This window comes from Papaver somniferum, chromosome 9 (assembly GCF_003573695.1).
Source record: "Papaver somniferum cultivar HN1 chromosome 9, ASM357369v1, whole genome shotgun sequence".
Lineage (NCBI taxonomy): Eukaryota > Viridiplantae > Streptophyta > Magnoliopsida > Ranunculales > Papaveraceae > Papaver > Papaver somniferum.
Window position 1 is genome coordinate 153,855,320 of NC_039366.1, and position 72,089 is coordinate 153,927,408.

At 38.6% G+C, this 72,089-nt stretch overlaps 2 protein-coding genes across 3 annotated transcripts; one reads left to right on the forward strand and one right to left on the reverse strand.

The window, feature by feature from the left end:
• Positions 1–45,118: 45,118 nt before the first annotated feature.
• LOC113313839 (probable DNA helicase MCM8) lies at positions 45,119–51,283 on the forward strand. Of its 2 annotated transcripts, none has more exons than XM_026562627.1 (17): positions 45,119–45,403; positions 45,593–45,733; positions 45,874–45,991; positions 46,183–46,405; positions 46,639–46,802; positions 46,994–47,254; positions 47,747–47,842; positions 48,015–48,167; positions 48,310–48,380; positions 48,470–48,588; positions 48,889–49,018; positions 49,538–49,589; positions 49,663–49,822; positions 49,922–50,096; positions 50,245–50,415; positions 50,502–50,615; positions 50,897–51,283. In XM_026562627.1, the coding sequence occupies exons 1-17, from the start codon at positions 45,212–45,214 to the stop codon at positions 50,945–50,947; spliced, it is 2,391 nt and encodes a 796-aa protein (XP_026418412.1). In that variant the 5' UTR covers positions 45,119–45,211; the 3' UTR covers positions 50,948–51,283. The 2 variants fall into 2 exon arrangements, with proteins under 2 accessions (XP_026418412.1, XP_026418413.1); XM_026562628.1 differs by having other exon boundaries at positions 49,672–49,822.
• On the reverse strand, positions 51,224–53,859 carry LOC113313840 (pentatricopeptide repeat-containing protein At3g09650, chloroplastic-like). Its single transcript, XM_026562629.1, has one exon. It carries the CDS (start codon positions 53,728–53,730, stop codon positions 51,445–51,447), a length of 2,286 nt encoding a protein of 761 aa, XP_026418414.1. The 5' UTR covers positions 53,731–53,859; the 3' UTR covers positions 51,224–51,444.
• Between the last annotated feature and the right edge of the window lie 18,230 nt (positions 53,860–72,089).

Below are 72,089 nucleotides of genomic sequence, written 5' to 3' on the forward strand. Positions count from 1 at the left end.
AATAAGGCTACTTGATTTCTCTTTACATCGGATAGATCAAAACTTGGAATTTTTTTGTAATAAACAATTAAAGCCACCAAAACTTACAAATCCGGAACGCTTACACTCAGTTACCTGAGAACCGTGTATTCTTAACCACCTCTCCAGAACAACCTTAAAACTAGTTACTTAAGAATAGTTTTTCAGAAATCTATCTTGAGGAATCATAAAATCTGAGACGAAGAAAACGTTGCGATTTCTATCTATCTCGTTCCCGAAAATAGTTATTAAAACCGCGATAACAAAATGAACAAGATCATGATACATGAACTATCAATATAAAGATAGTCGGACCTAGCTTCATGAATCCCTAAGTGAAATCCTACAGTCGCAGACCTAATTATGTCTCTCGAGAAAACTTAAGTTAATAAAGGACGACTCTAACAAACAACTAGGACACATAAGTGTCAGGAATTGAATTTCCCAGTTGATTGAGTCTCTCTATTTATGGATTTTCAAGACTAGGTTTGCATAGAATTCAAGCTAAGATAACTTGAGATTCAAGCAAACACTTTCTCTGTTTAGATGAAACTATTGTAAAGATTCCATGTAAGCACGTGACAAAAATGTTTTGAAATCACATAGAAGAATATACACTATGACCCAGATACTGGAACCGTGTATAATAATAGTTCTCGTCAAATATTTCTTTTGAACTTATAAGCAATATCGTGTTTATTTAAACACTTAGATCTGAATAATCGTGCGCAACACAAGTGTTTTAGTGATCAACGATGTCTTAGAGGTGTTTATGAGAGTTGTAGCAATGCTAAGCATATTTAGAAAAAAAATCTATAAGCATATGCAAATCCGTACGAGGTAGGTATGCAAACGGTACGCATATGCATGACCAGTTCGTGAATTCAGCGACCAATAGTACATGTATTAGGTATGTGTACCACTTGGTTATTAACGAACTCAAATCATCTGTATCTCAAATTAACAGTAAACCCTAATTGTAGAAATCAAATTACACAAACCCCTTTACTTATTTCAAATTAATTCATTACCAAACCATCCCTTCCCAATGTGATCCTTCTTAATCAACCCCTCTTCCAACTTTTGTCAATTGTTCAGTTACAACCAAGATATCTAAATTCATAAGTTTGGTGAAAAACATAAAGAGGAAAGTTCCACGAGCCCTGGTTTTTCCCTGAGTTTACTACAATCAAACCAATTCAAAATCAAAACAAACTATAATAGAAAACTCTAATTAACAGAAGAAACTACTTGAATCAGCATCACCACCACACTTAATCCTTGATCATTCCTCTCTTCTCTCCATCTCAAAACCCTTATTTCATCTCTTAACTTACCAGCAGGTGAAGAACATGCAAACAGAAGAATAAAAACAAAGATAAATGAAATCGATATTATCATCGATTTAGTTTCGAGAACAAAAACTATCAAAGCATCCATAGATACATGATTTGTTTATTCCTTGTCATTCTATTCAAGTTTCTTTGAGGATTGACTATTTCAGATCTACTTGATCCAAGATCTGAAGATAAAACCGGTAATCATCCAACGTTAATAGACTTCATTCTGTGTGTGATAGATTATTAGTAGGATTCAAGTTGTTTGTGCAGGTGACACTTTGAAGATCGAAGACTACAAATTTTTTTATTTTTTGTATTCTGATCTTTGTGTTACTTCGTGGAAACTTAAATCTCTAGGATCTAACAAGCATTTTGTTTTATAAAAGTCAGACTTGTGAACAGATTAGGAAAACTGGTTAGTTGCTTTTCCTCGTAGAATTGCTTGACTAGAGCTTGCTGACTAAGAAAGGTTATCCTTGTCTTGGTAGATCTTTGACAAAGGAGTTTATATTGAAAAAACGAAAGATCCTTTATACTCAGCCTATCTCTGACGATATTCGTATTTGGGAGGTAAATATACAATAAGGTGTTTACTGGAACAGGTTAGTCCTTTGTTGTTTCGGGTTACGATCCAAAGGAGTTGAGAAGCAGAAGTCTTCACAGCAGGTGAAACGACTTGAGATAGCGGATTGAGATTCAGGTGCTTAGACCAGATTAGTTGTAGGCGCAGGGATATTGAAGGAATTAAGTAACTAGGAGTAGTTTACTTAATACAAATTTGTGTTAGTCAATTTGTATAACGACTTAATTATGAGAATATTCAAAACTGGACTTGGTCCTGGATTTTTCTGCCATGCAGTTTTTCTCGTTAACAAAATCTTATGTGTCGTGTGGTTACTTTTCTTTCTGCATTATAATAATTATTATAATTATGTAATCGTACTCGTACGTTAATCCACTTGGTATACGATCCCATAGATTTGTTCGATTTCAAACTTAAGTTATGTACCAATCTAATATCTTGTTGAAATAATGTTTCTGTAAGATTACACAAGGTGTGTCTCTAGTAAGTTGATACGAAATTTTTTTGGTGCACTCGGTACCCTCGTCATTTTGGTCTTAAGCTGGCTGCTTAGTTAGGCATACGTCGTGCGGAAGTAGAAAGTGACCTGTGCTTGTTGTTCAGCTGTGCACAAATGAAGACAAAACTTTGTAGGATGATGATGGCCTTGTCAGAGAAATTGCAAAACTCAAAGGACATTATGATCAAGTGATATTTATGTAATGAAATAGAGTAATAAAGTCGCTGATATATTAGCCAAGGATGTTGTTGCAGAAATAAATGAAGGAATTTTGATAGGAAGCATCCCATGTTTTGTGAGTGTGAATTCGTGCACCCTCCTTAACGAGTGTATATTTCACATTTTAATCTCTATCCTTGATTTAATTTAGGGAGTTATGTAACGAGGATCGTGATTCTAAGCATGGAGGGTAATGGGCCATTCGTTAAATAATCAACCAATCAGAAGAATATGTGAAATATACACTCGTTGGAGGAGTGTGAACAGATTTGAACTCGTGTTTCGTTGTTTCGGTTTTTCATAATGATTTAATAGTTATTGCTACATAAAGATTTATTAATGTCGGACCTTAGATTTTTCCTTATGTGTTTTTTTTTAAAAAGTCTTTAAAGAATACAACAAAAGGATTTTGTTGGCAAAATTTGAGAAACTAAGCCTGGGTTTGGTGAATGGCTAAACTCACTGTTTTACTTGATTAGTAAACATCGAATAAATTCCAGAGATTCAAAAAAATAAATAATCAAATCACATAACCCATTCATGAAAATTGAAGTCATCATTATAATTTATAGACAATAAGATTATTATCAGAATTGCTTATGAGACAATAATGACCGATCGACAACAACAAAGATTTAATACGTTCCAAGCTCCAAATAATGCAAACATTCAAAGTGTATTAGCTTTTCACGCCTTCATGGAAATAATACAGGGGAGCTCCGTAGGCGAAACTCTGAAGTGATGTTAATCTAGAAAAGTTTGACAATGATAAAGAACCATCATTTGGGGCATACACAAAAATTTTAGGGAATATACAATAGGACAAAACTAAGGTCATTAGATAGTATTTGTGTAGTGGCCCATATCCATTCAGTTTTCATAATGGAAAAAATGCACGGATTGAGTGTACCAGAAATAATTAGGGGATATTTCATTGTTCATGCCTGCATGGAAAAATCATGCTGATTTTGGTTGCCGACATTGAAAAATCATGCTAACATGAACAACAAAATATCCCCCAATTATTTCCGGTACATCCTAATTAATTGTTCCTTATTTGATAAGTGGTTAACGTTAATGATTATTGTTAATTTAATTAGATATCCTTGATTAGTTAATTAAAATTTTATTTTATTTTTATTTTTTTAAAATTCTTCACTTTTTCTATTTTCTTTTCTTCTTTATTCTCTCATAACAAGTAATGTATCATAGAAAGTATTTCTTCTCTCATAGCAAGTTTTACCTTCTTATTTTTTTTTGTATTTGATCGAGAGATTATGATTGAATCGAAAAAAGGCATGATTTTACAACAGCTACAGAGTGAAGTTCGGCTGACAATTGACGAAATTATCAGCCGGACTTCTCATTGTTCTTCATTCTGAAGGTGCTGATGATAGGTAGGGTTCTGGATCCCATGTCAAGGTATATTTGATAGTTTAAGGGGAAAATACGCCTATAAACAGAGTGGACAGATAAAAAAACACGGATCAAAATAGAATATAGGACAGTTAATAAAAGATAGAGGGAGTAGTCTTTTTTCTTTAAAAAAAAAAAAAATTTAAAAAAAAATTTGTAAAAAAAAAAAATTTTTTTTTTAAGAAAAGTAAAGTTTTTTTTAAATAATATTTAATTTTCTTAAATAATACTCCCTGAGTCCCTCTGTCTTTTATTAACTGTCCTATATTCTATTTTGATCTGTCTTTTTTTATCTGTCTGCTCTGTTTATAGACCTATTTTTCCTTAAACTATCAAATACTCCCTCCGTCTTTTATTAACAGTCTTAATTGAAAAAGTCAAAATATTAAGGAGATTGTACGAAATGTCTTGACGACTAATCTATTTAATGTTATATTATTACTAAAAGTAAAATTAATATATAAAAAACTATAAATTGGGTAACATTACTATTTGAGGAAATGTTTTAAGGAAACTAAAACAAAATTATAGTAAATATTGAATAAAATCTCAAACAAAGCTTTTGTTGGCAACCTGGAAACAAGCTGGGCACCAACACCTTTTGAATAATAATGCCTAATCTATGAAAAATAAAGTTACCAAAATCACTACTAGCGTCATTACTAACTAAACAATTTTTTCAGACGCTTGAAAAAACACAAAGTATCCTCACCAAGTTTCCCTAAGGTAGAGAAAGCTAAGACTCCAAAACCATGGCCATGCGAAACACACTTGTCCAAGTATTTTAGTGTATTTACGTGACACCTCATTAGATATAGCTTTTCCCGGGACGAATGAGCGAATTCCTTCCCCAGTGAAGGGCGAGAAACCCGTGACATCCATACAAACATCTTGTCCGTTTTCCCAGTTGAGCACAAGAATATCAGCAGGTTTCAAATCTTTGTCATCATCCGTCAGAAAACCCAGGGAAACTTCCTTACGCGCAGGCACACCAGCTTTGTAACAAATGTCAGCGATTATATCACGAACAATATCATGCCTAAACTTAGGGCCTATATCCTTAGCACAATGGAGCCCATGATCCCCAAAAAATGTCCATGGATTTTCTACAACTTGGGCATAAACCATTCTCAACAAAAAGTGGGATGCCAAGACGATAACAATGCACAGCTCTGAACTGTCTCGGTCCAAGGCACTGATTGAGCCCACTGATGGGTACAACTAATAAATAGTCTTGAGCATGCTTAACATGATTGCACTGCCACAAGATGGAATCTCTTGTAGACATAGAAAAGTGGTCTGGGATTTGCTTCTTAACCGCATCAAAATAAGTGACTGCCAGGGAGTGCATGGAAGGGGGCAGTATCATTGACACAGTAAGTAGATGGTAATCCACATACCTGGATAAATCTCTGAAGTGCAAACTGATAAGCAGAACGTTTTTCTGTTGAGAATGAGTTACCAAGAATCACCTTCTGCACCAAAGTAGTCTGACTCTGAGAAGAAAGGTAGCAGTAGGAGCTGGTATCAGTCATGGTGTAAATGCCAAGTCCACCATATTTGATAGGCAAGGTAGCCAAACGTTGTTGTAAAGGACCAAACCCCGCACCATCACCAGTGATTAGTAGTCTCAAGTACTTAAGTAAATGATCATCAAAAAGGTCAGTAGCTGGTTGCAGGGCTGCAGGATTGGTAGTGCGCATTGCAAAATAAAGTCTAGACACACCAGTGCAATTGCGAAGCAATAGCATCTCACTTCGGGGGTCTTTGAGTTTCTTGATCGCAGTCAATAACTGAACAGTTTTATTCACTCTGCTCAACATCATATCACTGACAAAGTTCAGATCTAGACTCACCGGTCCACCTAAAAGTTTGACACCATTAGAAGGTCTACCAATATCATCAGGGAAAACACCATCAGCTGTGCTTTTAGGATCAATAGAAGGCCAAAAGACTTCCGTTTTCTTTATATTGAGATGCAAACCCCTGCAAGGTCCTTCTGTTTCAATAATGTTTAAGGCTTTGGCTATCACCAAAGTATCACCAATAATTGTGCCATCATCGAGGTACCCGGCATGTAAATCAAGTTTGCATTGAGAAGCAATAATCTTCACCAGGGGGTGAAGTGTCAGAGCGAATAACAAGGGACCGAGAGGGTCACCTTGTTGAAATCCAAGAGCAGAGGACAAAATATAATGGTCGTAATAGAGTTTAGCAGGCCTCAAGTAACAAAATTCTACCCAGCGAAAAGTACCTGGACAACGAAGACGAACTTCCTTGATGAGTTGAGATCTGCTCACCATGTTGAAAGTATTAGAAAAGTCAATGAGCAGCATTGACATTTTGTCCGAGTGACCTTGCATCTCAAGTAGGCGATTTACAGCATGTAAAATACTTTCCCCTCCAGCAGGAACACCAACTCTGAATTGGTAGTCGCTTAAATAAGATGACATGTCCTTTCCAACAGAAAAAGCAGCCACTTTCGAAACCAACTTACGCCGAACCGTGCCAACAGCAATAGGCCTAATACCACCTCCAGGTTTAAGTAACGGAGTTAAGGGTGCACTAGCAATAAACTCGCCTAAAACCACATGGCATTTACCAGCCAACCAAAGACTGACAACCCCTATAATCGATGCGAGCAACTCATCTGCAATAGCTGCCACAGCCCCACTCATTACATCGACCAATGGTGCGCGCGTAAATCGTCACTGTTAGAGAACTGCTGGTCAAACTCGCATGCGTTGCTATCTCAAGCATGTTTGTCAATGTTAGTGATCAAAACTATAAGTGTTGATTTATAGTCTCTTATAGCTAAGTCTCAGACTAGGATAGTAAGTGTAGTTGAGCTCAAGGACTTCATGGCGATTCATCATACAAGTAGAAGATCTACTCAAGGAACCGGTGGAACTTCTCGACAAAAAGGTATGTGGAGACTTGAACTTATCTGTCACTCAAAAGTCTATCTATTCTATCTCCTACTCTTTGAGACAAAATTCGTATGCTATATATATAGACTAGATCATACACATTTGGTATTTCGAGCCGAGTATACCTCGCCTATCTATATATCGAGATATGTGTTGGTAAGATTTTCGCTTCGACCAAGTTTATCTTTACCTAGTGACGAAAGTCATGAATGTTTCAATCACTTTGAAAATTGCTTTGACGAGAAATAGTGTAACAACTATATAACGTCCTCTAAGAATGTTTCAATGATTGGAATGAGAGTATAGATTACATAACCAATGGATTCCTTGAACCGAAGTTTTCGAACTTTGTTGATCAAGAGAACCGGAAGTATGGCAAGTGCCAAGTATGCGAACTCAGTCCGCGAACTGCCGAAGTTCTCAAACCCGAGAATTTCTGCTGGAGTTGACAAACTACTTGCGTGAGCCAAGTCCGCGAACCCAGTCCGCGAACCAGTGTAGTTCTCGAACCCGAGAATTTCTGCTGGAGTTTGTAAACTCTATCTGGTGTCTTAAGTCCGCGAACCTAGTCTGCGAATTTGAGAAGGTTATACATATCTAAAGATTATTTCTGAACTTAATCTTAAAAGACTAAGGAATGCATTTGTAAACCGTGGCTATTAAAGTTCATGAACCGATTCGAGTGAATCAAATCATTTTTGCTTCAATTGTGTATTGTGTAGTTACATAAGATTTCCTTGCAATTGAAAAACTCTCTTAACTAGTTCATTTGAGTCCATTGAACTAGTTATGGTGAAGAAGAACATGGTTGGTATGAAACGCTCATATGGTTAACCTCTTTGGGTAGACTATTGTCGAACTAACAATGTACACGTTTGGGTGCGGTTAACAAACCTAGAAGCGTACAGTCATTTGTGTATGACACGCTAAGTTTCGATCCAACGGTTGAGAAATATTAGCTTGAATCTAAATCAGGTTTTTATCTAACTGTGAATATTGATTTCTTTGTAACTAAGGCAAAACCCTGATTTGAAAGGCTATATAAAGGAGACATATAGTATTGTGCAAAACTAATCCCCACACCTTACATGTGATACTAGTTTGCGTGCTAGAGTCGATTCTCCTTTAACCTTTGGTTTTCTTCTTCTAAAACCAGGTTAACGACTTAAAGACTTCATTGGGATTGTGAAGCCAGACCGATCCTACTTTTATCGTAGTTGTGTGATCTGATCTTGCATCTTCTATCGTAACAGTACAATCATATTGATTGGCTTGAGATCGTGAGAGTTCTCCGATAGGCAAGATATAAAAAGTAATCACAAACACGTTCGTCTCATCGTTTGTGATTCCACGACATCTTGTTTCGCCACCATACGATTAAGATTGTTGTGAGGTGATTGATTAATCTAGGCTGTTCTTCGGGAATATAAGACCGGATTATAAATTAGTTCATGTTCACCTTGATTATTATCAAAAAACGGAACAAAAACTTTTAGGATTTTTCTGTGGGAGACAGATTGATCCTTTGATAGACTTGTCTGTGTGAGACAGATTTGTTTATTGTTAAAGCCTACGATTTTGGGTCGTATCAACTCTTAGTTGTGGGTGAGATCAGCTAAGGGAATCAAGTGTGCAGTATCCTACTAGGATCATAGGCGTAGGGATTACAACTGTACCTTGGATCAGTGGGAGACTGATTTGGGTTCAACTACAGTCCAGTCCGAAGTTAGCTTGGAGTAGGCTAGTGTCTTTAGCGGCTTAATACAGTGTGTATTCAATCTGGACTAGGTCCTGGGGTTTTTCTGCATTTGCGGTTTGCCCGTTAACAAAATTCTGGTGTCTGTGTTATTTCTATTTCCGCATTATATTTGTTTATATAATTGAAATAATACAAGTTGTGCGTTTGAATCAATCAATTGAAAATCCGACCTTTGGTTGTTGATTGATATAGATTGATCCTTGGACATTGATCTTTGGTACCATCCAAGTTATTCCTTGTGTTTGATTATAGACTCGCTGATTTCTATTAGCTTGAGTGAATCAAAACAAGAGAGATATTTTAACTCCTTGAGATACTTTTATCTAGATTGAGTCTGACTGTCTAGTTGATTCTCTAGTAAGTGTTTCGGAGTTAGTCCATACAGATTGCTAATAGAAATATTGGGTGGTGTTGTTAGACCCACGCTTTTTCAATTGGTATCAGAGCAGGCAAACACGTTCAAGACCTTACAAGTTTTTGTTTGTAGCGATCTGACTTTATGGACAACTGTGTTATCTCAGTTAACGTACCACCAGTCTTCGATGGCTCAAACTACCTATGGTGGAAAATTGTTATGCGTACTTTTCTTCAATCGCGTGATTTCCAATCATGGGTTTATGTTGTCAATGGCTATGAGGTTCCCGTCGTTATAGTTGAAGATGCTATCATGCCTAAAAACACTGGTACATATATTGTTGTTGAGTCTCTTGCTGCAACGCAAAACTCCGACGGTTTGAATGCCATCATGCATGCCATTACCCCAGATCATCGACACCATGTGGCTTCTTGTTCCACGTATAAAGATGCTTGGGATACTTACAAACTGTATTTGAAGGTAACACCAGCGAAAAGGAAGCTAGGCTTCAAAACCTTAATTCCGAATGGGAGAACCTTCATATGGCAGAAGAAGATTCATTTGATGAATTTTATCACAAAATGTTTGAAATTATTAATGCATCATGTACATTGGGTAGGACTATTCCTGAAAGAGAAATTGTGATGAAGATTCTAAGATCGCTGCCATCTAAATACGAATCTAAAAAACATGCCATCGTTGAGGGAAATAACCTTAATACTCTTTCACGAAATACGCTTGTTGGGAAGCTTAAAATTTTCGATCGCGAACTTAAAGATAAACATCACATGTCTAGTAATCATATTACTACTACTGATGGAAAATCTCACCGCCCTCATCTGATTAATAAAAATGAGAATTGCTTTATTTCTACATTGTCTCTGCTTATACAACAACTTAAGAAAATTCTTAGAAGAAGTAAAAGAAAGTCTCAAAAAGAGGTTCAATTGATCAAAAAGAGGGATAAGAGAGTTCAAAAAAACTTCACTAGCGAAACTAGTCTCTTGTGCTGTAAAATTATTCATACTCTCAATGGTCAAGACTTTAAGGAGAATAAGATAACTAAAGCATGGATGAATACTCTTGATTATGATCCTGAGGATGAAAACCATGGATGTTCTTTTAATCTCCTTGCTGAAAATCACAATCGTGATCCTTATACGACATGCCGAATTATTCCGTCCATGTCTCATAAGCTGTGTCAGAAAATGTCACCTGACTTTGTATCACTCCCTAGTCATCTTAACAACAAGAGTGATACAGAAAGACACAAGATGCTACCAAAATTTTCGGGTTCCTTGTGTAAAAATCATGATCATCTTAGCACAAGTAGTCAAATGCAGTCATACTCTGCTAAACTTTGTGTGCAAAAAGGGAAAAATAAACCTTCTATGAAATCTTTTTTCTCTCAAAAATTGATTTCTAGAACAGTGCAGGACTTGCGTAATTCAACATTCAAGTCCCTCAAAACTGTGATTAAAAGGGAAAAGAATGATGTGCATAACTCCTTTTTAAAGAGTAAGCATAAACTTGATTTAACAAACAATTCCCCTCTTCATGAGAAATATCCCAGTCCGATTGGATTGGAATAATCCGTAATCTTGTTTCTCATGATTCTCTCGTCTGTTCCTCTTAAGCAAGAATCATGATTTTCAAGAGGGTTATAATGGAATGTGTTTGTTATTCTCTAGTCTACTCTTCCCTAGTACCGTTGATTGTTCATGTACGGTTTCTGACTCTTTAAAATACTTTTTCTGTAGGTAACCGAATTCTGTTAGGGTTTGGTTAAAGGTCGTTTTTGGAAGTTTTCCATCTTCATTCCTTTAATTTGAAGTCTTTTTTTTTCCTGAAGGATCATTTCATTTATCTTCTCTATCATGTCCTCCTCTAGCCTTTCTAGCAAAGAAAGTGATGTATGGATTGTTCAATTTCCTTCAAAGAAGATTCGGTTTGATTCTTCTGATAACGAAATGTGTTATGACAAGAGTATCTCATCCTATGATGAAATTCCTTCTGTCTCAAAATTTGATAAGCTCTCTTTAACCATGAATCTCGTTTGGAGCAAGTACGTGGCCTGAAAAGTGAACTCGAAGCTTCATCCAAAAGACTTGAAACAAAGATGGATAATCTTGAATCTAGGATTGATCTAATCGAAGATGAGCTTGACGAATATAGGGAATACGAGAAGAACCTTCAAAGTAAGTGAAATGCATCATAGGAGTTTATCATTATTTCCTAGAATGTCTTCTTTTTGGCTTAGTTGGAAGAATAATTAGTGCTTTGAATAGCGATGATTGTGACTACACTGAGCTATTATTTTCATCTTCTTGTTTTTAGGTTTTTTGGTTTAGAATTCTAAAACTATTTGGAGGATGATGTTTTGCAAAAAAAATTATTTTGTTATATTGCAACTTGTTATGGGATATTCGTGTTTACGTCCGTGAACTTTGTTGTCCCATATTTTTGTCAAAAGTAAAGTCGTTCATGATCGGTATTCATGTATTGATTTAAGAATGAATAGACTTTTGACATATACAAAAGTTAAGACTATAATGTCAACCCTTGACGGAAGATAGGTTAAATCTTTTGTATCTAAGGAATATTGCTATTGTGTATGCTTGTGCAAAAGAATGAATCCTTGTGTATTCCACGGTATAGATCTTCATTGATCCATCCTTTTTGTATTACCGTGAGGCTCCGTAATGTGTCTTATGTTGAGCACGATACGACAAAGTTAATTATTGTTGATTAGCCTTGTTGGTTGTTCCGTAAGATACTTTATGTTGAGCATATTAGAACTAAATTAATCATCTTGTTGGTTATTTAGTTATTACTCCACAAGTCTCTCTTGTGTTGAGTATATGAACGATTAATCCAATCACTCTCTTGAATGGTTAACTTAGTCGTTGCTCCGTAAGTTTACTTATGTTGAGCACAATGAATTAAATTGATCACTTCTGTGGTTAATTTGATTATGTATTCCGATTAGATTATTCATGGGTTTACTTATGAATAATTTGATTGAGTGTTGGATATAAAAATCATTCTCATGGTTTTGGTGTCCAATAAAATCCTTCTTTTCTCTTGAAATTAAGGTCGCTCATTGTTGTTCCCTTGGGAATGACATCTAATGGGGGAGAGTTCTTTTGAACTTGTGCTTAATGGTCATATCTTGAGGGGTGTGCGGCTGTGGAATTTTAGAGGGGTTATCTTGTATCTTTAAACTCCTTGATGAATGTTGTTAGCTTCGGCTATATGATTGCATCTAAATAAGATGATGTGTGTTTCTTTCTCTCGGTCATGAAATGTCTCTTACGGAAATTTCATTATGATCCCGTTCTTGTACCTTTTCCAATTTTATTGACAAAAAGGGGGAGAATTAATATGTAGTTCACACTACAAATACATATGGTTTTCGGATCATTGTGTAAGGGGGAGTGGTTTTCATGTGAGATGGAGTATTGACTAAGGGGGATTGATACATATCACCATGGTATTATTGTTGAAGTTGTGATACAATTGGACTTTGACACTGTATAATAATACTATGACACTGTATAACAATGATCGAGACCGATGCTTTCTCATTGTTATAGCTACGGATCTTCAACAACGGTGATGCTAAACATACAACCTTTGAGATCATTGGAGTACTTGGAAGTGACGAAGATTTCGAGGAATGTTGAAGATTAGACATGTCGAATAGGAGCTACTAAAGTTTCATTATCTTTTTTGTATTCCATATGTATTGATAGTTTTTTCACTAAAATTGACAAAGGGGGAGATTGTTAGAGCACTGCTCGGTCAAACTCTCATGCGTTGCTATCTCAAGCATGTTTGTCAATGTTAGTGATCAAAACTATAAGTCTTGATTTCTAGTCTCTTATAGCTAAGTCTCGGACTAGGATAGTAAGTGTAGTTGAGCTCAAGGACTTCATGGCGATTCATCATACAAGTAGAAGATCTACTCAAGGAACCGGTGGAACTTCTCGACAAAAAGGTATGTGGAGACTTGAACTTATCTGTCACTCAAAAGTCTATCTATTCTATCTCCTACTCTTTGAGACAAAAGTCGTATGCTATATATATATACTAGATCATACACATTTGGTATTTCGAGCCGAGTATACCTCGCCTATCTATTCTCGAGATATGTGTTGGTAAGATTTTCGCTTCGACCAAGTTTATCTTTACCTAGTGACGGAAGTCATGAATATTTCAATCACTTTGAAAATTGCTTTGACGAGAAATAGTGTAACAACTGTATAACGTCCTCTAAGAATGTTTCAATGATTGGAATGAGAGTTTAGATTACATAACCAATGGATTCCTTGAACCGAAGTTTTCGAACTTTGTTGATCAAGAGAACCGGAAGTATGGCAAGTGCCCGGTCCGCGAACTCAGTCCGCGAACTGCCAAAGTTCTCAAACCCGAGAATTTATGCTAGAATTGACAAACTACTTGCGTGAGCCAAGTCCGCGAACCGGCGTATTTCTCGAACCCGAGAATTTCTGCTTGAGTTTGTAAACTCTATCCGGTGTCATAAGTACGCAAACCTAGTCTGCGAACTTGAGAAGGTTATATATCTAAAGATGATTTATGAACTTAATCTTAAAAGACTAAGAAATGCATTTGCAAACCGTGGCTATTAAAGTTCATGAATCGATTCGAGTGAATCAAATCATCTTTGCTTCAATTGTGTCTTGTGTAGTTACATAAGATTTCCTTGCAATTGAACAACTCTCTTAACTAGTTCATTTGAGTCAATTGAACTAGTTATGGTGAAGAAGAACATGGTTGGTATGAAACACTCATATGGTTAACCTCTTTGGGTAGACTATTGTTGAACCAACAATGTACACGTTTGGGTGCGGTTAACAAACCTAGAAGCGTACAGTCATTTGTGTATGACAAGCTAAGTTTTCGATCTAACGGTTGAGAAATATTAGCTTGAATCTAAATCAGGTTTTCATCTAACGGTGAATATTGATTGCTTTGTAACTAAGGCAAAACCTTGATTTGAAAGGCTATGTAAAGGAGACATCTAGTATTGTGCAAAACTAATCCCCACACCTTACGTGTGATACTAGTTTGCGTGCTAGAGTCGATTCTCCTTTAACCTTTGGTTTTCTTCTTCTAAAACCAGGTTAACGACTTAAAGACTTCATTGGGATTGTGAAACTAGACCGATAATACTTTTATCGTAGTTGTGTGATCTGATATCGCATCTTCTATCGTAACAGTACAATCATATTGATTGGCTTGAGATCGTGAGAGTTCTCCGATAGGCAAGATATAAAAAGTAATCACAAACACCTGCGTCTCATCGTTTGTGATTCCACGACATCTTGTTTCGCTACCATACGATTAAGATTGTTGTGAGGTGATTGATTAATCTAGGATGTTCTTCGGGAATATAAGATCGGATTATCAATTGGTTCCTGTTCACCTTGATTATTATCAAAATACGAAACACAAAATTTTAGGGTTTTCTGTGGGAGACAGATTGATCCTTTGATAGACTTGTCTGTGTGAGACAGATTTGTTTATTGTTAAAGCCTGCGATTTTGGGTCGTAGCAACTCTTAGTTGTGGGAGAGATCAGCTAAGGGAATCAAGTGCGCAGTATCCTGCTGGGATCATAGGTGTACTGATCGCTGTCATATGCGTCATAAATAATTACTTTCTCACTACTCAAAATATATAATATAGCAAGGGCAAGAAAGGATCATTCCCACAGAGAGGTCTTGGGTTGTCAATATGTTTCGGTTTCCTATATAAAACAATGGGGGGATTTTCTGATTTTTATAAACTAAAATAATATAAAAGCAAACAAAGAAATAAACACGCAAATCAAGATGTAAAGATGTTGGTCAAGGATTTCGTTTTCATTCACTAACATGTTCTTGTATTAATAACTAGAATTGATATTTAATCTCTCATTATCAAAAGCTCTAGAATACCTTGTCGAAAGGATATCCCGCTAATTTCCTCTTGTCATCAACAAACACATTAAAAGATGAGAATATGAATTCTACCAAAAGAATAACCTAAGGCCTTGCGCTAATCAAGTCCAATTCCCATGGAGCATTAAGATTCATGAAATTAGGCTAATCAATGCAATCGAAATACATTGCGCAAACAATTTAACAAGGGTCATGGTTCACATATGATTACAAGGGTATATCACTACAAGCTATAACCATATTTATGCTACTTGTGTTCAAGGACTATCGCTCGATGATGAACCCTAAACTAGCAATAGATGTGATTACAAGTTCTACCAATTTGCAACTTCACAAAACAAACAATCAAATCATGTTATAATACGTCAATCATATAACTATATTTCCAGAGAATCATGATCGATAAATATGAGACAAAACTAATATACTGAATCAAAGAATCAAGTTATGTGAAATCCAATTAATCCATAACCAAAAGAAAATTAAGTACTCATGCTCATGGAGTTCATAACAAGAATAAAGAGAAGAGTTTCCATGTCTAAACCCTAGAAAAAAAATAGAAGAGAAGATAAGATCCCCTCCGGGATAGTAAAGAAGTTCCTTTTATATATCTCCTTCTTTCTCCACCAATATTTTGTTTAGGTCATGCACAAATCATGGCAAGGCCGCCAAAGTCCAAAGACCAAGTATGTCTAGCCCATACTCACGGCTACAGTTTAGGCCTTAACCAAAGTTCATAAGCCCATTAATTTGTCAAGCTTGTCAGTCTTGAGGAACTGACAAGCACAACTCCAGCCATCGCCTGCACTGCGCATAACATCAGCTGCTTCAATCAGTTCCTGCTATATCATTCATGCTACAATCCTCCATTCGATCCTTCGCAACCATTCCTTACTCCAGTTCAGTTGTAGCTTCATTACCATCTCAAGTCATCACTTATGCCTTTGTTCATACTGAAACCACAGCAAACCCCCAAGTTCACTACTTCCCAGACTCAAGCCACCATTTCTTCCTCTGAACACAGGCACAACTGCAATCTAATTCTTTAACTTCCATCTCTGCTCAAACTGCAACATCTCACACCAGTTACAACTCTGTTCTCTGTAGCCTCAAACAATACTCCATCAGCAGCAGCACTTGCACTTCACACACAACTGCATTCCCTGTAATCACAACCAACAGTGCTGCTTCAAACCAATTCGAGCTACTGATGTTCATATTCAACCAAAAACCCATTTAATCCTTCCTAAGCCTTGAGCAACAGTAACAATTATGTCTTGATTCACTCGCAGACCCTAAAACCATTTGATACTTCTCGTTCTTCTGAATTCGAGCTATCCACCAACATCAACAACTTTTCCTAAGATTCAAGTCCCAACTGATTACCCGCATCAACTAACACACCAGGTACAGTTCACAACAAAGAACCACCTGTAATCGTCCACAATTCCTCGAATCATAATTTCTGCATCTCAATCACTACGATCACCCTAATTCATCTTCTCAATAACAATACCACTGTAGTTGCAGGAAATCATACACTACACCCCTCACAAGATTTCATTAACATTCAACTCATTTTTGGATTAACAATCTTAATTTTATTGATGAATCTTTGAACAATCTTACAAGAAAAGATAAAGGGATTAAGAACAACAACCATTCTTGATTTTCTCTCTCTTAATTGTTTTTTATTCCTCTCTCTAAAAAGATCTCTCCCTTCCTTACAGCTGATCGTCTCTTTATATAGAGTTTTTCATAGTGGATGACAGCTAATCCATCCTTTATTTTCGGATTTGTCTTGCGGCACTTTCGCGAGCTTACAAATGTTGATTTCGCAAGTCTTCTAATCTTCGCAAAATCGTCATAACTTTCTTAATTTGAAGATGACATTATCTGTTATGTCGTTTCTGAGATCATTTTGCGGATTCATACTGTTGTTGCGAGATTCTGATCCTACATCTTGCCTCTTCTCATGTCTTCTCTGCGAAGGAGAGAATGATATGAGAAATGTCGCAGCTATTCATCTTCTCACATTCTTCTATGATGAATCATTTACACGTATCTTTCCTTCCGTTTATTTTTTGACACGTCTTTGCAACCGTTATTTCTTAACCGTTCATGTCTTCTCTTCACATTAAATGTGGTTACCTTCTTGGGAAAATTTTTCTATATATATTCTTCTCATCCTTTTTTTTTTCTTTTTACTTTCTCTTCATCATCCCTGCAATTTCATTGTTCTTCTGCAAATTCCGCCATTGCACCTTTCTTCTTCTTTCAATCTTTTTAATTTCTTCTTCATCTTCATACCATTCCCTCTGTAGATCTTCAATGTTCGTAATTTTCTTCCTTATTAATTTTTACGAATTAATCTTCCTGATGGTGTTTTCCATGGATTCATCGAGGTTAGTTTTCTTTTTTCTTTCTTATGGGTTTTGCTGAAATTGATCTTGCTTACTGCCTTATTTGATGTTGTTTATGTGATTCCCATACTGTTGTTATTTCATCAAAAACGCCTCTAACACCAAATTTACGGTTCAGAACCTTAATATTCCCAAATCGCAACATAAGGTTGTTGTAAACAAAAAGAAAGTCCGCGGATCATAAGGTAGTAAGAAACATTATTCTTTTCTAATAACAATATTGTTGCCTATGTTTCTTATCTGGATTGTGATTCGCAGGGTGATAAGGATGCCAACAAACCTCTCAAGAAATATCGCCACCTCAAAACTGTTGAAACCTCTGTTCCATTTCACTTACTTATCCCTTCAAAATCTCCTGCGACATCTTCGCAAGTTAAACCATTATCCTCAATTCGCGAAAAGGTTTCCTCAGATTTCATCCCTTCAACTGACTTTTCAATGATTGAAACCCCCCTTATTAATCCTTCTGTGAATGAAACTTCTTCTCCTCCTAGATAATGTTTCCCAACCTTCTATCATTGCCAGTTCTCTACCTGAGCCTATTCCTTTTTCGAAAGAAACTATGGAAGAAATAGATATTGCTTTCAAAGTTTTGTCTGAGGTTCTGGATGATGTTAAGAAGTCTCCCATTGATCCTGTCAAGTCTGGTGTTTGCGAAATTCTGAGTAAGTATTTTGGCTCTGACAGAGCTGCTTCGCAAACAGCTTTGGAAAAAGAGGTTGAAACCTTAAATAAGAATCTCCAAATGATGACTTTAGAGTGTAATGCTCTTCGTCTCGAAAATCAAAATCTACAGAACGTTTCGCTGGATCGCGACAATCCTCGCAAGAAGAATGATGAACTGAGAGGTATGATTTCCTTATCTGTGTCTTCAATTTGTCTTTCTAATGATTTTATCCTTTCCATATTTAATTTCCCTTGAAATCCCTTTTTCGCATGTTAAGCCTTAAACCAGAAACGAATAATGGAGAGATATCAATTTGAATCTGTTGTTGAAGAAGCCCGTGTTGATAAAGAGATTTTGACGGATCAATATAACCAATTAGATAACCTTTATTCATATTCTGTTGATCATATAAATAATCTTACCAATGAAAATACCCAATTAGTTTAGAGGAAAAATTTATTAAGTAATGAAATATCTCGCCTCTCTTATTCTTTAACTAAAGCTAATCTAGGGATGGAAACTTTATCAGATGAGAATAAAACTCTATCTCAAGAGAAGCGAACTTGTTTAAACAAGATGGCGATATCTTCGCAACAACTTAGCATCCTTCAGAAAGTATGTGATGACCAAGAACAATCTCTTCGCTCTTTGAGAAATGAACTTAAAGAAGTAACAGAATCATTTATCGCTGAAAGAGATACACTCATTCAAGGTAGAATAGCTTTAAGTGTAATGGCGAACCAACTTAAAGAACAATATTCCAAATTAGAAGAATCTTATTCTTCACTTGCGAAGAAAAATGCCTTTCTTATTTCTAAAGAGAAAAATCTTCATTCTCGACTTAAAGGTTTAGTTGGAGATAAATTTGATGATGCGGTGGACCGTTGGGAGAATAATTGTCTGACCTTGATTCAACACCTTATTTCGCAAAAGGAAGGTAGTAATAGTTTGACTGCCTTAACTCTTTTCTTTGTCATATCTTTTTGAGTTCTTCATCTTACTGAAATTTTGTATTCTACTTTTCGCAGAGTCTGAGAAAAATCTTCATTCCTCCATTTCTGTTTTGGAGGCTAAATATGCCAAAATTCGCAAAGAAAATGCACTACTCGTCTCTGTCCTTACTGGTTCTCGCGACCGAGCAGAAAGAAGACTTGATTATCTTGCTTACTTTAAGGATATTCAAGATAGGAATCATCAGAGAGCACTTCTTCGTCAAGTTCATCTCCGGGCTGAAGTTCTTGTGAATGATATTTTATTGTCCAAATCTCTTCCTCCTACATCAATCGAACCTTTGGAAGTAGATGATGAAATTCCTCGTCCTGCTGACAGTGATTATGATTATGAAAGTGGTGGAGAGAATAGTCTTTTGGAAGATGAGAAGAGATCCCTTCTAAGGAAGCAACTGCTGGTGCTAATCAAGATGAAACGAAAAAGAAATCCTTCTAAAGAAGTAATTGCTGGCGATAATCAAGATGGCGGCGAAAAAGAAGTCCCTCTCAAAGAAATTATTGTTGGTGAAGATCAGAATCGAAATGAAGAAAAGGTTGGCGATAATGAGAACATTGGCGAAGAGCGTCCATTGTCTCCTTCTACTGGAATTAATACTGAAGCATGAGCTTCTTATCTAGTTCTATCTTCTTGAATTTTCATCTTTATTATTTCTTGCGAATAATATTCTTCAACCAACTTTGGAATTAATTTTCTCTTTTAGTATTTTGCTGGCGAGAAAGATAATGCCTCTTGTTTACTGATTCCCATACTTGCCTCTCATTATCTTTCTTGCGAGAAATGATCTGTTATGAATACTTATAAATATTTTGTTTTGTCATGTGGTCTTATTTTGCCTTCCTAATTAAAGGTCTTATTATGCCACCTCTTGTCATTGCGACAAAATCGCAGGACGTCCTTGCATTTCATGCAAAAACCCATTGATCTTGCCTTAACTTTTTCTTTTGTATTATTGCCTCTTCAGGATTGTTGCGACAATATGACAGGCCTAAATATTCTTGCGAAAATAAAGCCCCATGACATTGTCGTCGTGCGACGAAATCGCAGGACGTCTTCGCACTTTCATGCGAAAACCCATTGATCTCGTCTTATCTTTCTCTTTAGTATTATTGCCTCTTCAGGATTGTCGCACAAATATGACAAGCCTTAATACCCTTGCGAGTAAAAAGCCTCATGACATTTGCGTCTTAAGACACTTATCAGCTCCCTAATGGAGGGTGCCGCCCTTATCTCCCCCTGGTTGCCCCTTCAAGGAGGCGTACCTCTACCATACAAGGTTGGCTCCTCCCATCCGGTCTTAACAACAACCAGTTGTTTTCGCAGCCTCTTATCCCTTTTACCTATAGGGTTTATGGTTACGAGACTGCACCCTAAGTGGGGTTTTCTTCGGGCCGAGTGCAGTATAAGCCAAGACTTGTCAAGAATGGCAAGGTACGCTCCAGACGCCCCTGGCACTCTTGACTCAACCGTGTACCTCGGCGCCTTGTCAGATTCTGCACTCCTTGGGAGAGTCCTTATTACCTTAGTCGCCCAACCTAAGTCATATGCTTAAGCTGAGAATCCAAGGTGCCTCTCCCGGATGGGCTTTATTGACCCCAAATCTCCATGACTCAGGTTCCGGTGGCGGTGTAGCCTTTCCCTGAGCCATGCAACAGGTACCCCCTTATATGACGTACTTTAGGTCTTACATTTGCCTCTTGCGAAATTTTATTCGCGAACTAGGGTGTACGCCATAAAGGTTCGCCCCTTTCTTTTGTCATTGTTCTATGATTATCTCTGCGAAAGTTTCGCACATCATGATCTTGTTTTGATATGAATAATCTCGCAACTATTCTTTTTGAATGTTTAATGCGTCATACATACTTCTCAAAGCTTCTTATGGATAATATCTTAAGTACAATCTGTTCCATGGTCTGTCAAGTCTATGACCAACATCTCTACCTTCTGGATCCATTAATTTATAAGCTCCTGTCCCAACTATCTCCTTAATGATGTAAGGTCCATCCCATTTTTTCGCTAACTTTCCACCATTTTCTCGCTGATATATTGGTGTCTCTCGCAGAACTAAATCTCCTGGTTGAAATTCGCGTACTTTGACACGTTTATTATATTCTCGGGCTAATCTTCGCTGATAATTCTCCATATGTAAAGTCTTTCTCTTTTTTCTTCTAACTCATCAAGTTTGCTTAAGATCAAACCCGCACTAAGATTTTTCTCCCAAGCTTCTCTCTTTGTGTCGGAATAACAACTTCTGTTGGTAACACCGCTTCAACTCCGTATGTTAAACAAAAAGGTGACATTCCAGTAGCTTCTCTCCTAGTTGTGTTATAAGCCCATACTGCATTATGTACTTGTTCGCACCATGCTCTATGATGTCCTTCTAATTTCTTCTTTAATATATCTGCAATTGTTTTGTTTGTTGCCTCTGCCTGCCCATTAGCTTGTGGATACAGGAGTAGACTTTCCACATTTTATCTTAAATGCATTAAGTAACATTTCTATGTTCTGTCCTTCAAACTGTTTCCCATTATCAGATACCAACTGCGCGGGAATTCCGAATCTGCAAATGATATTTTCGAATATGAATGTAAAGATATCTTTGTCGCGAATATGCTGTACTGCCTTTACTTCTGTCCATTTTGTGAAATAATCTGTTGCGACTATTAAGTATCTTCTTTGTCTAGATCCTGGTAAAAATGGCCCCACAATATCTAAGCCCCACTTTCCAAAAGGCCATACACTGGTTGAAGATGAAAATGGTGCTCCAGGTGCATGTATTTTCTTTCCGTGTCGCTGACAATCTTCGCAACGTCTTGATATTTGTTTTGAAACTTCGTGCATGTATGGCCAGTAATAGCCTTGCATTTTTGCTCTATGTGCCAAAGATCTTCCCCCGCTATGATTGCCAGCATCCCCACTATGTAACATTTTTAGCACCTTTTCTCCTTCTTCTCTGTCAAACATTTGAGTGATGGTCCATTAAAGGATTTTCGGTATAGCAGCCCATCTCTTAATTCATAATTTGTTGCGCGGATTTTTAAGTTGTGTGCTTCCAATCTGTTTCTTGGTGTTTCTCCTTTCGCCAAATATGCATGAAGTTCTGTTCTCCAATCTGCGATATTGTTCGTTTGTTCTTCTTCTCCACCTTCTATCATCATTACGTTCACTTCTTCTTCTTCTTCTTTATTGATTGATGGTGATAGAAGTGTTTGTATTTTTATGCATCTCGCAGTTGGATCTGTCATCATGCTTGAGATGAAAGCAAAAGCGTCTGCGAGTCTGTTATCCTTCCTTGAAATGTTCCTCCATTTTATCTTTGGGATTTTCGCTGACAATTCTTCAACGAGCTCCTTGTATTTCTTCAAGGATGGTTCATTTGTAGTGTACTCTCCCTTTATTTGGCGAATAACTAGCTGTGAATTATTAGTGATCCTGGCATTTTCTAGTTTCATTTCTATTGCGAACTTTAAGGCATGAACCACAGCTTCATATTCCGTTTCATTATTAGTGGATGCGAATTCCAATCTAAATGAAAAAGCCATCTTCGCTCCTTCTGGCGAAATTAAAACAATTCCAACCCCATTGCCTTCCCCATTTGATGATCCATCTACCAATATCTCCCATCTATTTGGTTCTGTTAATAAGTCTTTTGGATCTCCATGTTCTTCTTCTATATCCATCATCTCCTCCACCGCTTCATCATCTTCTAAAGGAAATTCTGCTAAGAAATCTGCCACAACTTGTGATTTTGGTGAAGAAAATATTTCATACTTGATTTCGAAATATCCTACTTGTGCATTCCATCTCTCCACCCTACCTGATCTTTTTGAATTCTTCATCACTGATTCAATTGGTACTTTTGTTAGCACCCTTATTTTGTGTGCTTGAAAATATATACGAAGTTTAAATGGGCGTATACTAATGCTAAAATTAGCTTCTCAATCTTTGAATAATTCCTCTCTGCAACATTAAATGTTTTGTTGATGTAATAAATGGGCTTCTCCACTCCTGCGTCCGTTCGCAATAACACAGCGCTTAAAGCATGTGATGTTGTCGCAAGATAGATCAATAGTTCTTCTCCTGGTTCTGCCTTTTGTAAAATAGATGTATCCATAAGGTGTTCTTTGATCCCTTGAAAAGCTTTTTCACATTCATCAGTCCATTTGAATTTTGCACCCTTCTTGAGTATATTGAAAAAATATTTACATTTGTCTGATGATCGCGAAATGAATCTTCCTAGCGAAGCTAAAAGTCCGTTCAATTTTTGTACATCCTTTATCGTTGCTGGTGTTGGCATTTTTCAGGGTTCAGTTTAATGTTATAATGCCGCATCTGTTCAAAAATCTCCCTCAAATCTTGTACATGATCTTTGGCTTCTTTGCTCTTCACTAACATGTCATCCACGTACACCTTTAATGTTTTGTGTATCCATTTCGCGAACACCTTCTCTACCATTCTTTGATACGTTGCTCCTGCATTTCGCAAACCAGACGACATTTTTGTATAACAGTATAAATCTCTTGGAGCGAAAAAAGCAGTATGCTCTTGAGCTTCTTCAGCGAGAAGGATTTTGTTATAACCTTTGTACCCATCTAAAGAAGACACTCTATCATTTTCCGCTGCTGATTCAACCATTTGAGGAATATCCGGCAATGGAAAACTATCTTTAGGGCAAGCCTTGTTTAAATCAGTGAAATCTATGCAAATTCTTATCCCTTTGTTTTTCTTTGGAACAAAAACCATGTTTGCTATCCACTCTGGGTATTTAGCTTCTCTTATAATTCCCGCCTCAAGCATTTTCTGTAATTCTTCTTCTATTTGAGGATGGTAGGTCGTTGCGATTTTTCTTATTCTCTGTTTAAATGGTCTCACATTCTTGTTAATCTCCAACTTATGACATGCAATTGACGGATCTATTCCAGGTATCTCATCCATGCTCCCCGCGAAAATATATTTATATTCCCGCAAAAGATTGACAGTTCTTTCTTCCTCTTCTGCATCCATCTTGGTTCCAATCCTCAGTATTAGGGGTTCTTCCATAGTCCCAACATTTACTTCTTTTGTTGGTTATGCCGCAGTGTAACTGGCCTTGGATTATCCCATTAGTGTTGGCTCTTTTATCATATTCGTAGGTCCATATCCTTCCTCCGAAATTTCGCTGGGTATTCCTTTACCTTCTTTTGCTCTTATCATGTACACTCTAAATTCTTCTTCTTTCTTTGCCTCCTTTGTTATTTTTCTGCGAAATTGTCGCTTCTTTGCTCGTCATTCATATTGCTTTACTTCAATTTGATAACATAATTTCGCATTGTCAATATCTCCTCTAATCTCACCTACTCCATTTGGCATGGGGAACCTGATGTATTGATGCACCGTTGATGCTACAGCTTTAATTGTGTGTATCCATGGCCTCCCCAACAACATGTTATATGGTGATTCCATATCCACTACACATAGTGTCACTTGTGTTTCGATCTCTCCTAGTGGAATTCACACCACTATTTCTCCTTTAGGTTTTGTTGTAGATTTTACAAAGCCATGAACAAGATATGTTGAATAAGACATTTCTTCATCTTTGAATCCCATTCCTTTGAACGCATGATAGAATATTATATCCACTGAACTTCCTGTATCGACTAAAGTTTTGTTCAATATCCATTCTTCCGTGGATTTTTTTGTTGTCCCCTTCTCTTTTCGTGTAATAGGTACTGTAATAACCAATGGAGATGTGTGGCTCAAATTTTCTTTTGGTATTTCTGCTGCCATGAATGTGATTTTTTGCTTTTCCCAATCTTTCAAGAGTGATGTCTTTTCTACCGCCATAACCTTCCTTCCTTCAAAATATCGTTTATGTATCATTCCTTTGATGTTTTCATGGAATTCATTAACCATTGTTTTTGTTATCATATTACACTCCAATCTTTTGTCATCTTCGTTGACTCTAATCATTTTTATTTTAATTGGTTCACTGATTTGTTTAATCACTTTCTTGATTTGAACAATCTCAACAACAATCTTCAACTTTCAACCTTCATTCCCTGTTTCTAGCGCCATTATGTAGTTGTAGGAAATCCTACACTACAATTATGTAGTTGCAGGAAATCCTACACTACACCCCTCACAAGATTTCATTAACATTCAACTCATTTTTGGATTAACAATCTTAATTTTATTGATGAATCTTTGAACAATCTTACAAGAAAAGATAAAGGGATTAAGAACAACAACCACTCTTGATTTTCTCTCTCTTAATTGTTTTTTATTCCTCTCTCTAAAAAGATCTCTCCCTTCCTTACAGCTAATTGGCTCTTTATATAGAGTTTTTCATAGTGGATGACAGCTAATCCATCTTTTATTTTCGGATTTGTCTTGCGGCACTTTCGCGAGCTTACAAATGTTGATTTCGCAAGTCTTCTAATCTTCGCAAAATCGTCATACCTTTCTTAATTTGAAGATGACATTATCTGTTATGTCGTTTCTGAGATCATTCTGCGACGTTTTCGCAATATGTTGTTAATAGTTTCGCATTCATACTGTTGTTGCGAGATTCTGATCCTACAACCACCAACCCTTGAGTTCATATTATGAATACTGGGGTTTAAATCTCATTTCGAGTAATGCCCAACTTCAGTCTTCTTCATTAACCTTCGATTTCTTCTTAAAATTCTTCCATCAAATCTTCTTGAGCACCAGTTACTGCCATTTTCATTACATTCCGAACTCAAACCCTGGAGCCCCCATTCAAATACCACTATCTTAACTGCATCCATTGCATCTCAGATTCAATTTCAGTTCAACCGCCACTGCTCAGGCCTCAATTCTCATCTCCAGTTCAGACTTCCACCAACATACATCACCTGCACTTCCAACTGAACTATTTCCTGCAATGCAGCTGCAACTTTCTCTTGCAATTACTGCAAGGCCAACAACAAACTCAATTGTTCTTCTGCATATCTGAAGCTTGCACACAACTCCAGTCCCAATCGACTTCACAACAAACCCATGACAATCAACAGATTCACATCGAACCCATCTCCTAACTCATCTCATAGACGGCATCAACATCATCTTCTTCCTTTTCTGCATCAAGAACTCAATCTCAGATTCAAGCACGATTCAGGAACCTTAATTTTTATAACTCAGCCATCAACCCATCTCAAATCTTGCACCTGTGCTTCACTGAACCCTTCTTCGATTCTTCTCTTGGCTCAAATATGTAAAACCCATTATTTCAAACGGCAGCAGATCCCCAATTCCAGCTTCCAACTTCATTTCTACCAAAACCCTAACAATCTTCCATTTGACAGCATCTTCTGCAATTTCTGCTTCAAACTCTTAATTCGTCATCACCAATCCAACAACAACAAGCTCCGTTCAACCCTCTTCTTTATCTTCACCAGCAGCATTCTGGTTTCACTCAATAACAGTAAATCTCTCATTTTTCTGAATTTAATGATGCCGCCATTGTTATCAGGTGGAGTGGACGGTCTAATGATAAGAGAGAATGATTATTTTCTGAATTTTAGGGTTGTGTAGTAAGTGAACTGGATACAGCCACCCAGGTGTTCCCGATAAGGGGTAACCCAACTTATTTGACTTGTCAGTTTCAGACAACCGACAACCTATTTACTTTCTTGCTCAACTGTCAGTTGCGCGGAACTGAAAGTTCATTCTTCCCCTTCTTCACTGCATGTGAATTGACCTTTTTGCATTTTATGCTCCAAATGAGCGTTTTCTCCTTCATTTTCTCCCAAGGACTTCATTGCACCTAATAACTCAAAACTAAACATAAGAGATGAAATTCACAAGAATAATAGCAAAGAAAGCATAAATACTATATATAAAATTAGGTGTTTAGAACACCTATCAAATTCCCCCACAATTAGACTTTGCTAGTCCTCGAGCAAATCAAACAAAACTAATTCTAAAATTTACATACAACTCCGTGTCGTCAAGGCGACGGTCACACTTAGCACGTATAACAAGCCTTTAAACCCCTAGGTGTCCCTAGTGGATGAGTTATAGTCTCGTGAAGGTTTACAAGAGGTGTACCCACAAAACCTACTTTTACTTCCAAAATCCAGCTACATGCGAAAAGTCTAAAAATGACACTAAACATTTTGTAATTGGCAACTATCAATGATTACAGGAGGAAGTACCCACTTTCAAATCCAATTCATAAATTAGTGATATAGCTTCATTCGGAAAGTTGAACACAACCACAATACTCGGAATCTAATCAACCACAATCACATGAAAAGATTAAGAAGATGGATATAAAAAGTAGATGGTGGCGGACTGTTGACTAAGGTGAACGGTGTTTCCCATATCTTCTTGAAGGTCACTGCCAAAACAAACCTAAAAATCCTATTGGATTGAGCTACTGGTCCGAATACTAATATCAACACGACTGGCATATACAAGGGAACCAGCGGTCGACAAACTCAATTCTAGATCAATTCATTGACATATACAAGGGAACCAGTGATCGATTTTATTCCACACAATAATAATAATAACTTTTTCTTTTTTCACTTTTTCTTCTCTCTTTTTTTTTTTTTTTTTTTTGAGTCGACAACATGATTGGATCTTTTGGATCCAAGCGCATGAGTCTTGTCAGCAGATTACATGGTATTTCTCATGGATCCTGCATTCCACGCTTGTTTAGGTGACAGAGACAGGGAGAACACACACATATTGCTATCCAAGTGTCATTTTTTTTTGTATATATGTACACCATTTGGTCAAATTGGTCTGGTCTTTTTTTTTTTTTTTGTAGTAACTCAATCAGTCTATTCCATCCTAACAGTGATAACAATTCGATGTTGGTGCCCCACCAAATCACTTAGAGAAACAATAGATAAATATGGAAAAATAAAAATAGAACGTGATATGGTGACAACTATCATGTTATTTTTTTTTATATTTTATTTATTTTTATATGAATAGACTCTACTAATGGGTTCCTCAACTCCTACAACCATGATGTTTCGATTAGTGTAAGGCACAAGTTTCTAGACTTAGGAGTTTATCATCTTTTTTTTCTTTCTTTTCTTAGTTTTCTACTTTTTTTTTCTTTCTTATAAACACAAGGAAAAACTAACAAGGCTAAAAACTCTATATGAGAACACTCCCCCACACTTAAACTTTACATTGTCCTCAATGTAAAATTTAGTCAATCAAAGTAAATTTCAAGATGGAAAATTCATAATATGATATATATATATACACAATAAGAAAATAAAATGCATAATAAAAACTCATACTCCAACTCATAGCTTTTTCTGAACAATAGAGGATAAACACTAAACAAGCTATTTAGTTGGCATCTAATCCCAACTCAGCCAATATATACCTCATCGTCAAGAACAAATTCCATCTACTTAGAAAGGCTAGTGTTTATTCTAAATTGTTCAAAAATCTCTAAAAGTTGGAATTTTGATATGCAAATATCCAAAATAAGAAAATAAAGATAAAAGACTTGAGAAATAAAAAAATAGAGATAGATACACAAAACCAGTGGGTTGCCTCCCGCTTAGCGCTTGGTTTAAAGTCGTCAGCACGACTTGCAAGACGAATTCCCCATACACCAATAATCGGAAAAGTTGGGGATCCACCCATAGTACCTGGTTTGCAAACACTAGCTTCACACAAATATCAGTAATATAAAACAGAAATGAAGCTACTAACCGATAAAAGTTTCCCCCACATTTATTCTTGTCCACACTTTGAAGTCGGTAAAGAATATAGAATTCAGGAACTTCCACGGTTTCTTGTTCCAAAACCTGCATAGTATGAGAATCAAGTATCTCTAATGGCGGAAATCGAGAAACAATGTCATTCAACAATATTCTCGAAGCACATACATTCAAACCAATAAGAGGTAAAGGAGAAGAAACAATATGCAAAGGGTTAGACAAACCTATCACAATCTCTTGTATCACGGAATCCTCTTCATCCTTGAAAAACTCAATTGAATTACTCACCTCTTTTATATCATGGTCCTCTATCAAACCTTGCAACCATTCTTCGTATGTTTCTTCCTTAACCAAAATCTCGGCATCAACATCTTCATTACAATCCTTTGCAAGCTCAATTGGGTCTTCCACAATATCGGTCTTAACGGTCACATTCTAAACATATTCCTCCTTGTTGTAAGGCACATACTCCACTGGGGGTCCAAATTTCACTATAAGGAACTTTTTTAGAACACTCAAAAATGCATCATCCTCAAGATCCACCCTTTGAATAGGCTCTTGATCATTATTAAGATCAATGCTTGAGTAATCTATACAAGTGTCATCATATTCCTCTTCGTCTTCATCTTGATCCCAAAAAGATTCCATTGTACACTCCTCTTTGTTGTCACCATGAGTTGGTTCAAGCAATGTATCATAATCACCGTCACTTTCATAGTTAACATAAGATTGGTCCTCTCTGAATTTAGTGTTGATAATCTCGAACTCATCCTTTTGAATAGGTGAATGATCATTATTAAGATCAAGAGTTGAGTTAGCTACACAATTATAAACGAAAGTGCCCAAGGATTGACCTTTTTCAACATTAACATCAATCAAATATTCATCACAAACCATATGCACATTAGAATTATCCATATCTTCCTTACATTGATCAATGCCTCTTCGCAAGATAGCCATACCTTCACAAAGTTCTTGGAGTTGCTCTTCGGTAGTCTCTTTAGCTTTTTGAAACTCTTGTTGTACAAAGTTGGAAAATTTGTCCAAAAAGTTAAAGACTTGTTTTTCATGAGAATAAGAATCCTCCCATCCCTATGGTTGTTCACACAAATACCCCTGGAATTGGTAGTTGTCATATTGTTGAGGTTGTTGAAAACCGTATCCATCCATGTAGTACGCTCCTTCCATGAGAAACAAGTACCTGAAATAAGATTCTCAAACCAAGGTTAAAAACCAGAAACTAAAAACAAAACTAAAAACAAAAATAAGAAACCAAAAACAAAAACAAATAACAACCCGCTGCCTCCCCGGCAGCGGCGCCAAAATTTGATCGCTGTCGTAGGCGTCAAAAATAATTACTTTCTCACTACTCAAAATATATAATATAGCAAGGACAAGAAAGGATCGTTCCCACAGAGAGGTCTTGGGTTGTCAATATGTTTCGGTTTCCTATATAAAACAATGGGGGGATTTTCTGATTTTTATAAACTAAAATAATATAAAAGCAAACAAAGAAATAAACACGCAAATCAAGATGTAAAGATGTTGGTCAAGGATTTCGCTTTCATTCACTAAAATGTTCTTGTCTTAATAACTAGAATTGATATTTAATCTCTCATTATCAAAAGCCCTTGAATACCTTGTCGAAAGGATATCCCGCTAATTTCCTCTTGTCATCAACAAACACATTAAAAGATGCGAATATGAATTCTACCAAAAGAATAACCTAACGCCTTGCGCTAATCAAGTTCAATTCCCATGGAGCATTAAGATTCATGAAATTAGGCTAATCAATGCAATCGAAATACATTACGCAAACAATTTAACAAGGGTCATGGTTCACATATGATTACAAGGGTGTATCACTACAAGATATAACCATATTTATGATACTTGTGTTCAAGGACTATCGCTCGATGATGAACCTTAAACTAGCAATAGATGTGATTACAAGTTCTACCAATTTGCAACTTGACAAAACAAACAATCAAATCATGTTATAATACGTCAATCATATAACTATATTTCCAGAGAATCATGATCGATAAATATGAGACAAAACTAATATATTGAATCAAAGAATCATGTTATGTGAAATCCAATTAATCCATAAACAAAAGAAAATTAAGTACTCATGCTCATGGAGTTCATAACAAGAATAAAGAGAAGAGTTACCATGTCTAAACCCTAGAACAAAAGTAGAAGAGAAGATAAGATCCCCCGGGTTAGTAAAGAAGTTCCTTTTATATATCTCCTTCTTTCTCCACCAATATTCTGTTTAGGTCAGGCACAAATCATGGCAGGCTCGCCAAAGTCCAAAGACCAAGTCTATCTAGCCCATACTCACGGCTACAGTTTAGGCCTTAACCAAAGTTCATAAGCCCATTAATTTGTCAAGCCTGTCAGTCTTGAGAAACTGACAAGCACAACTCCAGCCATCAATTGCACTGCGCATAACACCAGCTGCTTCAATCAGTTCCAGTCCTAATCGACTTCACCACAAACCCATGACAATCAACAGATTCACATCGAACCCATCTCCTAACTCATCTCATAGAAGGCATCAACATCATCTTCTTCCTCTTCTGTATCAAGAACTCAATCTCAGATTCAAGCACGATTCAGGAACCTTAATTCTTATAACTCGGCCATCAACCCATCTCAAATCTTGCATCTGTGCTTCACTGAACCCTTCTTCGATTCTTCTCTTGTCTCAAATCCGTCAAACCCATTATTTCAAACGGCATAAAATCCCCAATTCCAACTTCATTTCTACCAAAACCCTAACAATCTTCCATTTTAGAATGGATTTGAAAGCATCTTCTGCAATTTCTGCTTCAAATCCTTAATTCGTCATCACCAATCCAACAACAGCAAGCTCCGTTCAACCCTCTTCTTTATCTTCACCAGCAGCATTCTGGTTTCACTCAATAACATCAAATCTCTTCATTTTTCTGAATTTAATGGTGCCGCCATTGTTTTCAGGTGGAGTGGACGGGCTAATGATTAGATAGAATGATTACTCTCTGAATTTTAGGGTTGTGTAGTAAGTGAACTGGATACAGCCACCCAGGTGAGCCAGATAAGGGGTAACCCAACTTATTTGTCTTGTCAGTTTCAGACAACCGATAACCTATTTACTTTCTTGCTCAACTGTCAGTTGCGCGGAACTGAAAGTTCATTCTTCCCCTTCTTCACTGCATAACTTTAGCTAGCTCCAGCTACCACTCGCATGTGAATTAACCTTTTTGCATTTTATGCTCCAAATGGGCGTTTTCTCCTTCATTTGCTTCCAAGGACTTCCTTGCACCTAATAACTCAAAACTAAACATAAGAGATGCAATTCACAAGAATAATAGCAAATAAAGCATAAATACTAGATATGAAATTAGGTGTTTACAACACCTATCACGTAGGGAGTACAACTGTACCTTGGATCAGCGGGAGACTGATTGGGGTTCAACTACAGTCCAATCTGAAGTTAGCTTGGAGTAGGCTAGTGTCTGTAGCGGCTTAATATAGTGTGTATTCAATCTGGACTAGGTCCCGAGGTTTTTCTGCATTTGCGGTTTCCTTGTTAACAAAATTCTGGTGTCTGTGTTATTTCTATTCCGCATTATATTTGTTTATATAATTGAAATAATACAGGTTGTGCGTTTGAATCAATCAATTGGAAATCCGACCTTTGGTTGTTGATTGATATAGATTGATCCTTGGACATTGGTCTTTGGTACCGTCCAAGTTATTCCTTGTGTTTGATTATAGACTCGATGATTTCTATTAGCTTGAGTGAATCAAAACAAGAGAGAGATATTAACTCCTTGAGATACTTTTATCTAGATTGAGTCTGACTGTCTAGTTGATTCTCTAGTAAGTGTTTCGGAGTTAGTCCATACATATTTCTAATCGAAATATTGGGTGGTATTGTTAGACCCCCGCTTTTTCAGTCATGATTGTAAGATGTGCCTTTAGGGAAGCTCTTAATAGCTCCCAAAACAACAAGTGAGTCTGCTGTGATTGGATCAACCGTGACAGCCTCACAGGGAACATCAGGGGGAGGCATCGATGGGTGCTTGTTTTGTAACTCATGAAACGTATCCTCGTTACACGGAGCTACTCCAGATGAATACAACACACGGATAGCTACAGCAAAATGACCGCAATTCAGCTTTTTTCGACAAGACAACAACGTAGCAGCACCTAGCTTCTTATCTTCCTTCTTAGACCCATTGCGAAGAGGCAGTTGTAGCAGTTTATTCACCAGGGTGAAACAACCGTTAGTTCCTTCCAAACTGCCAGGGCTTGGTTAATGGCCATCACTTGCAAGCGCTTCCTGTTACCAGACTTTTTCTCAGCTGAATTTCTCGGTTGGAACAAGGTAATAGTGCAGATTGGAAGAAGAACGAGATGCAACCAAGATGACAAGTTCCCGGGGTTAACATTAACCCTGTCAAGACAATTTTTCAGCGTCCTTGAAAAGGCTAACCTGCATTTGTGGGGTATGCAAGTGACAGTCGTGAACAGTCTTTGCAACACAACGTTGAGGGTCAGTAGAAAGAGCAATAGCTGCACCATCTTCGGAAGCAACATCAGCACCATGCACTGAAACATCAACAACAACTGCAGCAACAGGAAAACCCGAGCATTCACCATGAACCTCAACTGGTTTCGAAACCATGAAGGAGAAACTCAACCCCTGCACTGTTAAAAGGACCTGCAACAACATATTCATGCACAAAACCTTCTCTGCCCTTACAAGACTTCTTCCAACCATGTAGATGCATGCATCTGCAACATAGCCACATTCGTAAACAACCCAAAACCCTCTCCCAAGACAAATATATATTGAAGTTGTTAGCAGTCAATTCCCCGCAGATGGATTTATTATTGTCAGAGAAAAGATGTCTGTCATACAAATGCTTCAAGAAGGAACCCTTGGCGAAACCTCTATCGTTAATACCATCCTGTCAGCCATGAAAATGCTTTAAAGGACAATGGCATAGATTATCGGCTGGAGCTGATGCATCTGTGTGAGAAGAAGAACCCAAGAGCTCTTGTGATGAAGGGGTTGCAGTGCAGGAAGTCTCCTTGGTGATTCTGGGCATTGCGACTGAAAAATAAAAACCCTAAAAAAAAACACGAACCCTAAAGAATGACCAAAGCGGCAAACAAAACTAGAAGAGAAAACCAGAAAAAGTGGAAATCGTGGAAAAGCAAACAAGGGAAAATCAAAAAACCGATGAAAAATCAGTGGAATCATGGTGATCCGCAGAAAAATCTGGCATGGAGTCGTCAGAGAGAGTCGCCGGTAAACAAAATATATTGGTTTTATTATGTATGAATAAGTAGAAGCTTTATTAGGAATTTTATAAATATTGATAAATATTTTTATTTAAAAAGGTACGATTATATGAAAGATATTGAATATTTTTTTTTTCTTTATATATGTTGGTACTTTTTTTTTTTGAAAAGGATGGTTATATTAAGAAGAAGAAATATTTACAAGTGAAGGATCTATTTAAGGCATCACATATGCATAACACTATCCCAATAAAATAAGACTTGGTTTACACTAACATGAGTAAAAACATCCTCCTCAGAACACCAAAGTATAATTGTTTGTTTAACCAACATGATTATTTCTTCCACTGCCATTTCTCTCCCCCCATGATTCCTTCTATTCCTCTCAGTCCACAGATGCAAAACACAACATATATCACCTTCCACCAAATCTTTCGACATCTTCCTTGCAAATTGTTCAATCTCCAAGCTTGAAAGTAACTCTTCACAAAGTTAGGAGCCACCCAAGAAATCTTGAAAGCCTTAAAGAAATAGCACCAAACTTCAAAATAAAAAGAACAACATACAAACAAATGATATGCACATTCCTCCTCCCTTTTACAGAACAAACACATAGTGTTTTCAATGTCCATCCCTCTATATCTGAGCATTGAAAGAGTAGGTAAAGAGTTATGAAAAGTAGCCCATAGCATGAAACTAACCTTTATTGGAATCCCTGTCTTCCATAAAAACTTATTAAACTCCCATCTGGTGTCATCTTGAACTAACAGTTCATAACACTTCTTGACTGAAAATCTCCCATAATCTCCACAATATCTTATCCTCATTCAATCCATGAGCAGAACCTATCTCATTACACATCATATCCCATTAAAACTGTTCATGCTGATATTATCTTCTTCTAACCTGACATTTCAGCCGACCATTCTCAATCATAACACAAATTGAAGCATTCTTATTGCATCTTACTTTAAATATTGCAGGAAACTTATTCTTCAATGGACCAGATGAAGACCAACTATCAAACCAAAACCTTATTGCCCTCCCATTGTTCAGCTTAAACTCCGCATTATCCTCCAAAAAAGAAGAAGATTTCAATATGTTGGTACTATTTAAGATTTTGGATTGAGTTCATATTGAAAATGATTTTATGATTATTAAAAATAAAGAGTATATTTGATGGTTTAAGGGAAAAATACGTGTATAAACAGAGCGGACAGATAAAAATAGAATACTCCCTCCATCCTAAATTAATTGAGTTATTTGTAGTTTGCACAATTATTAAGGCAAGGAAAAAAGGGGAGTCTGTTTAAGTATTTTTTCACAATTATACCCTTATAGATAATAACTAGTCTAACTTAGAAATGATTTATCTCTTAAACTATACCACGGTTTTTCGTAAACTTTATACCGTTGATTTTTTTTTAAAACATCTACGTAACGAATATAAACATGCCTATCAAATTATACATATTTCTAATAGTAACAATAATCAATTAAAAGTGTAGTTTTAAAAATACCCCTTGATTAGTGAGATAGCTCAATTATTTGTGGGACAAAAGTTAAAACCAATTAGCTTAATTAATTTGGGACGGAGGGAGTATAAGACAGTTAATAAAAGACAGAGGGAGTATACCCTTTATTTTTAATAATCACAAAATCATTTTCAATATAAATTCATTCCAAAATATTAAATAGTACCAACATATATAAAGAAAAAAAATATATTTGATATCTTTCATGTTAGTCGTCATTTCCCTTTTAAAATAAAAATATTTATGAACATTTATAAAATTCCTAATAAATCTTCTACCTATTCATACATAATAAAACCAATATATTTTGTTTAGATTTTCTTAAAAAATTTCCTAAAATAATAATGTTACCCAATTTATAGTTTTTTATATATTAATTTTACTTTAGGAAATGTTTTAAGGAAATTAAAACAAAATATATTGGTTTTATTATGTATGAATAGGTAGAAGCTTTATTAGGAATTTTATAAATGTTCATAACTTTTTTCTCCAGATGGCTCCAGTTCCCTTTCCGGCGATTTTTCTGGTGAATGAAAACCAAAAAAATTCTCCAGATTGACCCGAGCTGCTCTTGTTTTCATGATTCCCATTTTGATTTTCTTTTTCGTTTTAGTTGTTCTTTTCCCTCGGCATCATTTAGTTTGCTTTCCTTTTTCGTTTCTGCTTAGGGTTTCTTTTTTCTTTTTAGGTTTGTTCATATTTACTATGCCTAGAAACACCAGGTCTTCATCTTCTCGACCTCAGCTCTCTTCTGTTGTCGCGCCCCTGGATACTGCTGCCCCATCGTCTTCTTCCTATGAAGTTGGTAATGATATTTTCTGCCATTGTCCATTTAAGGGTTTTAATGGCTGCTGTGATGACGTTAATGGGAGGGGATATGTTAAGGGTTCGTTTATCCATCATGTGCAGGATAAACACTTTTCCTGTGACGACCCAAATCATAAAACTGTTTAAATGATAGGATTACAACCTAATTGAAGAATCAATTCCAAATTGACGATTTTAAGAATCATAATGTGAACTAAAACCAACTTGAACCCAATACTCTGATATTTATAAGTGAAGGACTCTCAAATGATATTAGTATATTAGTATGTTGTTTTACGATAAATAAAGAATACACTACACAATAGATTCATAAATGTAACACAATTCGGTAACGCTTTAAACTACGAAAACGGATATCCTCAAATGCACCATTTCTGCTAGTAACTGAAACTGAAGTGGGAACGAGTGAGAATATCATCCCAAAAGGGTGCTCAATGAAAATATATAACTCTCAAGTAATCACTGACATGCTTTACAGTTCTAAAATAATATAAAGCAAAAGTAACAAGAATAAACTAATCATTCAGCTATTTATGCATCATGAAGTAAGTGTCACTCTAACCTCGCCAAACTCAATGGAGAAGACGACGCGAGAGCAACCCTAATCAATAATAATAACATCGTCCACATAGAGTTCCCATATAAACCATGATTCAGAATATTACCATCAAGATCAACAAGTTAGACAAACACGTATAACATGCACACGAGTGATTTCCCCGAAATAAAATAGTATATATACTAACGAAACGGCGAAGAAACCGCCCTACTAGGTAATATCAAAACGGGGAAGAAGCCGCCCTACTATTAATATTGTATATACTACCGAAACGGGGAAGAAGCCGCCCTATTGTTATTGGTTTCACAAACATGTTCGGACTCGCCAGGTAGAGGTGTAAATTGGGACGTGCCAGCACGTTTATGGCACAACACAGCACATTAAAATTCGAGCGCAACACGACACATCACGTGATCGGCCCAGCACGGGCACATCACGTTTGTTTAATGTGTTGTGCTGTGCCAGACAAATAGGCACATCAACACGGCACAACCGCGGCACAGCATGGCACGCGAAGAAAGCACGCCACGTCATGCATAAAATACTGCACAATACATCACATTTGATGCATATTTCACAAAACAATCAATATTTTAGCCAATTTCTGACATTTTATTTTCGTTATGCTAATTTATTTCTGTAATAATACATGTACTAACTAAAATATCTCAAAAATCTTTATTTTGGAAAACATAAAATAAGTGTGCTAGCACAGCACAACACGACACAACACGTTTATTTTTCTGGCCCAACACAACACAACACGTCTAAATCTCTGGCACGTCCCAGCACAACACGCAACACGCTAAGCACGTGACTTCGTGGGTTGGGCTGTTGTAAAGACCCTCAAGCTCGTCAACGCTATTAGACTATTCAAGAGACGAATTAGTCGATAATTACTCAATTAGTTTAACATGAAGGTTAATTAATAGGAACTAATATGACAACGATCTAGATACAAAACTAGTATCGCTAGATAGGGATCAAAAAGTTATACGAAATGGACTACTCGAACGTGTCATTCGGACACCGGGCGAAGAACATATCACTTGAGATGCATGAAGGGTAAAATAATAATCTTGGATACTAATCTTGTGGCTGCCATTTATCCAGGTGTTGGGTTCATTAGTGTTTTGGTTGGTCTTATCCCAATCGACTAGATAAACTTGACTCCTTTTATTTCTTCCCCATCCTTCTTTCTTCTTCTTTTCCTTCTTCTTTTCGCTGCTTTCTTTTGTTCTTCAGCCGAGTGAGGAATTTGAGAGTGAATTCGAGAAAAATCATCCGGTGGTGCTAATAGATGATGGTGGGTCGTGGCGATGATGTTTTTTAGTCAATAGAAGCCGAGGAAATGATAGATTTGAGAAAAACAGAGAATTAGGAGTTAGGGTTTCTGAGAAATCATTTGGAGTTCAATTAGGTGATGATTAAGAGGAGTTTTGAGTTTTTTTTTGGATGAGGATCGAATAGGTTGGTGTTTAATTAGAGTTTTGAAGTTGATTTAATGGAGACTCATTATGGAGATTTGAATTAGGGTTTCAGTAGAGTCGCGGAAGTGAATTCGAAGATGAAATTGATACTCTATAAGATCAATTGAAGATGGAGTCTGTGTGTTGAATGCAAATAAGAAGATTTAATATATGATTTTCGATTTACAGAGTTGAATTGAAGAATTAGGGTTAAAGTGTTCTTCCCCAATTTGAATTAGGATTTAACTGAGAACTCGTGGTGTTGATTCGAAGATTGATTCCAAGTTCAGAGAAGCTTTGAGGTAACTGTCTTCTTAATTTCTAACTAAAGCTATTAATTTCAGTTAATAAGTTTATGAGTTTGTGGATGATGATGAATATATGATGAAACTGAAGTTTATAGTTTAGTGATTGTTGAATTTGCAAGCAAGTTAGTAGAACTGGTGGTTTTTGAAGATTGAATTTTGAATTGGGTTGTACTGAGTTCGGTGGAAGTAGTGATGATGTTGTCATTGAATGGTTGTATGAAGTAGAACTTTGGATGAAGTAGGTTTGCATTGAATTACAGTGTACTAGAATAAGTAGAGGAAGTGCAAGGTTTGGGGTTAGTTGTTGCTGTGACCGTTAGGTGGTTATGCTGTTGAGAAGGGAGTTGGAATTCAGGGTGAGTTTAGAGAAGATATTGGATTCAATTACAGGAAGTTGTTGGTGGAGGAAGTAAGGAGATGGGAGTGCTGATTATGCTGAAGGGATGTTGATGATGTATCTTGAATGAATTTAAGGATGTAGATGTATAAGTTACACAATTCTTAATGTACAAGTGAATTGGGTATGGAAATGGAGTTGAGTGTAGTTGTGGTGGTAATCTGAGTTGAGGTTGGTTCGGATGTTGTGTTGGTGCTGCTGTTGAGTTTAGTTGGTAATGATGTTTGATAGAATTGTTAGAGTTGAACTGAGAATGAGTTTGGTGGGATGAAGGAAGGTTAGATTTTTGAAAAGCTTACGACTACTGCAATTGCAGTTAGTCTATATTAACAACGATCAATTCAAAGGATGAACCAGTGGATCGTGGATCTCGAGGTAGGCATGGTTTTTCAGCAGAAGAGGTGGGAATACTTTTAACTCTTTTGAAACCATTGTTGTTTCTTTTACAAAAGTTTATGTTTAAAAAACTCATGCATTGTCTGTTCGTGCATTCCTGTTGTTTAGTTTGTGTTATGATTTTCTGTTGATTCTTTGAATCTTTTCATGAATTGGAAAGGACTTGTAATGTATGTCATTGTGAATTGTTATGGGAAATAAGAATTTCCACGTGTGGTATATAGGATACGCTCCTTCATTTATATCTACGTGAATTCAGCTTTTATGCTTAATAGGTGTGGAAAAACCCGACATCGATATAGCTATGTAGGTGTGGAAAAACCCGGCATCACTAATATATATTGTTTGAAGAAGGAGTTTATCCATATACATTATTTGTGCATTTCCAGTGACTTAGTCACTTTGGTGTTTGGGAAAACATGAATTGTTTTCCAAATCTTGCTCATGATTTCTTTAAAGTTAAATGTTATTCCTGCTGGGCACTCCTTTTAGGGATGATGTGCTCACCCATTCCCACTTTCAGTTTCAGAGACATATCAGAGTTGCGCAGTGAAAGCTTCGAGGAGTTGACTTCGTTAATTAGTTAACTTCTGCTATGTTTATTATGTTGTTTATTATATTTGAAAACCAAATGACTATTGTATATGTATCATTTGAGAGGACTTCTTGTATATATAATTCTGAGCGCGGCTAGTTTTGGGTTAAGTTTTGTAGCAGATTTCTTAATTAAATGTTTAAGTAAATGATTTAGATTCTTAGTTCCTCTTTATTTAGTTAATATTTTGGATTAGTCAGTTACTAGCTTAGGGGGCGTTACAACTGTGCCGGGCCGGCACGTTTAAGCCTCGATCGCCAGGCATCCACTAGGTGCTAAAAATGACAAATATTATAAACATGATGAATTCTTGTACGATGAGAGTAAGGCCAAGCACTATGGTGCAGGGATTCCCTTCCCTATCCCTCAAATAAAGGGAAGGGATACATGTCACAAGGCAACTCCATTATGGTGCCCTTTTATCCCTTCTTTACATGATACGGAAACTCAGAATAGTGCTATACGGAAACTGAGTTTCCGTATTATTTTTTCCAATTTTTTTTTCCCGTTGGAATATATTAGTTTAGGTAAAAAAAGATAATTTAGAGTAAAAAAGGGAGATATAATTGGTAAAAATTAGATATTATGGGTAAAAAAAGAGTTTTAGTAAAAAAAAAAAGTGAAAAAAGAAAGTTTTAGGGTAAAACTAAAAAAACCAAATACGGAAACTCAGTTATCATCAAATATGCTACGGAAACAGAGTATCCGTTTCGGATACTGAGTTTTCGTAGAGCAAAAATCTTGACGAAAACTGAGTATCCGTCTCATTTTCCTAATACTCGGATAAGATGCGATCCACCTAGTAGGGAAGGGAAGGAATTTCCCAACTTTTGTAGGGATATGGGAGACCATAGTGGTTGCCAATTTGGATTTTCCCCTACAAATAGGGATAAGAAAGGGAAATGGGGCACCAAAGTGCTTGGCCTAAACTAGATCAGATGCAGAAATCTCATTACACAGCAAACATGACTAGATCTAACTGTTGTTTTTAAGCATATTAGTATATTTGTAATCAATGGCTGGGAAGTATGTCACGTGATTCTAGGATGGTGAATGCAAGTATGTACTACCACTACATTGCTTTTGACTAACATTTAAGAAGATAAAGATTTCAAGGTAAGAACAATGGAGAAGTTAGTAATAAGGGGTTAGTGGGTGTGAGCTGGAATCAGAGAAGTTGTCAGGTGAACTGGGAGACAAAACCATGAGATTTGATATAAGAGACCAAAGTTGAGTGCGAGGGGCGGTTTCTCAAATCATAGCCTCCTACAATACCAGTTGGTTTTATTCTACCCGATCGGGTTTGAGGTTTCCTCATCAATGTCTCTATCAATATATGAGTCACCTTCATCTGAAATTTCATCCAACTGTTCTTGTGGGCGTATTTTCTAGTTATCAACAGTTTCTACATCCAGAGAATGTTTAGGTATTGATTTAGATGTGACAGTTTTCTCAGGTGTTGGATCCAAACTTTGATCAAAATCAACTGGTTGATTCTGAAATGGTGATACGTTTCTTGAGATTTCAATCATGTCCATATTGTCAGATTGTTTCAAACATAGACTTGTTAGGTCTTAAACGTGTTTGCCTGCTCTGATACCAATTGAAAACGTGGGGGTACCAAAATACACCACCAACTTTTTCTTAGGCAATTTGTATGGACAAATACAATACAATTCCGAGAGTTAAACTCAATCAAGGAATAATATCTAGAGTTATATATCTCTCTCTCTTGTGATTATAATGTTTATAAAATCAAATCCGTGAACCTAATCACAAAGAGATTACTTGGACGGTACCAAAGACTAATGTCCAAGAACCAATCAAGTCGTATCCAACAAACTAGGTCGGGTGTATCTACTATGATTGATCAACGTACAACCTATGATATTTCAATTGTAAATATAAACAATATAATGTGGAAAAAGAAATAACACAAACACCAAAAGTTTTGTTAACGAGGAAACAACAAATGCAGAGAAACCCCGGGACCTAGTCTAGATTGAACACCAAACTGTATTACGCCGCTACAGACACGAGCCTACTACCAGTTAACTTCGGGATGGAATGTAGTTCAGCCCTAATCGAGTCTCCCACTGATTATGGGACAGTCGCGCTCCTTACACTAGCCTGCTACCAATTAATTTCGAGAACTAATTATCAAGATAAACTTGACTCGAAATTCTTGTCTATGCATAATAGTATAATTAGTTATGCGACATCGTCTCAATGATAGAAAAGTGAATATAACTTGAGAAATAGGTGGTTCAGTCTTCACTTACCTTTTGTTGATGAAGTTCTCCAAAAGCTTTGGTTGATCTTCGCCTTCAAACGGTAGAAAACAATGATGACTGCCGTGATCCACTGTTTCTCAACTACATTTCTATTCTACTCTGAGACTTAACTAATTGTAGACTAGAAATCAAGATATAACTTTGACAACTAAATTTGACAACAAGCTTGAGATAGCAACACTTGTGATTTCGACCGAGCAATACTCTAACAGAACCCACCAAGCATTGGTATGTCAGGTTTGGTTGTCATATTTTAGTTCAAAAACTCAAGGTCGTTGGATTAGATTATAGAGTCAACTTTGTTAGGTTAGAATAGGAATTTTAGAAATGTTGAGACAAGCTCGTGTTACTCTGAAGAACCTGAAGACGTATCAGCACCAATGAAAACATCATACTTTTGTTCGAGGTTAGTAATACAAGAGTTGACTTGTTTCCATTTGTGTCTACGTTTCTTTCAAGTCGTTTATATTGAAAACATAACATGCGAAGTTATATATATATGAATCCCTAGTATTGAAGACTTGATCATTACATTATGATCAAAGTGTCAAGGAAGAATATACAAGTTGTATCATAACTTTTGTATATTAAATTATGAAGTATAACGTCTATCTTTTAAGCTTCATAATTGTAAGCTATCTTTGTAACTTCTTACTAGATTATGCAATGAAATTTAGGTTGATTCCATGCCTAGAAAACTATGTTCATCTACATGAGTTTGCAAAACTTGTTTCGTAGTTGGAAGGAATCAATGAGATTTGATGGTCCAATTCCTATTGGGGTCTATAACAGGACCGATCCATGCGTTGGGGATCTACAGTAGGACTAATCCGTATTGGGGATCTCTTGCAGACCGGTCCCAATATCAAAACGTATTCCGGTTTGTATTCACTTCAAGGTTTGTATGAATATCGAAATATGAGTTGCTATTTAAGTTCAAGATGTCCACATAATGAGTAATTTGAACATGTGCTACAATATTATTTATCAATTATTCAAAGATATTCCTTGATACTCAAGGTGAGATCCCAAACCGAAATATTTGAGAATCTTATTTAGGGTTTTCGAATTTATATGTTCAAAAAAGCATCTAGAGGTGTCGTTAATGGGAGACTAGAATCATATTGTTATTTTAGTTTTTGGTTATTGATTTGATTTGCTAACGGTCGTTGAACATTGATATTTACCTAGTTTGATTATTCTGAGAGTCTTTTTTTCTGACATAACGTCACTAAAACTAGATCAAGGATCGGCAAAGTTCAGATTTGCATCCAAACATGACTTATTTACAAGTTTCTTACTTCTTTTCTAATTCAACTGACTCGTCTGAATCTAAACATGACTTATTACATCATACTAAAAAATGAAAATAATAGAGTTATATAATTTTTTGAATCTTAGCATGACCCAAATATCCCTGAGTCAGACCGAAAATAACACATGAAATAAGAAAAGAAGAAAAGATTTAGCCTAAGTCAAACCCAACCAAACAAGGTGTTGGATGAGAGAATGCTAAAGTCTTATGGTGGACATGATATGTCATGTCACGTGGATTTTTATGGAGACATTATCAACGCACGTCTAGCATGAAAAGTGCATATACGGAAAGAGTGGTACGTGTTACTGTTTAGCCTCTCCAGAAATGGGAAGTTTCGTACTCTAGTTTATGGTAAAATGAAAAAAACTAAGAACACTCTCCACTAAACTTCTAATAATTATTACCTTCGAACTTACAAAGTATTTGTTTATTCTAACTCAAGCAATACATCGGATGTAATCATAATAATTGAGTCTGATAATTATATTCGGCTCAAAAATTATTAAACATTAATTTTAAATTTTGTCAAACATGGGCCAACACTCGAGCCAAGTAGAAAATTGTACCATACACAAATATTTTGGATTTTGATGTATGAGCGGAATCAGACCTTCACCGAGATATTAAAAAATTAAAAGGAAAACAATTTTTTTTTGATACCCTACACTAGTGGTCCCAAGACTACATCCAAACTCCTTAAATTGGAGTGGATTTCGGCAATTACAGGGTTCGAACCCCTACCTTCATAGTGGGAGGAAGCATGAGAACCATCAGACCACTTGATGGTTCTCAAAACGATTTTATATTTTGATTTAGACCAAATCAGATGCAGATGTTAAGTCAGATTCAGACTTGCACCTTGTTTGTTTATTCCTGACTCATCTGAGTCATCTGGATCCGAGTAGTATGGATCTGACTGAAATCACCTGACTTGAGTCAGATCTGACTCAATATGTTTGTTTGAGTCAGATCTGACTCAACTGACTCAAAAAATGTGAGTCAGTGGTTTGATCCCATAAGTCAGGGATATTTTGTTACCTGATTCAAACGATTCCGAATCACTGGTTATGTCTGAGTCAGAGGTCGAGTCAGATCTGATTTAAAATTGAAAACGAACGGTCTGCCATCTGACTCGCGACGAGGCAGGAGTTGACTCAGATTGAGATCGCGAGTCTGATGCAATATATATGGGGATGCGTCATTACTGAGCCACAGAATTTGGCGGGAAAACCTATCTTCGAAATTCATAAGGGAATTCAAATTCACTCCACTACTTTGCCGATTCTTTGGAGAAAGAGATACCATGCAATTCCAGTAATCTGAAACCTAAAATGTATCTAACTGAAGGAGCGATAGATGATCTAGGCATACAGAAGCATTCGATAGGATCAAATGACATATCGAAGATTTGGTCCATGTATTTCCCAGAAACCGAGTTCCCTTCAAATGATCAGCGATTAAAACTCATAACCGACCTTTCTGATTTCTTCTCTTCCACAATCGGAGCAAATCTTGTTTTTCAGGTATAATTCAAAATTGAAATTCATTTTCTGAAAATTAATATTGGCGTGGAATGTTCATCTAAGATTTGGGATTTAGGGTTTTAGATTACCTTTTAAAATTGATTCGATTTTCACTAGTACCCCCCTATTAAAACTAGGAATCTTACAATCTAATTACAAGGTACTGAAGTTTGGTTGCCATTTAATTAGGTAAAACATGGTGAAGGACCTTTGTATTTGCCGATTGATCTTCAACAGCTTCGAAAGATATGTAATGTGGAAAGTTTTTATATATTTTTAGAGGATGAACCAAGACTAGCCCTCTCATGTATGGGTGCTTCCGTTCACAAGGTGTGCATACATTAATTACACATATTTCTTTTCTATCTTTTTTAAACATTAGAAGAAATAATTTGTTTCTTTTCTATCTTTTTTAAACATAGAAGAAATAATTTGTTTTGAGTTTATGTATGGTACAATTCGTTAAGCAGGTTTTGCTGCCTAAGGGAATAGAAAGCGAGTCAGAGGATGGTATAAAGATAAATATAAGGTTGCATAATTATCCCGAGTCAGTGATTGCTTTAAAGAACCTGAAAGCTGCCTACATAGGTAACCTCGGTTATAGCTTCTAACTTCTATCATTGTTATCTTCTGTTCTCCGCTCTACCTCTTTGGGTTTTCTATTGCGCAGGCAGTATCCGATATCAATGATAATATTTAATATATGTTTTAAGTAGTGAAGGAACCAGGATGTTACGCTGAGCTGTGCTAATCTATCAAATTTGTTTGTATTATGACAGGCAAACTAGTGTCGGTTCGTGGAACTGTCGTCAAAGTAAGCACCGTCAGGCCTTTAGTCGTACAAATGACATTTGAATGTCCAAAGTGTAGCTCAAAGATTGCACGCACTTTCCCTGATGGGAAGTTTACTCCGCCAGCCGTTTGTACTCTCCAAGGTTGTAAAAGCAGAAACTTTAATCCAATTAGGAGGACTGCCATACAAATGGATTTTCAGAAAATAAGGCAAGCATTTCCATCTCTATGTCAATTTTTCATTTACTTATGATGAGGGCAATGTTTTAGTTTAACTTTTCTCGATTAGCAAAGAGATTCGTGGTTAGTCATCAGCTAAAGAAGGTGGATTTCGAAATCAAATCACGTAGCAAGTCTACAGGCTTTTCCAAGTCAGCTAGCTGGTAGTTAGGTAATTTCCACAAGTCATTTGGATCTACTAATATTATGTTTTTGTTTTTCAGGATCCAGGAGCTGTTGAAATCTGAAAATCATGAAGAAGGCAGGGTACCTCGAACTGTAGAATGTGAGTTAAGTGAAGATCTCGTTGATGCTTGCCTACCAGGGGATGTTGTGACTGTGACTGGAATTGTAAAAGTAATTAATAACTACATGGATATCGGAGGAGGTATGGAGATTAAGAATTACTTACAGATGTGCAGCCTTTTTGTTAGTTCTACTTATATCCGTGCCAATTTACACACTTTCGCCTTGTTTGTAGTTACTTCTTATCTCTCTTGATTCCTGATAGTCTTACTTTATTCATACCCTTAATGATTGCCATTATTGGCATCTTCATGCTGATTCAAAATGTTTCAGGGAAATCAAAAAACAAGAACCAAGGTTTATATTATTTATATCTAGAAGCTGTTTCGGTTACAAATTCCAAATCGCAACCGGCACGTGATGCAAAAGATACTAGTGGTGCAGTTAGAACTACAGAGCTGTCTGATTTGTATTCCTTTTCTCCAAGAGATCTAGAATTCATTATTAAGTTCTCGGAGGAGCATGGGTCCGATGTCTTTCGTCAAATACTTCAATCCATCTGTCCCTCCATTTATGGGCATGAGCTTGTGAAAGGTGCTCTTTTTAACATCATATGCTAGAATTTATATTCGTCCAGATAAATGCAAGCTGAAGTGGAAACACTATTCTTTACTCGTGCTTTTGTTTTATGGTACAAAACTGAAACCATAAAAAGAATTTATCGTCCCCAAAATTTTCCATGACTATTTTTCCCACACCGCAGATATTAAGGTTGTAAGACTCAAATATCGCTATGTGACTTGTGCCATTGAATTGTAACAATAGGACACATAGAGTACCACCGAACTTACTTTAACCTCTTACATTGTATCTTCACATCTTAGCAAGTCTTTGATTATTTATGAACATAGGTTGCACGATTAGCTAGGTCTGGCACTGCATATCTTTGTGATGCACCTACTCCGAGTAACTATTCTTAAACCAAACACCTTTTCAGGTTACGTCTTGTCTTGGTGTCTGTGCTTTTCAAAATTGACCACAGAGTGCATCCAGTTTACTAAGATTTTTATTTATTTATATTCAAAGCGGGAATAACACTGTCACTTTTTGGAGGCGTACGGAAGCATGTGATGGATCAGAATAAGGTACCTGTACGAGGAGACATCCATATCATTGTTGTAGGTAAGCTCCTGAGCTAAATTGTAGTTAACTTCCTCAATAGCTGCTTTTCTTGTAATTATTGTTGAGAACTTAAGTATCTGAAACTTCAAGCAACTGTGTTTAAGATTGTAATTGTTTCTAAATGTTTCATAAGAAACAGTGACATAACTAATGCTGAATGTCATGTGGTCAGGTGATCCTGGATTAGGGAAGAGTCAACTACTGCAAGCAGCTGCAGCAGTTTCTCCTAGAGGGATTTATCTGTGTGGTAATGGAACAACAAATGCTGGCCTAACTGTAGCTGTTGTAAAGGATCATATGACAAGTGACTATGCCTTTGAGGCTGGTAAGTATGCATAAACCTTATTCCGTGTTTTTCTTCTTTTACACTCTCTCTCCAAACACACAGATATGATATTCAATAACTGTTGAGTTTTTGATATATGCATGAAATGGTTTTCTGATTGCGCTGTATAAATTGTCAACAGGTGCCATGGTACTTGCAGATCGTGGGTTATGTTGTATCGACGAGTTCGATAAAATGTCTGCTGAACATCAGGTTATTTTCTTTATCCTTTAGTACCATTTAATTCTTGAAGTTTGAAACGTGCTTAAAGATACTTTGGGGGTATTGATTACCTGGCTTAGGCACTTCTAGAAGCAATGGAGCAACAGTGTGTCTCTGTTGCAAAGGCTGGATTGGTAGCAAGTTTATCGGCACGAACGTCTGTTTTAGCTGCCGCAAATCCCGTTGGTGGTCACTATAAGTAACAACTTCAATATCTTATGTCTGTCTTTTGTTACGATTTATTAATTATTCTTTTCACAGAGCACTGTAAGACTACTGGTAGCTAATATCTAATATCGTTCCCTTTAAAAATATATAAAATTGTAAAGATACTTCTGGTGTGCCGCTTATAATACTACCTACCAGTACTAATATCCTTAAATTTTCTCAACTATTTAATATTTATAGTGTTATTGCTGCTGTCCCATTATTCATTTGTTTGCTTGTTCATATACCAGATAATGTCTTTAAGAGTTCACATCTTCAATTCCATTTTCAGTCGTGCAAAAACCGTCAACGAAAATTTGAAAATGAGTGCTGCCCTCCTTTCAAGATTTGATTTGGTCTTCATTTTACTAGACAAACCGGATGAAGCGTTGGATATGCGATTGTCAGAGCACATAATGTCAGTAAGTTAACCTATCTAAGACCCTGCACATTAGCATGTATTGTGGCCAATGCTAATGCATAACGATATGTTAGCTTTTCAAGGACTTAATCCAACCCATTAATTGGGTTGGATTTTTTTTGTCGCATGGATATCTGATTGTTGTGAAACTTTATCTTGCTCATTCTTTTCCATTTTTTAAACTGCTTCTGTAAGAGCAAATGCTTTAACTGGCTACTTTTGAGACCCTATATGCTTTGAACATTGTATGAATGGGTGACCCCAAGCACTTTGGAATTTTGTATGCATACACATAGTTTGTGGCCTTTGAAAGTATGTGGTATGCCATGTACTTACAGTGTAAGACTGTAAGTAATCGATTCTGTAATCCATGTCAGAGCCATCAAATCCTCAATCCTGAAAATTTTACATGATTATCTACATACAGAATAGGTGGAACATAAATAATTGTTTTTGCGTAACTCTATATCAATTTAATTGCACGACGAACAGAGCATGAATGTTACTGTGTCTTTTACAGCTTCATGCGGGATATGGAGAGCATTTGCCTGCCCCGAAACGGCTCTGTAGAGGTAATGTTTTGATACTTAATATTGGCTCATATTAAAGATGAAAACTTATGTCAAATAAGATTCATCTTCCTAGGATATCCAGCTTCCAAAGGTGATAGGGACACGGCTGCACAACATGGTTCACTAGCTTCACGGCTGAGACTTGACCTCAGCAAAGACAAAGACTTTGTTCCCTTGCCAGGTCCGCTTCTTCGCAAATATATTGCTTATGCAAGGACTTTCATATTCCCCAAGTGAGTTCACAGTTTGCAACTAATCATTCTGATAACCTTAAACACGTCTATATGAACTTGAACTTTTCTTATCCTCTGTTTGATTTTTTCTCGGTATAGGATGTCTAGACCTGCTGCAGAAATTATACAGAAGTTTTACTTGCGACTAAGAGACCATAGTAATTCCGCCGACGGTACACCAATAACAGCAAGGCAGTTGGAGAGTCTCGTAAGGCTTGCAGAAGCGCGAGCAAGGTTAGAGTTAAGAGACGAAATTACAGTTCAAGATGCTTTGGTAAGTTCAAAAACATAGAGAATGCTTTAACCAATCCTTGACTAGCTGTGCATTAGCTTTTAAAAGTTTCAGTGTATTATAACTAGATTTTGAACTTTTTAAGCTGTGTAGGGGTTAATGATTCCTTAATCCCTACTTTTTTTCTCAGGACGTGGTTGAAATAATGAATGAATCCTTGTACGATAAATATGTCGATGAGAATGGCCGTGTTGACTTTGGTCGAAGTGGTGGAATGAGTAAACAGAAAGAAGCTAAACGGTTTTTAAGTGCTCTGAATAAACATTCAGAATTGCAGCAAAAAGATACCTTTTCAATTTCTGTGAGGATTGTTGTTTCTCTTAATATTTTGGCGACATTTATTGTCTCTTACAGTTTAGCTGATGGCAGGTTACCATTATGTATCAGGAAATATACAGTTTGGCAGACAAAATTGACTTGAAAGTTCCAGACATCGACACATTAGTGGATAATATGAACACTGCTGGTTACCTACTAAAGAAAGGTCCGAAGATGTATCAGGTAATACATGAATGATCATTTGAGAAATGAAGAAAGATATATATAAGCACATATTTAAGCAATCTCTTAACGAGTCTCAGGTTTGTTCGACAAACAAATATAAATCCCACACACACACAGCAATGAAATAAGTTACCTGAATGTCTGTAGGAATCAGATTTTGAGTATTATTCCGATGAATAGCAGCAGTTTGTACAGTTCTCTAATCAAGGGTAACATGTTAGGTTTACATGTTTTGGTCCCTAAACATTTGTTTACATAGAGCAAATGTGTTCTTGCAGGTTTTGTCATCATCTTATTCTCGGAGTCAGACCTCATTATCTAGGTGCTGAGGTCTTATCACCTAAGTTTCAACAGCATGAAGCCAGGGTCCTTACTTTTTCCAAGTTTCAACTATCCCGTAGTTTGTGTAAGACCTTCGTGTAATAGTGAGCAACTGTGGCAAGGAAAGTTAAGTTTTGTTGGTATCGAATTTTCAAGTACTGCACCAGAGGTGGTCTGTCTTTGCTTATTATCATTTTGGCCGAGCTATGCACATTAAATTATTGGGTTGAAATTGAGGAAGCCATTGGTGGTTATAGAAGATAACATTTGAGACTCTAGATGACTATGAAAGAAAATATATCAGATTTATATCGGTGTGTATGGTATGGATTTTTCCATCAATACATATAGAGGACATTTCTACTGAACAACAACAGGCTTCATTTGAAATTACATTTATACTTTTCTACCGCATCTTTAGTAAATCTTCTACAGTTCTGAACTCAACCACATGTCACTTCCCATTTAAAACTTCTGTTAAAGTAGCTCGTTATAAACTATGTTATCAATCGGTGGCATAAAAACTATCAGCCTCGAGCCTCCATTCACTCCCATAGTAAGAGTTGGGAAGTCCCAACCAAAACTTAAAAGCCTCGGCAGCTTTTTTCCTGTCGCTCCTTCTATCTTGTCTGGCCTTCGAAGCATGCTTACTCGTGAACATTCTTGAATGCATTTCCACATAAATCCTTGTGTATTTGGTCTTATTTGGGGATATCCCATACTCCTCCATGCAAACAACTATCTCCAAGGCTTTCTTAAAGAAAGCAGCTCTCACACATACATCAGCTAGAGTATCAAGGAGCCCTTCATCTGGTATCAACGGTGGAAGTGAAGTAGCAGAAGAAACTCCTTCCTTTTCTACCTTGCACCTTCCTTTTACTTCATTCCATAGCAAAAGAGCCTCTCCTGGTTTTCTAGCAACTGCAATCCCATTCGCAAGACTACCATAAGTAGCGACGTTCGGGTAAAATCCGTTCTCTCTCATCCTCTGAACAGTTTTTTTTGCTTCTTCAACTAATCCAAGTTTACAGTACCCTTCAACCAACATATTCCATGCAACCTGATCAACTTTCACTCTTGGGTCTTTCAGCATCTCATCAAAAACCTTTTGAACTAGCCTTGGTTGACCACTTGAAGCAAAAGCTTTCATCAAGGTGGTATAACTGACTTTACTTGGTGCAATTCCCTTGGCTCTCATCTCGTTGAAATATTCAAGAGCTCCCGCACTATCATCAATAAGTATGAGTCCATCAATCAAGATGTTGTATGAAACAACATCCGGTTCAATTCCAGCACTACTAGACATTTCTTTAATTAACTCCTTTGCATTTTCTATTTGAATTTGCTGACAGTATCCCTTGAGCAGGATATTATAGGTAATTCTGTTTGCAGGAACACCGACCCGAGCCATCTCTGTAAGAACTTGTTGAGCTCGTTCCATTGCTCCAACTTTGACCAATGCAGAGATAACAGTGGTATATGTTACATGATCAGGATGACTAGAACTGTCAGTCTGCTGCCTCATTGCCTCAAGCATTCTAACGACATCGCTGATACGTCCTTCTTTCATGTACCCTTTCATCAATGTGGTGTAAATTCTAGAATCTGGTTTATACACTTTTGGTAACAATGGTGGTTCGTAATTACTCAGAGTTGTAGGCTTAGGTAGTAACAACTGTTCGAATACTTCTCCTTCTATCTGAATAGGATTGTCTAAGTTACAGTCTCTGAGGATTTTACATAGATCATTACGACCTTCTCTCATGGCCTGAACCATTTTCTCTGCAGTTTCTAAATCATTAAAACCAACATAAGCTGCGAGGAGAGAGTGTAAAGTAGTGACACAGGGCACAATTCCTTCATCAAGAATCCTTTCCAACACACTAACAAGTAAGTCCTTCCGATTAGCTCTTGCACAAAGCTTAATCACGATATTGTAAGTAAGAACATCTGGTTTAGCACTAAACTCAGGCATTTCATCGAACAGCTGATGGAATTTCTCAGTATCACCAAGATTAGCACAAGCATTAAGTACTGCATTGAATGCCGCCGTATCTGGCCGAGCCTCAGTAGCTACTGAAGGATTCGAAAGACTCCGAATTCTCCTTGTGACAGAAGTGAACAATTTCAGGGCTTCTAAAGGACCATCATCCGCAGAGGCAGCGAGACGACTAGTAACAGCACTCCATGCTTTAACATGAGGAAGATAACCAGAATGAAGCATGGATTTGATAATTGAGGTAGCATAGAGGGTCTGACCTGCTTTGGCAGCGGCAACAGCGAGGAGCCCTAGAGCATTAGCATCGAGACGGTGAAGTTGGCGCAAGTCACGGAGACGACGAAGGACCGATTGAGCTCGAGTTAGGGATTCTTTGGTGTTTTGGTAGGATAACTGAGAGACTAATCGACTTAGACATTGGGAATTTGGGAGATGAGGTGAGTGAAAGTAGGTTAACCATGCTTCTTCTGTTTTCCTCTGTCTCAAAAGTGTTAAAAGTGCTTGGTCGGCGTTGATTGATGCGTCAGTGGTGGTGGTGATGATAGAAAGAGATTGTTCAGCGTGATTGGTACCGTGACTTCGAACTGGGTTTTTAGGTTTTGAGTTGCTGGTGGTGGAAAGAGAGTGTTCAGTTTGATTGGCACTGTGATTTCGAAGTGGGTTTTTGTATTTTGAATGGCTGGTGGCGGAGGCGATGGAGGTGGGAAGTGGTGTTGGGGGATGGCACTGGAATGAAAGTGGATTTGTTACTGAAAATTGGTTTCTTGACGATGCTGTTGTTGTTATTATCATGGTAGCTCCATATGAGAAAGAAGCAGGGACAAGAGAGAGTGTGAGGAAATCTTATCTTGAAAATGAATCTATAGTGAGCCTTTTAGGGTACTACAACTGTCCATAACCATCGAGAAAGATGGAGGAGATATTTAGGTGTCAGAACTGGAGTCTTTTGTTTCGGATTGGTTTGCGGTGGGAACTAAATCGTTTACGTGAAGGTATTGCATCCTCAAGATTGGGCATACAAGAAAATTTTGGAGCTATTGAATAAGACAAAATTAGGGTTGGAAATAGTGTTTCTAGGATATCCCTTATCCAACCTATTTTCATAAATGCGAAAATACTCCTGATTAGTGTTAATTTGATTAATTAGTTGTTAATGATTGTAGTTAGTTTAGTGTTAATTTAGGATGATAATTTTCTTTTTAAAGATAGAACTTGTTTGTTTGCAGCTGACTCGGCGTCTGAATCTGAGTCAACCCCTGACTCGGACCGAGTCAGCAGTCAGACCGTTTGTTTTCCATTTTGAGTCAGATCTGACTCGATCTCTGACTCAGACATAACCCCTGACTCGGACTCATTTGAGTCAGGTAACAAAATACCCCTGACTCATGGGACCAAACCACTGACTCACTTATTCCCGAGTCAGATGAGTCAGATCTGACTCAAAACAAACATATCGACTCAGATCCAGATGAGTCAAGTGATTTCACTCAGATCCAGATGATTCAGATCCAGACGACTCAGTTGAGTCAGGAGTAAACAAACATGGTGATAGTTAGTGGGTTATTCTAGAAAAAGAAAAAGAAGAAGAAGAGGAGGAAAAAAACTTTTTTTTTCTTTGAGTTCTTTGTGATTATTGAGAGATGTGTGATCCAAATTTGAGTGAGGAAGGTGAATCTTCATCACGTAAAGCTAAGAAAATACATATCAATTACGATGGAGATCCACAAATGGCTTATTTGTTGGATTATGAAGACGATTTTACCCAAATTCGATCTCAAACTCAACTTTTTTCTCAAACTCAAGATGATGATTTTGTGGAGCCAAATCCCGAAGATGGTACATGGATGAGGAACCCAATGCTAATAATACACATGTATGGTTGTAGACGTTGTTTAATGTCCGTTTTGTAGCTTGAATTCACCAAAAGGTTGGATTTTTGTATGTAGTTCGGCGCAACAGGGTTAGGTACGGAAGATATAATGTATGTCGAACCTTGATAAATGAGAACAGTTCGGTTTGTGCGATTGAAATATTTATACGCCGAAATGTCATTCAATTATTTTCGCGCCAAATAATTTTCATGATTCGGCTTGAATAGGATGTGCTAATATCATCCGAACCGCATACAAAAAAATTTATGAGTTACAGTGTAATGTTCGGCTCACACGTGATCCAGCCGAACATATATTTTTTGTTTTCATAAATTTCAAGTTTTATGGTTCGGCTTATAATATTAGTGGCCACTAAGCCGATTCCATGTATGACAAGTTGTTCGGCTTTATAAGTCAAACACGAATGAGCCGAACCCTTGAGCTCGGCTTTCAAATAGTAATGCGGGTGAGCCGAACCTAACCCAAAACCTGTGTGATATTGTTGTAGATTGTTTCTGAAATGGAAACTATGGAGGATCAACCACCGCCTGTTGATGTCATTCATGAAGATACTAAAGATCACTTCCAAATTGACTTGGTAGGTAACGTAATTTATGTTTTTATTAATTTTCAAGTATGTTGTATTCAAAATCATTAAGAAAACTTAACTTTTGTACTTGTGGATATGTAGACATGGAAAACTAAAGATGAAGCTGTTAAATGGGCTGAGGAACATGGTTTGAAAATCAATTGCGTCCTAGTTAAAGGTAGACAAAGCAGAAAGGAGCTGTTTGAGATGGTTTGTGAGAGAGGCGGGAAGAAAGTAAGCAAGAAGAGAAAAGGTGAGGTGCATATTGGGAAAACCGGGAAAAAAATATATGACTAAAACAAGGAAGATAAATTGTCCCTTCAAAATCGTCTTCAATTGGAACATAAATGAAAGATTTTTCACATTGAATAAAGATATGGATTGCGGTCATAACCACCCACGTCCAAAGGATCTTCATGGACATTATAGATCCGGAAGACTCAAAGTTAATGAATATGCGGAGGTAGATAAAATGACACGAGCACGTATGCCACCAAGAAAAATTCTTAGCAAGTTGAAGGCGGATGATAAGAAAAACAAGACTACGTTGCAACAAATCTATAACGCGATAAGTACTTTGATAAGAAAGGATTTGCAAGGTAGGTTGATGATGCAACAAGTATTGTGGTTGGCACAAAAGAAGAACTATGCTTTCCAAAAGAAATTGGATGAATTCGGCTATGTGACACACCTTTTTATTGCCCATATGGAATGCGTAAAGTTGGCGTTATGCTTCCCACAAGTTATCATATTGGATTGCACTTACAAGACCAATAAGTATGAGATGCCCTTGATATTGTGGTTGGTCATACGTCAACCAAGTCACCTTTCATCGTTGCTTTTTGTTTTTTGCATGATGAGTTGAAAGAAAGCTATGTTTGGGCATTGGAACAAGTGAAGTTAATCTTCCGGAAGGATGCTCTTCCAAAGGTCATGGTAACCGACCAAGAGGCGGCATTGATATTTTCTATAAGGAAGGTATTCCCGAACGCGCAAAACTTTCTTTGTACCTTTCATGTATTGAATAATGTTAGGAAAAAATGCCAACGGATAATTCAACCACTCAAGTTGAAAGAGCTAGAGGTGATTGCTAAATTATCGGATGGAGAACGAGAAGTGAAGAAGAAAAAATTCAAGAAATCATATGAGGCTAATGAAAGGATGTGGGCATGTTTCTCCAACGATTGAGATGCTTTACAATGGTCAATCACCGAAGAAGTATACGAAGAAGATGTTGCAAAACTCATTGCGAATTGGGGCGTCAAATACCCGGAAATCATTATATATTTACGCAAGCAATTCTTGGATACCAACAAACATAGATTTGTTAGTGCATTTAAAAACCACCACAAGCACTTTGACAACCAAGCTACAAGTATGGTAGAGTCGGCTGACTGTCGTTTGAAGAGGAATCTATTTGGGTTCGACTTATATGAAAAACACAATAACAAGCCGAACCATATAAGTTTACCAAATATAGTGTTATGATGCTTAGGTTCGGCTTAAACAATTAAATTCGTAAAAGCCGAACCCTAATAAAACTAAGTTCCGCGTAAAACTAAAACCTAATATTGAGCCGAGCTTAGTCATGAAAATAGAACTAAAGTGTGTAAACTTACCTGAAACATGGTGAAATAACTTCCAATATTTTTACTTGTTAACCTAGAGGCAGTTCCAAGTTGCTCGAATAGGAAAGAAAGGGTTTAGGTTCCCCAAGAGTACTTGTGGCAGATTTTCAAATCCCTTAATAATTGAAGATATTGAGCATTAACCTTGTTCCCATTGTTATCGGGAAATATAACACTTCCTAGGGTATACAACAAATATGTCGTAGCAGTGCGCCTAGCTGTGACCTCGTCCATAGCCATCTCTCCCTTTAAAATTTTCTCTTTTGTGTCTCCAAAATACTTTTTCAAAGCGGTGAACTTGATTTTCTTCAACTTCTTTGTGCTAGAATCCACAAACTTTACCTCTTTAGCAGCGCAGGCAAACTCCAATTCTGTCTTGTCTTTTGGCCAACCTAGAGTTTCCTCAGCAAGTAAATACAACTCATCCCAAGTCATTTCATAAACTGCTGAGTTCACATTTTCCCCCTTCATTCTAAGACCACTGATCTTCTGTGCATCATCGGCAGTAATTGACATCTCGCCAAAGGGGAGATGAAATGTGTAAGTCTCCGGACAAAATCTCTCACAAAATGCTGAGTTTGTAACTGCATCAAATTCCTCTCATGCATAGAAAATAGCAGGCCATAAACCAGAACCATGTACTAAAGCCACCACCTCAGAAGCCTCTTTGAAAATATCCCAATACGCGGCACTCTGGTGTCTAAGTACGCGTACTGCACCTCTGTGATCCGGAGTCTCATAGATTCTCTTCGCCCATGACTCCTTGTAGCCAATCAACACTCTTCCACCATCTTCCGGAAGACCATGGGGCAAACTATCCTCGCGTCCACGTATAACATAATCATCACTAGGAACGTGCTTACTTGTCTGCCTTGATGTATCAACTTTCTTTTCCCCTTCTCTTGTTTTTGTTGGGTTTCTTGTTGTAGTTCTTCTGGTGGTTCTTCCTCTTCATCACCATCATCCTTATCTTCATCATTGTCACCCTCTTGTTGTACAGGCAAACAGCAAGTCGTATCAATTCCCCTTTTCCCTGCATGCAAGTTCTTAGTGCCACCACCTCGAGGTTTGGGAGTTTTTGAATTAGAAGGAGTCACTTCCATTGTTCTCCTTTTAAGCTTGTCTTTGAACTTTCCCGGATGGGTGCTAAAACAAATGATAAACCTTAATTAATTTTCCAAAATAAACAATTATGATTCTACTAAACAATGTGATAAGTCACTTGTAAATGGACAAGTTTATAGGAAGCTATTAGCCATACATAGAGTCAAGTTCGGCATATTCGATATTTGTCAAAATGAGCCGAACAATGTGCCGAACAGTGTAAGATAGATTATTCAAGTTCGGATGATTATCATAAAAATATTTATAAGCCGAACACATAGGTTCGGCTGATTCGATACTCGAAACACAACATGTTTTTCAGCCAAACTGTTCTTCGTCTGTAGAAAAAAAATTAAGTTCGACTTCTAAATTTGAGCCGAACACGGCTCTGGAACTACCAAAACCTAGATGAATATTCGATTACATGTCATAAATCAACGAAATACGAAAAACCAAGCAATGGGTTTGTGGTAAATACCTTTCTACGTGCAATTTTATAGAATCAGGGTCTATTTCTCGTTCTCCAACTCCAATCAATCCACTATCCTCTTCATCTCCATCTTTTCCAAAAACCCTAGATTGAGATGTTACAGAAGCAACACCAGGATTCGACACCGTATTTCTAGGGCATCGGTTAACACGAGGTGACATGTATGTGTTTAATCGAGAACTTAACCGAACAAAGAAATTTTCAGAAATTTTGGAGAAGAAGATGAGAAGAATAGGGAGAGAGAAGGGTTTTTGGTTTTTAAAACTTTAAATTTTTTTTTCTCTTAAGTAACGATTTTAAGATTAATTAGTGGGTAAATTAGTAGGTAACGGTTAATTAGTGGGAGGGTAGTTAATTAGGGAATGAGTTAATTAGTGGGAGGGTAGTTAATTAGGGGATGAGTTAATTAGTGGGAGAGTTTTAGGATTAGAATTTAATTAAGTGGAAGGGTAGTAATGTAATTTAAACTATGTAAGGGTATTACAGTAACTTAAGCATCACTAGAATACCCCTTAGCATCTTGCATTGGATGGCATAATAAGTCTGTATGCCCCAAAATTATCTTGTATGCCAAACGAGGGTTCTTTTTTTTACTAAAATTGGAAGCCCACAAGCAAGCATGTGACTTGTGTGGTAGAACGACATTTTAGGTCTGGGAATGAGCCAACGAGGTCGTTGCCAGGAAATACCTGAGGCGTAGGTTTGTGCACTCATGAGAGTGAATGACAAGTGCATCGAGTATCCAATTATCAAAACTTACTTCATGCGTAAGATGTAACTCACGAAAGGTTTTCTCATGCTTGGAATTTGTAAGTTGTAACTGATGGAAGATCGTAACTGCTGCAGTCACAAGATACTCTGTTAGAAATTCGGGCAACAAAAAAGAATTGCGGAAAAATTAGGCTAAGGCCCCAAAAAGAAATATTATTCTTATTGTCGGGTCCAAAATATAAAATTTTGAAAATTGTATCTTAATTTTTTAGGGGTATAATTGACAAACAAATTAGAATATAACATATCTAATAAACCGCGTATTGGAATTTTACAAATTTTATATCGTTGGAAATCTTTTAAAGAGAGCTACACAACGAGTACAAACAATAATATCCAATTTTTGTTTTTCACGAAAAAATCGGAGGTGATCATCATTTTAGGCAAAATTTTCGAAAATTTGATACATAACCATTATGCAGCCACCGAAAAAGATGCATAATACATTATGCAGACACAACAAAAAGATGCATAAAACGTTATGCAATCATATTTTGGTTCATGCATTTACTAATTTAGTTATGTAACCACCAAAACGATATATACGCCTAAAAAACGATATATACGCCTAATTTAGTTAGTTCGACTTTATTTAAGGATGGGTTATTTTGTTGAAGTCAAGGGTACCAAAACTTCTCGACATCGTTATTTTGTTAAGAAATAAAATTTTTCCCTTTTGCATATACAATTGTAACGGAACTGTGTCCCTTGTTTTCTGTGGTTATGTACCTTGTTGCAGAAAATTAACGACATACTTTCTATTTACTCATCGGCCGGGGTTATGTGGAAAGTAGGGATGTTACAATTGTGTTGATGGTGGTTTTTATCTTAGGGTTAAAATCGTAAAACCATACGTCTGAAATGACGTCCCTATGACCACTAGCGCATTTATTGGATCAATCAACATGCCTACGTAAGAATTACCAGGGTACCTTTTTTTATGCATGTGTCATTTTCCACGGCAGAACCCTTAGTATTGACTGACATCATCTTTGTATATACAAAACCCTAATTCTCACGCCACCGTACCAATGGAGAACCATGCCATCCACGTCTCCGTGCCAAGGCATGCCAACCATGCCAGCCGCACCACCGTGCCGATGGCGAGCCATGCCAGCCGCGTCTCCGCGCCAAGGCATGCCGACCATGCCAGCCACGTCTCCGCGCCAAAGCATGCCGACCATGCCAGCCGCACCACCGTGCCAATGGCAAACCATGCCAGCCACGTCTCCGCGCCAAGGCATGCCAACCATGCCAGTCGCACCACCGTGCCAATGGAAAGCCATGCCATCCATGTCTCCGCGCCAATGCATGCCAACCATGCCAGCCGCACCACCGTGCCAATGTCAAACCATGCCATCCACGCCTCCATGCCAAAGCCAAGACGACCCTAAACCGTGCCGCTGGCTGCCAAACGAAGGGTTGCAACAATCAACGACCACCCTTCCATCTGATATGCAGATCTCAGCCGTCCAAGTTCGCAACCAAACGCATGGAAACTTTCGGCCCAAGGCCAAACATCACAGTTTGCACCAAACCCTAATTTTGGTCGCGCCTCCACTATGCCAAAAGCAATGCCGGCCGTAAACCATGTCGTTGGATGCCAAACGAAGGGTTGCAACAATTAACGACCACCCTTCCATCTGAGATGCAAATCTCAGCCGTCCAAGTTCACCACCAAACGCATGGCAACTTGCGGCCCAAGTCCAAACATCACGGTTTGCACCAAACCCTAATTTGGCCGCGCCTCCACTATGCCAAAGCCATGCCGGCCTTAAACCATCCCGTTGGCTGCCAAACGAAGGGTTTCAACAATCAACGACCACCCTTCCATCTGAGATGCAGATCTCAGCCGTCCAAGTTCGTCACCAAACGCATGGCAACTTGCGGCCCAAGGCCAAACATCACGGTTTGCACCAAACCCTAATTTCTGTCGCGCATACACTATGCCAAAGCCAGGCCGGCCCTAAACCGTGCCGCTGGCTGCCAAACGAAGAGTTGTAACAATCAATGGCCATCCTTCCATTTGAGATACAGATCTTAGCCGTCCAAGGTCACCAGCTAACGCGTGGCAACCTTTGTACCAATGCCAAGCCCTACTTTTGGCCACGCCCAAACTATGCCAAAATCCTAGCTTGGCCACGCCTAAACTGTGTCAAAGCCACCCCGGCCATACTTTCATGCCGCTTGCTACCAAACGAAAGGTTGCAATAATCGACGGCTACCCTTCCTCCCGATATGCAAAATCTCGACCGTCGAGGGTCACCATCGAGCCGGCAAGTCTCCCATGCTCAACTTGCCAAACAACCGCAACATGCTACACGTTTTCCACGAAAACACTCGAGACATCAACACATGTCACAAACTGGGGGATGCTCATTGGGGTATTGATTTGGCGGTTTACATCGTGCGGCGTACACTACGCCCATTACAAGACAGTGTCATAAGAATGAGGCGGTTAGTAAATACAGGGAGTAATGGTGAAACGCTTTCCTTCATTATGAAACATCAATTCAGGCATTACCGGTTACCACCTCCTCCTATTTACTCATCCGTTTCTATTTCATACGAGACCAGAGTACGTTTCACTTGGACTTGTATAAAGAGTCCTTACCTATTTCCACCAAAAAACAATTTTTTGGTTAGGGGCATACAACACTCAGAAATCACTTGTTAGCTTTCCCATCTGTTAGCTTTCACTTTCTGATACAAGTCAAACAACTACTCTTCCATAATCAACTATTCTGGTCTTAACACTCTCTTCGCTTCCCTCCCCAAAACCAACCCTTCTCCTTCACTTTGTGACCGAAGCAAGTCTGGAACGACCATTTCTTGGTTTAGGCCGGATTTGTACAGATTGATCTCTCGAATCTAAAGTACTCCCTTGCAGTATATTGTTTAGGGTTTAAGCTCGTTTCTCACCCACAATACACGAAATTACCGAAACCAGCAGAAACTGTTTTCACCCTCAAACAATTGGCGACCACAGTGGGATATTAATCTCTCGGTTGCAATTCCAATTTCAAATTACGCCTTTTAGCTCCATCTCAAGAAGATGGTTGGTTTTAGGGTACCCCCAAGTTCCACTCAGACGAATGGCAATGTTTCCTCCCCCGGCGCAATATCCGACAACACAATCGACGGAGAAGTTCCAAGGCTAGCCGATCTGGCACGGGTTCAGGAGATCCACACCAGGAATATGGGTCTGATGAAAGAGGCGATTAACAGCATACTCGACTTCCTTATCAGCTTAACCTCGGAAATAAGTGACCCACCTGTCCCAGAAACCCTGGGACTGGGGACTTGCGTCCCAGGAGATCATTCCAAAGTCAACAGATTCACCAACAATCAAAAACCAGTAGGCCAGGAAGCGGCCTCGTTGGTGGAAAGTTTATGCGAACTCCTACATTTTTCAAAGGATCAACGGATGGAGACGTTCACCGCCATCAATCGAATAGCATTAAACACATCCCTGGTTCCTTCGCGTTCGGAAACTTCAAGAATGCCGTAGGTGTCCATCAATAACGTCACATTTACCGATGATGACATGATGGCAGAAGAAGGACATAACAGGGCCCTACACGTCACCGCTCGTATCAAGGATGTAGAATTCAAAAGGGCCCTCATCGACACAGGAGCATCCTCCAACATCGTTACCCTCAGGACGCTCAGAACGGCTAGGGTACGACCAAGCGAAGTCGTGCGACAGTCCACTACGATGATCGATTTCGAAGGAAACCAAACCAGCACGTATGGATACATCAACCTGAATCTCTTAGTAGGGTCGGTCCAGTCAAAGGTGAGGTTCGAAGTAATCGCAAAGGAGCCAGATTATCACATGATACCGGGGAGGCCATGGCTCCACGACAACAAAATCATTCCTTCGACATATCACCAGTGTTTGAAAACCATGCTAAACGGAGAAGTCATCTGCATCGCTGCATCGTTATCTCCCTATACGCCGATCTGTGACATGGACGTTTGGGTTAAAAAAGAGCCCGCGGGGCGCAACCAAAAAAACTCATCACACTCTACTGCCAAAGTGAGCGTCAATTGAAGGAAGCAATGGGCTTGCACCGTTTCACGGAGAAACCCGACCTCACATCACCTCTTTGGCAGAAAGGCGCGCCAGCCTCCACCCGCCAAACCAGAGTTTGGCTCGCTCCTGTACCAAGCGAGAACGGGCATTTATCATGAGTCATGATGAAAAAGGAAAAACCGTATATCAACGCCGTTGTTAGCAATTAACAGGAGAGAATACCACACATTCTATCCGCCCAACAGAATGCAAACACAGTAAGGAGCCGCAAGAGGAGGTACCGGATGCACCACGACAACTACAGGACGGAACCAACTCTACCATGGAAGAACTTGAGGTTGTTAATGTCGGGAGTGAAGAATCTCCGCAACCCATCTCAATCAGCTCGACTCTATGCCTGGACGAACGCGCAAAACTGGTATACCTTCTCAAAGAATATCAAGACGTATTCGCATGGACATACGAGGAAATTCCTGGCTTGAACGAGAAGCTGGTCACTCACCATCTACACATAATACCCGGATCCAAACCGGTCAAACAAACCCTGAGACAATTCAGGCACGATGTGGAAGAAAATATTAAGATAGAGATTCAAAAGCTACTGGCCGCTGGTTTCATTAAACCGATTCACCATCCTACTTGGTTGGCTAATGTAGTTCCGGTAAAAAAAAAGAACGGACAAATCAGGTGTTGTGTCGATTTTAGAGATCTGAACAAATGTTGCCCTAAAGATGATTTTCCACTTCCCAACATTGACATGCTGGTAGACGCCACCAGCGGACACGATATGTTCTCTTTCATGGACAGGTATAGCGGCTACAATCAAATAAAGATGTATGATCACGACGCAAGTAAGACGGCTTTTCGAACTCCTCTCGGAAACTTTTACTACACTGTGATGCCCTTCGGTTTAAAAAAAGATGGCGCCACCTACCAACGCGCCATGACTACCATTTTTCACGATATGATGCACAAGCAAGTCGAAGATTATGTAGATGACATAATGGTTAAATCAAAAACTCGGGCGGCCCATGCGGAGATTGTATGGCATGTGTTTGAGAGGTGTCGCGAGTACAAATTAAAGATGAATCCGTCGAAGTGTGCTTTTGGTGTCTCTTCGGGCAAGTTCCTAGGTTTTCAGGTAACCGTCGAGGGAATCAAAGTCGACCCAATCAAAACCCAATCCATCTTCACAATGCCACCACCGCGAACTGTGAAAGAACTCCAGGGTTTCATGGGTAAAATAAACTACATTCACCGCTTTATACCGGGATTGGCTTAACTCGTTGCTTCGTTTACCCCCTTGCTGAAGAAAGGAGCAAGCTTTGTCTAGACCGCGCTACAACATGAGGCATTTCAGAAGATTTAACAAACATTATCTTCCCCAGCCATCATGAAGTCTCCCATACAAGGAAGACCGTTACACTTCTACACTGCTTTTAGTGACACTGGCGTCGGAGCTCTCCTCGCCCAAGAAGATGACGAAGGGATTGAGCATCCCATATACTACTTCAGTCGAACTTTAAGAGATGCCGAACTCAGATATCCTAAAGCAGAAAAGGCATGCTTGGCCCTGATCCACTCCATCCAAAAATTCAGACATTACCTGCTTTCCAACAAAGTGGTGCTGATATCTAAATCCGATTCTGTGAAGTTCCTCCTCTCAAAACCGGCCCTGATAGGAAGACCAGCTAAATGGCTCCTCCAGATGTCAGAATTCGACATAACATGTGCTTCCCCGAGAGCTATCAAAGGGCAAGCAGTTGCGGACTTGCTAGCAGTGTTCCTGGGAGAGAATACCACGACACTACACGAGGACCTCCCTGGAGATTTCCCGGAAATATCCTTTATCCAGGAAGAAATATGGCTACTATTTTTCGACGGCTCTGCCACCCCTAACAACGGTACCGGAGGAGCAGGTGTGGTCCTAGTATCCCCAGCTGGTGAAGTCTCCTCGCACTCCTTCAAACTAGACTTCCCTTGCACCAACAATTCAGTAGAATATGAAGCCTTTCTCATCGGACTGTCATTGGCTAAACAAGATGGAGCCGCGCGTATGGAAATAAGAGGAGATTCTAAATTACTTGTCAACCAGGTGAATGGAGTATACCCACTGAAGGAAGTAACCTTGGTCCCGTACAGAGCCGAGGCACAAAAACTACTAAACTACTTCGCCGACGCGACCATAACGCATGTTGGGCGCAGCGACAACCAACATGCTGATTGCCTAGCCGCACTAGCATCAAAATTGCAATTCGAAGGTTTTGAGGAAACCCTGACAGTGAATAGACGAACCGTGGCCTCAACGTGGCTCTCGCAACCCGAAAAGACTAAAACCGGCGACTGGAGAACACCGATTATCCATGAGCTTAATAGCTCGCTTTCCCAGGGAAAGGTCAGCCTCAAAACTTTACAAAATTTCTTCATGCTCCGAGGAGTTTTGTACCAATGAAATCCAGGCGGCTCCTTGTCAAGATGCCTCGGAGAGGAAGAGGCACAACAACAACTCAACCGCGTCCATGGCGAAGTTTGCGGGCTAACATTAGTAGTAACACTCTATCGTCATTTGCAACGCCTCGGCTACTACTAGCCAGAAATGGAGGCTCAATCTCGGTTACTTCAAAGAACCTGTTCCAATTGTCAAGCACCGCCGCATCAATTGGAAATCTTCAATATTGGCCACGCCGGGGAATAGCAGGATCCATACATCAATTACCTTCGCGACGGCGTACTCCCCCCAGCAAGAAAGACGCAACCAAGATAAAACAAAGGTCTAAGAGATTCGTATTCCAAGAAGGAATCTTATATCGTAAAAGCTTTAGAGGAAGTTTTCTACGGTGTTTGAACGAGACAGAAATCCCAATCATGCTGGAAAAAATGCACGAAGGCGAACACCAAGGAAAACAGAAGTTGTTTCTTCAGATACACGAGAAGTACTACTGGAAAACCATGGAGGATGATGCAGCTGTTTTTGTTCAGAGATGCCAAAAATGTCAAATCCACGGAAACCTTATCCATGTACCGTCGACTCCTCTGCATCCAATAAGCAGTCCGTGGCCCTTTTACAGTTGGGGACTCAACATCATTGGAAAGATCAACCCGCCATCTTCAAAACATCACGAGTACATAATAACGACAACTGAATATTTCACCAAATGGGTCGAAGCCATACCTTTACTAGGGACTACTGGAGTCACAATCGCGACATTCATTAAGGAGTACATTATCTGCCGATTTGGCGTGCCTAAACATATCATCACCGGTAACGGCACTACTTTCGCCAACAAGCAAGTACGAGAATTACTCGAAGAATATGGAATTAGTCAAATCTCCACCACGTACTATCCCCAAGGAAACAGACAGGCCGAAAGCACTAACAAGACTTTGATCTGAATCCTCAGTCGTACAGTGCACGACAATCCTAGAACATGGCACGAGCAATTGTCGATGGCTCTTTGGGCATATCGGAAATCACCAAGGAGATCCACAGGCGCCTCCCCCTATTCTCTCGTATACGGCGCGGACACGATACTTCCAGCAAAAATCAAAATCCCATCAGCTAGGATCGCCGAAGCAAGCGGAGTGCAATGGGATGAAGCTGAAGCATTGGACGCCAGGGTAGCAGAGTTGGACACTGTGGACTCCAGAAGATCCAGAGCGGACGAACACGCGCAAGCATACAGAAATAGAGTTTCCAGAGCATATAACAAATCCGTTAAGCCTCGAGTTTTTCAAGTGGGAGATTTGGTACTGAAGACTGCCAAACACATCCAGCAAGACGCATCCGCACCAAAATTCTCCCAAAAATGGGAAGGGCCTTATATAATCACGAAAGCGTACAACAACGGGTACTACGAGGTCATTAAAGCCGACGGAGGAAAAATGGAAGCATTCATCAATGGAAAGTGGCTCAAGGCATACTACGCCTGACAGTCGCCTCACACCTCACCGTATCATAGCACGGCTAGCCAAGCATCTTTCCGCTTCCTCTCACATCTCTGTTATCAAGTTTCTTCTCTTTTGTTCATTTGAAGCATTCATCAATGGAAAGTGGAAGCATTCATCAATGGAAAGTGGCTCAAGGCATACTACGCCTGACAGTCGCCTCACACCTCACCGTATCATAGCACGGCTAGCCAAGCATCTTTCCGCTTCCTCTCACATCTCTGTTATCAAGTTTCTTCTCTTTTGTTCATTTGAAGCATTCATCAATGGAAAGTGGAAGCATTCATCAATGGAAAGTGGCTCAAGGCATACTACGCCTGACAGTCGCCTCACACCTCACCGTATCATAGCACGGATAGCCAAGCATCTTTCCGCTTCCTCTCACAATTCTCTTATTTCTTCAAAAAACCGATGAAAAAAAAAGAAAGAAGAAAATACACGCTCGAGACCCCCCAAAAAAAACATACATCCCACAACTACATAACTCAGAAAAGCCCATCCAACAGATTGTAGTTCCTCGAAAGCATCATGTTCAGCCGGTTTTGATACCTTTCGGTCCTGCTTTTCAACTTCTGGATTGACTCTTCCACCTTCTGCGACTCCATGGCCAGAGCCTTCTCCTCTTCCAAAATGGCCTTTGTAGCAGGAACGACATCAACAAGAATACCGTCTCTATCAACCTTCACAATATCAAGGCGATCCGCAACCAACTCACGTTGAACTTCAGGGACTCACAGGTAGACACCATGTTCTCCCATTTTTGAATAGTTGGTTCCACGACGGCACGGATGGATATACTTTCCATTTCAACGACCATAGGCAAGAGGCAGTTCACTGTAGAAACCAAGGCAGACGAACAATGTTGCACCACACTCCTGGTAGCAATGTGGTCGTATCTTTTCCATATCTTTGTGTAAAGAGTCACGAATTCCTTCCGTACCAGAAATCCACCAACGTTCCGGTAGTTAGAAGATAAAAACTTCATGCGGATTCCGAACAACAAACCCGTGTTGGGATACTCATGACAAGAAATGCCTGAATCGGCATTTTACAGATCTGCAGCGGTTGGAAAGATCGGTCTTGAAGGAAAGGGGGCAACCAAGTAATCCTCATCAACGACAGTCACGCATGCCCCCACAGGATATCTCTGCACAGAATAAAATCTTTTGTCATTCGTAAGCAAACAATGAAACAACTATCGATCAATGGAAACATACCGGTATAATCTTCTTGACTCGGATGACCCAGATAAGAGAATTGTTGTGAGAGTCAGGCCTCACACGCTTGATTGAAGCATCTGGCTGGCCCGAGGATGATTCACTTCTGATTGACATGATGAAGAAATATGGACTCGACAAGAGGGAACCTTTGTCTTGAAACGAGAAAGACGATGCAGCTTCACCAGCATAAATACTGCGGAGACCCTAAAGGAAGAAAGAGAAACGAAAACCGAGCAGATGAGATGGGACTATGTAACGGCCGGAAAATCAGCCTCAAACGAAACCTCTCGTCAAAACCCTAATGAAAGATAAGCAAAAGAGACGCGAGGACGTAACACTATGGGATTTGGACGAGGATTCCCTATCTGAGCCACGTATGGAAGGAAGCAACCAGGATGCGCTAGCAAACGTTTCACAGCGCCAAACAGTCCGCGCTATGCAAAGCCAACAGCCAGCACCAAGCCAACGTCCATGCCCAGCCGATGTCCACGCCCATCCAATGTCCACGCACAGCCAGCGTCCGAGCCCAAGCTAGTACCCACGCCAATCTTACGCTAACGGCTCCATTGCAAGACGACCAACACTAACGGCTTCATTCTAAGATAATACGATGCATGCGGCTCCCATTCCAAGCCGCATGATGCCCGCGGTTCCATTCCAAGCTATACCAACGCCAACAACTCACTAAGCCAGCACCTCCGTGTTCCCTATCCCAACCAAGATAACGCGTGACCAAGCCAAGCCGACACTCTGCATCTCAACTAGAAACCGCTTCTATCATTTCACGGTCTAGCCAGCAACACCACGAGTGGAATTTATGCAAGGCCGCCGACACGAGAATCACGAACTCTCCTTACCTCTCGAAAAAGATTAGACGGGTATTCTTGACCATCTTTTCATGACTTGTCATTTCAATTTTTTCCTCGCCTGTCACCATCTTATGCTTACCTCACAACAATGCTCCTGTTCCGAGCTAAGCAGGGGACTTAATGTTGGTGGTGGTTTTTAGCTTAGGGTTAAATTCGTAAAACCATACGTATGACAGACGTCCCTATGACCACTAGCGCATTTATATAATCAATCAACATGCCTACGTAAGAATTACCATGGTACCTTTTTTTTATGCATGTGTCATGTTCCACGGCAGAACCCTTAGTATTAACTGACATCATCTTTGTACATACAAAACCCTAATTCTCACGCCACCGTGCCAATGGCGAACCATGCCAGCCACATCTCTGCGCCAAGGCATGCCAACCATGCCAGCCGCTCCACCATGCCGATGGCAAGCCATGCCAACCACGTCTCCACGCCAAGGCATGCCAACCATGCCAGCCGCACCATCGTGCCAATGGCAAGCCATGCCAGCCGCGTCTCCACGACAAGTCATGCCAACCATGCCAGCCGCACCACCGTGCCAATTGCAAACCATGCCATCCACGCCTCCATGCCAAAGCCAAGCCGGCCCTAAACCGTCTCGCTGGCTGCCAAACGAAGGGTTGCAACAATCAACGGCCACCCTTCCATCTGAGATGCAGATCTCAACCGTCCAAGTTCGCCACCAAACGCATGGAAACTTGCGGCCCAAGGCCAAACATCACGGTTTGCACCAAACCCTAATTTTGGCCGCGCCTCCACTATGCTAAAGCCATGCCGGACTTAAACCATGCTGCTGGCTGCCAAACGAAGGGTTGCAACAATCAACGACCACCCTTCCATCTGAGATGCAGATCTCAGCCGTCCAAGTTCGCCACCAAACACATGACAACTTGCGGTCCAAGGAGAAACATCACGGTTTGCACCAAACCCTAATTTTGGCCACGCCTCCACTATGCCAAAGCCATGCCGGCCTTAAACCATGTCGTTGGCTGCCAAACAAAGGGTTGCAACAATCAACGACCACCCTTCCATCTGAGTTGCAGATCTCAGCCGTCCAAGTTCGCCACCAAACGCATGGCAACTTGCGGCCCAAGGCCAAACATCACGGTTTGCACCAAACCCTAATTTTGGCCGCGCCTACACTATGCCAAAGCCAGGCCGGCCCTAAACCGTGCCGCTGGATGCAAACGAAGAGATGCAACATTCAACGGACATCCTTCCATTTGAGATACAGATCTTAGCCGTCCAAGGTTACAAGCTAACGCGTGGAAACCTTTGGCCCAACGCCAAGCCCTATTTTTGCCGCGCCCAAACTATGCCAAAATCCTATCTTGGCCACGCCTAAACTGTGTCAAACCCACGCTGTCCATACTTTCATGTCGCTGGCTACCAAACGAAAGCTTTCAATAATGGACGGCTACCCTTCCTCTCGAGATGCAAAATCTCGACCGTCGAGGGTCACCACCGAGCCGGCAAGTCTCACAAGCTCAACTTGCCAACAACCGCAACATGCTACACGTTTTCTACGAGAACACTCGAGACATCAACACATGTCACAAACTGGGGGATGCTCATTGGGGTATTGGTTTGGCGGTTTACAACGTGCGGCGTACACTACGCCCATTATATGACAGTGTCATAAGAATGAGGCGGTTAGTAAATACAGGGAGTAATGGTGAAACGCTTTCCTTCATTATGGAACATCAATTCCAGGCGTTACCGGTTACCACCTCCTCCCATCTACTCATCCGTTTCTATTTCTTACGAGACCAGAGTACGTTTCACTTGGACTTGTATAAATAGGTCTTACCTATTTCCACCAAAAAATAAGTTTTTGGTTAGGGGCATACATCACTCAGAAATCACTTGTTATCTTTCACTTTCTGATACAAGTCAAACAACTACTCTTCCAGAATCAACTATTCTGGTCTTAACACTCTCTTCGCTTCCCTCCCCAAAACCAACCCTTCTCCTTCACTTTGTGACCGAAGCAAGTCTGGAACGACCATTTCTTTGTTTAGGCCGGATTTGTACAGATTGATCTCTCGAATCTAAAGTACTCCCTTGCAGTATATTGTTTAGGGTTTAAGCTCGTTTCTCACCCACAACACACGAAATTACCGAAACTAGCAGAAACTGTTTTCACCCTCAAACAAGTTGGTATCAGAGCTGTCCGGAGTGCACAATGTATTTCATGTTTCTATGCTACGTAGGCACTTAAGAGATGAGGAGAAATCTCAAAAGGCTGACCTTAGTGAGTTGGTTGTGAAACCGGATGCCACCTTTGAAGACAAGCCAATTCGTATAGTAGAGCGACAAGTAAGACAACTACGATCTCGGGCAATACCATTTGTCAAGATGGAGTGGAATCCACAATATGAGCAAGAGGCTTCTTGGGAACGTGAAGATGTTATTCGTCGTTCTTCATCCACATCTTTTCAATAACGAGGTAATTTTAATTCCGGGGACGGAATCCTTTCCTAGTGGGGTAGATTGTAATATTCAAATTTTTATCAACGTATATTTACGAATAATTTTAAGGTTTTCCCTTAGTGAATATGGTATTTTATTTATCTTTATCCTAAGTGACTACAGTAAAACCTCCATAAAAGAAT

Bases quoted from the DNA above. Each gene is read 5' to 3' on its own strand.
- LOC113313839 (XM_026562627.1), top strand. From the start codon at position 45,212: ATGTATCTAACTGAAGGAGCGATAGATGATCTAGGCATACAGAAGCAT. The intron at 46,406-46,638 runs GCAAGCATTTCC...TTTGTTTTTCAG, and splicing joins ATGGATTTTCAGAAAATAAG to GATCCAGGAGCTGTTGAAAT. The intron at 48,589-48,888 runs GTAACAACTTCA...TTCCATTTTCAG, and splicing joins CCCGTTGGTGGTCACTATAA to TCGTGCAAAAACCGTCAACG.
- LOC113313840 (XM_026562629.1), bottom strand. From the start codon at position 53,730: ATGATAATAACAACAACAGCATCGTCAAGAAACCAATTTTCAGTAACA.